General features: G+C 31.4%; 1 long non-coding RNA gene across 1 annotated transcript; it reads left to right on the top strand.

Moving 5' to 3' along the window:
* Positions 1-4,611: 4,611 nt before the first annotated feature.
* Positions 4,612-8,521, top strand: LOC139507575 (uncharacterized). The gene is made up of 3 exons (XR_011660759.1): positions 4,612-4,725; positions 7,146-7,242; positions 7,753-8,521. It is a non-coding gene; the product is annotated as an uncharacterized lncRNA (long non-coding RNA).
* The last annotated feature ends 52,806 nt before the right edge of the window (positions 8,522-61,327 follow it).

Here is a 61,327-nt window from a genome sequence, read left to right as displayed (position 1 = left end):
TCAAAAATAGAAAAGGGCCAAAAAGAGGGGTACCTGTAAAAAGCGAAACGAAATAAAAGCGGAACGAAACGAAACAATCTGAATTGAAAACATACTGATACTTTATGTATGAAATAAATTCAGCTTTGAGCGTTCCCTATAAGAACGTCGATCAAGAAAATCGCTTCGGTCGTAACTTTTAACGTTATGTTTTCATTTTTATCGGTTGTATGACGATCATAATTATTATATTGACTTGTATCAATGATTTAAGTTAATATTTTTTTGGTACGGTAGGAATATTGAATGCATGGTGTCCCAATTAAGGATGTGCTAGTCTACAATATGGGAGGTTTTTAATATATATATATATAATCTTATTTACGCTGAAATTAAGAGTACCAAGATCAAATATTAGTAGATTGGAGCCAAGATACTGTTACAAGGTATCTACAAAAACTCATCATAGATGGATACCAGGATATAAATTTTGCCGGTTTTTGCGTTTCGTCTACAAAAGACTTATCACTGACGCTCGAATCAAATTAAGTTAAGTATATAAACGTATACCATAAACATTATTTTCACGACCATTCATATTTATGTAATAGTTGCCGCTGTACTACATTAAGCGCCCATCTAGCATTCATATTTATGTAATAGTTGCCGCTGTACTACATTAAGCGCCCATCTATCCATTTGTAGGTGTCGCCATTTTGAAAATTGAAAATTCTTTTCAAAAGTTTATATCAGCGATAAATGGTAATCTTTTGGGGAATCCAATATATAGATAGTCACTTTTTTTTTTTACTTTGTTACTACCACGAGGGGCTTCGATAATGGTACATTAAAATATTCTGACCCCCAATATGATGAAAAAATAATATTCTGTGCCAGCAGAGAACAAAAGAAAAATTCTGAATCCAAATTTTCTCCATGCCTTATAGTGTTAAATTTTGAACCAGACAAGTAATTTGTTGATTAATAGCGATGAAAAACTTTAATAAAATTGTTAGCGCTTCGACAAAACAACCACACCCCACTTTTAAAGTTAAATGGTTGCTGCCTTATAGACAACGTTTGGACTGGTTATCATATACGTAGCTCCATTATGGGTCCTAAATCAACCACTGTTTTTAAATAGTAAATAAAAGGAAAGGGATTTTTTTTTGTATTAAGGGATATTATTGTTCCGTATTTGCATTTTGTTATTTGAGCATTTTTATGTTATCGTACGACAATCGACTTTGAGCAAACTAAAAGAACACATGTACATCCAGCCAAAATTGGGCGTGTAAAGAGAAGCCACACTGTCAGCTGCATGATGGATTTTTTTTCCATTTTTGGCCGTACACCAATGTTGCTCTCGAAAAACCAGTACAATGCAAAACGCTGAATTTTAAGTAAAGAATTCACCTACGGAACGCTGAAACTGAAATTTGAAAGTCAAGAAAAATAAGAACCGAAACAATTGAAGAGGTGTTTGGCCAAAGTGAAGTTAAAACATATCAAAATCCATCTATAAGGGCTACTTTGTCCTAGGGAGTTGAATCCTACGTTTCTTCGTAATTTGTATGTAAACAACCTATTATAAATTATCGATTTTTTGTTGCCAGTGACAAATATTTCATGAATGTTCCGGAACAAATTAGCAATAAATGCAACAGGGAGAGAGTGTGTAATGAAGACATATAAAACCTTTCAATTAGTTTGATTGAGGTCTGGAGCTAACGTATGGCAGTAACTAGCCTTATATATACTTAGTCCTTTGTTAATTTATTATCATTGTCGTTTTGATTAGTTTCTTTTGTTTCCTATTCTGACATATGACTTGTATTTCCTTTTCAAGTGCGTTTTACTGTTCGTATTACTGTGTGTTTTTCATTCAGTTTATTGGCTAGAGGTATAGGGGAGGGTTGTGATCTCACGAAACATGTTTAACCCCGCCGCATTTGTGCGCCTGTCCCAATTCAGGAGCCTCTGTCCTTTTAAGTCTTGTATGATTTAAATTTTAGTTCATTGTTATATTTCGGAGTTTAGTATGACGTCTATAATCACTGAACCAGTACACTTTTTTGTCTAGGGCCAGCTGAAGCACGCCTAGCACAACGTTCATTGCGACGCTATACATTAAGTATTCCTTCCGTATCATTTCTTGGAACTGAAATAAATCATAAAAGGCAATATATTATCGTCATGCAATCGATAAAAAAGAAAACAAAACGTTTAAAGTTGCATGTGACCGAAGCTCTTTTTCTGGATCTACCTTCATCAGGAACGTCAATAATACTATTTGGTTTACTGCGAGTTGGTCAGTTTTCACTGATACTTCTTAATGTTGTGCACTGAGAACACCAAATAGCTCTGAATTATTTATCTCAAACGCTAATCTTATATAAGAGATTTAAATGAACTTATTTGATTCCGGTGTAAATAAGTTTAATTAATTTTTATTTGATAGATGCACAACCTTAAAATTTCAGGATACTGTTATCCCATGTGATGTCTAATATGTTTCATAAAAAACCAACTTCTTCGTTTCATTATTTATTTTGTAATTAAAAATGATTTGATATATTTCGTGTTATTTATTTATAACTAAGAATGATTGTTATCAGAGCCGTGTTTACATCAGTGTGTACAGGTACCCCTCTTTTCGCCCCTTTACTATTTTTGATATTTTAATCAAAAATTTAAAAAAGTCAAACTTTCAGAAAGTGAAATAATCAAAATTGCACGTTAGGTTTAGTATTTTAAAAGTTTAATCAAATTCCTAAACTATCAAATTTATAAACGATATTTAGAATTTTTATATTTTAATAATTTGGTTAAAATTTCAAAATTTCAAAACTTTTACACAATTTGAAATTTTGATATTTTAAAACTTTGATCAAAATTCCAAAAGTCTAAAGTTTCAAAACTTTTTAAAACTTTGAATTGATAAGTGTTACACGGACCAAAAAGGTATGTAGATATAAAAAGATAACAGAATTAAAATGATGTACGCCAGACTCGAGTTTAGTCTACAAAAAAAGCATCAGTGACGATCGAATGAAAAAAGTTAAAGGGCGGCTTAAGGGACGACATCAAAAGATCGATGTAGGATAAAAAACTTAAATCAAATAGTTTGGGGGGGGGGGGGGGGGTCAACTTTGCTGCAAGTTTTGTTAATCTAAAATAGATTTTACATATATCCCTATTGGTCAATCAATTTTTACCAAATTAAGTTAAAAGGGGGGAGGTGTGGGGGTCAGAGAAAAACTAAATTAAGTTTTTTATCCTTCATTGAACTTTTGATGTCGTCCCTAATACATTACAAAGTTAAGGAATCTGTTCCTTGGGTAGACAATCCTTAGCTTTTCGAAAAGGTCAATGTTTATAATAGGACAGTGACTCAAAAAAGAAACAAAAGAGATACAACTCGAGGTTAGAATACCGTTAGTAATGATGACCGTACTTGAAAATCACATGTGAAGCTCTTTCTATCGTGTCCTGAATTTATAGATAACAAAAACGAAAATAAGCTTTCAGGAGTGAGTTTTAAAATAGGATTGCATGCAAGCAGTATTTTAGCGCACGAAATAGTAAATAGAAAGCATCTAACTGATACTCAGGAAAATAATACGCATTTGCATCATCACATATCTTAAACTTATAGTTGAATTTGAATGTCAAACGGCCTTCATTAAAGGTTTTGACTTGGGATTCATTGACATTTTATCCGGAATTTTTTAGAACGCAAACCGATAGTGTGCTTTTGAAATGTGATCTATAATCAGGGGTCGAATTTAAGCTTTTTTGTGTACTGGCCAGCCGGACCAGTGGACCGAAAACTCTACTGGTCCGGCTCCAAATCTACTGGTCCTGCAAAAATGACATTCATTTGACAATCACTAATAAAAAAATTGTACAGTTCATTAAATTCCGATTTACTATATAATTCAACCATACACGATCTTTTTCCCATGATTTTTGGTATTTGCGTTTCCTTTTGTCAATTTCATTTACTTTATTTCGATCTTCCTTTTGATTTTCACTTATTTTATTTTTTTTTGTCCGGCGGTTTAACTCCTTCCAAAAATTTCCACATTTTATATTGTTGTGAAGGACGCTCACTCGGGATATTAATTAACCTGATCAATTGTAATACCCCTCAGTACCGTGTAATTGATTTCAAAGGTAAATTGTTTTATGAGGCAATGCCAGAGAAAACCAGGCAGATCTTAGAAATTTTGTTCAACAACCTTTTTGAGATAAATATGTTTTTGTATTGTATGCACCTTGTTTTGTTGGGAAATGACATTTTTAAAAGTCATATTGGGTTATTATGTATAAAAAAATGAATTTGATTTTACAGTAAATTTGACTGCTTATATAGGGAAATAGGGGTATCAATTTCTCAACAAAAACAGCCTACAATATAACAATTGATATATATTCTTAAAGATGACCATGAATACAGCAGGAAATGATAATAACATCTCTGGTATCTGTTGATATGTAAATGTTCTAATGCAGTAAACTGTTGGGAAACAGCAGTTTGTTTTCGACTTTTTGGTGTTTAGACATACCAAAAGTGATGCTCTTCAATTTAAAAACCGATAAAGGTTGTAATCAGCTGTGTGGTAAAACAGTAGGGGGAAACAACTCTATTACTAAAATGGAAGCGCCATCTTGATGCTAGGAATGGTCTTTTTCTGTATACGAAAAGGTTGATTTAGCGGATCGTACATATCAGAATGACAAGTAAGTCAGCCACATAATATTTTAAGAACATGAGCTTGCGATCTATCTATATGACAATAATAATCGCACCGAAATAACTATCTAAATCAGACGATCAAAAAGTTGTGCTATAGAAAATTATTGAAAGGAAATCGCAAGGTACTTGCGATTTCAACTTTTTTCAAGAAAATGAAACAAATAGTTTAACTATTCATTTTTTTTACATAATATCCTGTATACATGGTGTTTAAAGTTCTACTACTCGATATTGGAAGACAAAAAATAAATCAAACAACAAAATAACGAGTTTGCAGTTGCATGTTGACATTGTTGTTGTTCTATTGATATGCTAATCAAACACCACGTCAGAAAATATTTACCACACAGTCATGACGAATCCAAGATATAGTTCCTACTTTAAGTGTTGGCAGAATGTAAGTGAATAACATCCTAAATTTAATATAATTTGCATTTCTTGATAAACATATAATATAAATAAGTATTTTTTTTTAAATGTACCATGTTTGTACTCTCAGTCATTGTTTAATTGTCTGGTCAGTTTTTAAATTGTTGTATTGCACATGGTAAGCATATTTGCTCATTTTATAAAGGAAACCATAGATGTGGTAGGGTTGCCAATGAGACACCTCTCCACAATGACACATAAATTATAACATTTCTACATGTATATATGTCAATATATAGTATTGTACAGCCTACAACAATGACCAAAGCCCATACAGCAGTCAGCTATAAAAGGCAGAAAAATGACAAATGTATAACAATTCAAGTGAGAAAACTAAATAACTTATGTAACAGAAAAAGCAAAACAACAAATATGTAACACATCAACAAATGACAATCAATGAATTGCAGACCCCTGACTTGGTAATCAGCTCGTTGATTGTGGCCATTATCAGGCAGAAGCAGAAGGGAAAGACACATATACATGTACATACAGAATGTGGCGGGGTTAAACATGTTAGCTAGATACCAACCCTCCCCTAACCTGGGACAGTGGTGTTACAATACAGCATTTATAAGAAGGAACTATAAAAAACTTGTTGAAAAAGGCCTAAATAAGTTAATAAGTATTCTTTATTTGAAGTCAGGTTGCATTCAGTGATATTGTTGGCTTTTTCAAAACTACCTCTATCCTTTTTTATTGGGAAAATATGCGAAATTTACATCAAATTGGGAAATTTATAATAAACCATGAATTTGACTGAAACTTCAAATTACAGACCCCTTTTCAGGATCAGTCAAATCCTGCTTTGAAATAAGACCCCTTTTGTCAGTAATCATAAATGATACATAAATAGACCCTCATATCTGCACGTATGGTCATATTAGGCATGAAAAATGTATTAACAAGTGTCTTTCAGTTTGTATTCATGCACAATTACTACTATATATGACTGCACTGTTTGAGAAAAAAGTTGTCTTTTTGGGAATAATTTTAAGCCATTTTTTTCAAATTGGGAATCTTCTCCAGGGGAAAAAGCCTTTCTTCTCCACTAATTTAAGGCAAACAATATCACTGGGCATTATGCTTATATATACATGTATATAAATATTTAATAATAACAAGGACCATAAGCTCTTAATTAAAGCTCTTTAAAGGATTATGTACCCTTTTGCTAAACATTGAAATTTCCAAGCCTTTGTACTCTAATATTTGACCATTCTATGCTATATAGATAGAGCATTAATGCATGCCATGATTTCTTTTATAGTACAAGTTTATAAATCAAAATACTGGTTACAACAAATGTAAATATGAACCAATTCAAGTACATCTTCTAATGTGCCCTCTACTTTCAGAGTGACTCACCAGGTTTTTTGGAATGTAAAGGTTATTCAGTATATATAAAAAAAAGAAGATGTGGTACATGTATGATTGCCAATAAGACAACTCTCCTCAAAAGACCAAAATGACACAGAAATTAACAACTAAAGGTCACTGTACAGCCTTCAACAATGAGCAAAGCCCATATGGCATAGTCAGCTATAAAAGGCCTTGAAATGACAATGTAAAAAACTCAATCAAAAAAACTAATGGCCTTATTTATTTTAAAAAATGAACGAAAAACAAATACATGTATGCAACACATAAACGCACGACAACCACTTAATACAGGCTCCTGACTTGGGACAGGCACATACATACATATAGTGGCTGGGTCAAACATGTTAGCAGGATCCCAACCTTTTTGTAAATAACAAATTAATCATTGCATCCCATTATCCCATTTTGTATTTTATGCAATAAAACATTAAATAATATAGCTGCTTTGAAAGGAGTTTCCCCTTGGGTTACATGATCTTACATGTATGAGTGCAAAATGAAACATCTCTTATATTGATTATCTTTGCTGTTTTGACATGTTTGATATTATTGCACTAAGAAAATTCCCCCTTTTTTTTCTTCAAACCTTTAGATGTTCAGCGTTGTAGATGCTGTTCAGTTTGCAGAGGTATTTGAAATGGAAAAAAGAGATATATATGAACATACATTGACTGCTTTGAACTTAAGGTGTAAGTACATTGTATATATATGATATAATTATTAGATAATCAGCTTATCAGTGAATGTAAAAACATTTATTAGAGTTCAATATTTCAGTTAAAGTCACATTTTTTTTAAATTTGTGTATAAAGCAAGGCAAATGTAAAAGATAGTTTGTTGATAGTCATGATAGTACATTACTCATCTTACAATATCATACTTCTAGAAAATCACAATTTTATTTGACTGTTTTCCCCTGTTGAATATACAATTGATATTAAAATTAATCATCATTAACACAAGAAAATTGTATCTTTAGAGGCAGATTTAGGGGGCAGTGGGCTGAACCTCCCCCCTTTTTTGTGCGAAAAATTTGGTTGATTATATAGGGAATCACTGAAGCATGACTAGAGTGGGCCCCCTCTGATGACTATTTATGTATATGCTTATGATCTTTATATAATAACATACTGTTACACATTTTGTTTTATTCTTGATTTATATTATCCTATTATCTATATGATTCTTCTCTTTTGTAGGTAAAAATGAGTTACATGTGCCAAAAAATATGTTGAAAATTTGAAAACTGTTAACAAGAGCATCAACAAATAGAAAAAAGAATAATACCAGGTCTAGACTTTTGTGGCTGCATGCAATTATTTCTAAAATACCAGGAAAAAAGATGTAGCTGCACAGCAGACACCCCAGATCATAAAATTGCATGTAAAAAAGGAAAGCATTCCTTTTCATAGAATCAAAGAATATTTTTAACCAAGTCGAGATGTTATTAGACATGTTATTATATATATACTATATATTAGTATTTACAAATATAAGAAGTATGTGTGACTATGTCATGTGACATGTATGCTGAGAATATTTTAATGTCACAAAGTTATGAAATGGATAAATGAAATATTGTCAACCATTTAAATAAAACAGACAAGCTCACATAAAAATCAACAGCCTATGTGAAAGTTTAACTTCAAAGTTAATAAAATTGTTTAGATTTAACATACCATATATCCAAAAGTACAGAATTGCCTTTGTCAGAAATTTTGTATGTTTAATAGAATGATAGTTGTAGCTTTTATTTTCTTGGAACTGTTTCAATATAAAATAGGGAGATGTGGTATGATTGCCAATGAGACAAATTTCCACCAGAGACCAAAGTAAATGTTAGAAAATACAAGTCACAGTTATGTTTGACATTGTGTAGCAATATATGAAAGACACAAAGATTACAGAGTGTAAAATAATTCAAACAAGATAACCAACTATCAATGATTCCTCTTAAACCAGCCAACTCACTGAAACTATACATAAAAGCCAATTAAAGTCATATTCACAATAGGTACTATTTTGGGTCAACAGGGAATTCAAAATACCATCAAAGGCAATGAAAGTCAACATGAAAACTCAATAGCTATAGTAATTAATTTTCATCTACACTGTTACTTTTGCATGGGTACAAATCAAGTACTGTAAAATACAGATACATGTACCTAAATATTACAATAATTTAAAGTAACACAATAGTACTGAAAATTAAAAGTAGAACTACAGATTTTTTGTACAAGAATAGTACCTATGCAAAAGTAGCTGTGTAGGTTTAATACACATGGTTTCAGTTTTAAAGAATATATGAAATGGAATCAAATCTTACAGGAATATTCAGGCTGCCCAACACTTGAAAATTTGTTCTCTGCTTTGCAACATTGCAAAGATTTAACCTGATGATAAAAATTTGGAAATTGAGCTACAAAATGCATATCATACATAAAGTATTATTTGTGACTTCATATTTGAAAGAGTTCATCAAAATGATAGCAATAATTAATGGAACTAAATTACTGCTACCTTATTGAATTTGTTATCCTTGATTTTGTGTATTTGTATGCAATATGCTATGCCCCAGCAGAGACATATATTCCATTAAAAAGTAGTTAGCTGGTTTGTATTCTGTAATTATTGGAACACAAAAATATAAAAGAATGAGTCGACAGGAAATAAAGCAAAGTGGGGAATACAGTTTAACAAACTATGTTGATAGTGCTCCTAACATGCATCTGCCTGCTGAGATAACACAATTGAAATCCATGCCAAGAAAAACAACAAATAATTCGACTGCCTATTTCCTCAAATAAAAAAAATAGACACAATGAACCCAGTGAAATCATTAGCAGATCCAGGGAGTTTTCCTGTGCTCGGAATTCCTTTTCAAAATGACTGGATCCTCGCCTGGAATATATCACAGGTTGTGGTCAAAAGATAATGCTATCTTGTTTATTAAATATTTTAAACATGCAAGAAGAATAGATGGTACAGTCTGTGTTTTAGTTAGATGTCTTAGATGTATTTCTATTTGTATCCATCTGATGATTTGAGTCTTTTCAAACTGATTTTAATGGTTTGTTCTTATATTGGAATATTCTACCATAGCCAAGGTTAGGGGAAGGTAGGCGCCTATGTTTCATATTTGTTTTTCGTTCATTATTTTGTACATTACAGTGGCGGATCCATGATTTTTCACAAGTGGGGGCCCACTGACTGACATAAGAGGGAGTCACGCTTCAGTGATTCCCTATATAAGCAACCCATAGGCGGATCGGGGACCTATATATAGTTGTTAATTTCTTTTTCATATTGGTATCTTGTGGAGAGTTGTCTCATTGACAACCATTCCACTTAACTTTGTGTTTGTCAAGCCTACCTTTTGTATCAAAAGCGAGAAAGCGATCCTACATTTCGTCGTCGGCGGTGCTATGTCCACAAATGTTCACTCTTTGGTTAAAGTTTGTGGAATTTTAATAACTTTCTGAAACTGTTTTCGATTTCTACCAAACTTTGAAGGAAGCTTGTTTATGATGTAAAGAAAGTAACCATCCAGAATTAAATTTTGAAAAAAAGGGTAATCCGTATTTTACTTATAATTAAATGGACTTAGTTTTTCTGCCAGTTATCATTTCATTCACTCTGGATTTTTATGCCCTACCTACTATAGTAGAGGGGCATTATGTTTTCTGATCTATGCGTTCGTCCATCTGTCCGTCTGTTCCGCTTCAGGTTAAAGTTTTTGGTCAAGGTAGTTTTTTTATGAAGTTGAAGTCCTATCAATTTGAAACTTAGTATACATGTCCCACATAATATGATCTTTCTAATTTTAATGCCAAATTATAGTTTTTACCCCAAATTTCACAGTCCATTGGACATAGAAAATGATAGTGCGGATGGGGCATCCGTGTACTGGGGACACATTCTTGTTTTTTTAATTTTTTAATAACACTTAACTTACTATCCTGGATTTGTACATAACTAGGATAGAATCTAGATTATAGGATATTTTATGATAATTTATTTCCTGTTTTTCCGTATATTAATCACTTTTAAATGGACTTTTTTTCACATGACATACAGTGTGCATTAAAAGTTTTTTTATTAGATTCATCAAGGATTTGTATAGTATACAAATCCTTGGATTCATATTCCTATATGGATTTTGACCACACATTGACAATCAAAATATATTATACAGTATATATAAAAGACTGCGATTTTTTTTTTATCTTTTTTCCTTATATTTTCAGGGGCGGATTCAGGAATTTTCGAAAGGGGGGTGCTAACCCAGGGCACCCAGGGCAAGGGGGGGTGCAAAACATATGTCCCGATACAAATGCATTGATCGGCAAAAATAAAGGGGGGGGGGTGCGCACCCCCGGAACCCCCCCCCCCCCCCCCCCATGGATCCGCCACTGTATTTTGTAGAGCCTACTACATTTGAAAATACCTGTACCAAGTCAGGAATATGACAGTTCTTGTCCATTCGTTTTTGATGTGTTTTGTTAATTGATTTTGCCATATGGACTTTCCGAATTGATTTTCTTCTAAGTTCAGTATTTTTGTGATTTTACTTTCTACTACATTTTGTGCTTACACTCTTTTACAACAAAAGTAGGCGAGACACTGGGTTCCGCGTAACCCTTACGATTTTTCTATAAACTCTTTAATAAAAGATCATAATATATTTTAATGATAAGATGAAAAGAAAATGATTTCACATTTCACATTGACAAATACAGAGTTGTCCAAAAAAGTATAGAAAAATCAGAAAACTGGAATAAAATATACTAGTTGTCTATGGCATTGTCATAAGCACATTACTAACAAGCCGCTTTTGTTATAAATAGCTAAATTTGCATTCATATTTTAGAACAAGAAAAGTCTATAAAAGATGAAAATGACACAAATTAAATAATCATCACTGACTCAAGAGTAACAAAGTTAAGAACCATCGAACACTTCAAATAATACAACGGCCTGGTGACATATGTGCACGCGTAAAGGTGCATTGCAGGTAGAATGCAAATTACCTGTCACTAGATTCGAATCGTTATTGAGAATCGTTTATAATCTTCAAAAATGTGTGCACAACAGAACAAATAAATTGAAGGTTGCCATTTTATAATCATATATATATATATATCATGAGTCGGACAAGCGCATGGATGTAATTAATACGCGTTAGTTTGTAATCAAACTGTGTATTGACCTTTTAATTTTTAGAATAATAGAGTTCAAATATATCAATATTCATGTTGTAAGTTATTGTCATTTTGACGTAAACGTTTTTAAACCAATGGCACGATACGATTTATTTTTCGATTATCTCTGATATTTACTCATTTCATATGGTAAAGTCCCAACAGATTCGAATAAGATCTTCCCAGCATATTAGCATTGGTTTCCCTCCCCCTTACTTATATTCCCCTGGGTAAAATGAACTTCTGTTGTATATTTTTATACATAATTGACCATTTTGTAACGATTTAACAAAAGTATATAACTTTGTGGTGTTGGGAAACTTATTTCCCTCATCAAGAGATTGTTGCATACATGTACGGGTGATCTATTCCTAGACACATTGGTTTAATAAAGGCAGTTACAAATTCTGTACGGGAATGAGGATTATTTATAAGACTGAAATTATTTTATTATTTGCTGGAAATGTGGAATATGAGGAATTTAAAGCCATCCGTGAGTAGTTTTGATGATTCAGCTGGAAATTATACAGTTTGCTCCCACCTCAAAACAGTACATGGTATATCATGGACACCAAACATTTTGCCAAAGGCAAAGAAAGATCTAAATGCCATAATTTTGGGCATCTTGAAAACTGGAAAGGCGGATCACTTTGAAGCAGATGATAGTTATAGTGTATAAAAGAATTCTTTGCGACAGTTATACCAGCTGGAACAGGTAATAGTTTAAATTATGGAAGTTTGAAATTACTTCTGGAATAAATTGATACAAAAAGGTATCAATCAAAGCTGGGACTACATTTTTGTATTATACTAGTATAAAAAAAGTCCCAGATCAAAAGCATTCAGAAGATTAAATGAATTTTACTAAACATACTTTTCAAAATGTATTTATTAAATTGAATTAAAATCAAATTATTGTGTGAATTTTCTAGACACATTGTTGTTTGATGCTGCTTTATTTTGAAAACTAGAATTCATTTACCAATTACAATTTTTTCCCAACTGACAATCATAAGGGCCTGTTTAATAATCTCAATAAATCCCCCCTTCCCCCATATTTTTAGTTACAATGTGAAATTATTATCTGCAAATTTATGATCTGTGCTGAAAGCAATTTTATTCTTCATGTTCAAACATTATTCATTTGTTATTTGAATAGGATAATAATATAGAATAAAAAAAAATAAAACTATCAGACTCAAAAGTTACAAAAAAAAGATGATGTGGTATGATCATGATGATTGCCAATGAGAAAATCACATGTACAACTACATGTATCCTCCATATACACAACAGACCATGTCACCTTATTTATTATGTTTATCATGTTTATCATTAATACATTTGTATGTACATGTAATGTACATGTATGTACATTTTTTGTACATTTACCAAAATGAATGTACATCATGTACATGTAAGCAACTACACATGAATACATTTGTATATATACATGTAGAATAGATACATGTATAAAAAGATGTGGTATGAGTGTCAATGATACAACTCTCCATCCAAGTCACAATTTATAAAAGAAAAGACAATCCTACAGTTATCAGGATAGTCATATATGTTTATGTCCAATATACATGTAAACAGTAGGCTTAATTTGTTAAAAAGCAGGAGCAAATTGTTGCTTTTTAGCTCACCTGGCCCAAAGGGCCAAGTGAGCTTTTCTCAGCACTTGGCATCCGGCGTCCGTCGTCCGTCGTCTGTCGTCCGTCGTCCGTCGTCGTCTGGCGTCGTTAACTTTTACAAAAATCTTCTCCTCTGAAACTACTGGGCCAAATTTAACCAAACTTGGCCACAATCATCATTGGGGTATCTAGTTTAAAAAATGTGTCCGGTGACCCGGTCAACCAACCAAGATGGCCGCCATGGCTAAAAATAGAACATAGGGGTAAAATGCAGTTTTTGGCTTATAACTCAAAAACCAAAGCATTTAGAGCAAATCTGACAGGGGTAAAATTGTTTATCAGGTCAAGATCTATCTGCCCTGAAATTTTCAGATGAATCGGACAACCCGTTGTTGGGTTGCTGCCCCTGAATTGGTAATTTTAAGGAAATTTTACTGTTTTTGGTTATTATCTTGAATATTATTATAGATAGAGATAAACTGTAAACAGCAATAATGTTCAGCAAAGTAAGATTTACAAATAAGTCAACCTGACCCAAATGGTCAGTTGACCCCTTTAGGAGTTATTGCCCTTTATAGTCAATTTTTAACCATTTTTCGTAAATCTTAGTTATCTTTTAGAAAAATCTTCTCCTCTGAAACTACTGGGCCAAATTAAACCAAACTTGGCCACAATCATCATTGGGGTATTTGTTTAAAAAATGTGTCCGGTGACCCGGCCAACTAACCAAGATGGCCACCACGGCTAAAAATAGAACATAGGGGTAAAATGCAGTTTTTGGCTTATAACTCAAAAACTAAAGCATTTAGAGCAAATCTGACATGGGGGTAAAATTGTTTATAGGGTCAAGATCTATCTGCCCTGAAATTTTCAGATGAATCGGACAACCTGATGTTGGGTTGCTGCCCCTGAATTGGTAATTTTAAGGAAATTTTGCTGTTCTTGGTTATTATCTTGAACATTATTATAGATAGAGATAAACTGTAAACAGCAATAATGTTAAGCAAAGTAAGATTAACAAATAAGTCTACATGACCGAAAGGGTCAGTTGACCCCTTAAGGAGTTATTGCCCTTTATAGTCAATTTTTTACCATTTTTCGTAAATTTTAGTAATCTTTTACAAAAATCTTCTCCTCTGAAACTACTGGGCTAAATTAATCCAAACTTGGCCACAATCATCTTTGTGGTATGTAGTTTAAAAAATGTGTCCGGTGACCCGGCCATCCAACCAAGATGGCTGCCACGGCTAAATATAGGACATAGGGGTAAAATGCAGTTTTTGGCTTATAACTCAAAAATCAAAGCATTTAGAGCAAATCTGACGGAGTGAAATTGTTTATCATGTCAAGATCTATCAGCCCTCAAATTTTCAGATGGATCCGACAACCGGTTGTTGGGTTGCTGCCCCATAATTGGTAATTTTAAGAAAATTTTGACGTTTTTTGTTATTATCTTGAAATATTATTATAGATAGAGATAAACTGTAAACAGCAATAATGTACAGCAAAGTAAGACCTAAAGATAAGTCACGCATGACAAAAATGGTCAGTTGACCCCCTAAGAAGTTATTGTCCTTTATAGTCAATTTTCAACAATTTTCATAAAATTTGTAAATTTTTACTAACATTTTCCACTGAAACTACTGGGCCAAGATCATTATAGATAGAGATAATTGTAAGGAGCAAGAATGTTCAGTAAAGTAAGATGTACAAACACATCACCATCACCTAAACACAATTTTGTCATGAATCCATCTGCTTCCTTTGTTTAATATTCACATATACCAAGGTGAGCGACACAGGCTCTTTAGAGCCTCTAGTTTGTTATTATCTTGAATATTATTAGCTCACCTGGCCCGAAGGGCCAAGTGAGCTTTTCCCATCACTTTGCGTCCGGCGTCCGTCGTCCGTCGTCCGTCGTCGTCGTCCGTCGTCGTTAACTTTTACAAAAATCTTCTCCTCTGAAACTACTGGGCCAAATTACATTAAACTTGGCCACAATCATCATTGGGGTAACTAGTTTAAAAAATGTGTGGCGTGACCCGGCCAACCAACCAAGATGGCCGCCATGGCTAAAAATAGAACATAGGGGTAAAATGCAGTTTTTTGGTTATAACTCAAAAACCAAAGCATTTAGAGCAAATCTGACAGGAGTAAAATTGTTTATCAGGTCAAGATCTATCTGCCCTGAAATTTTCAGATGAATCGGACAACCCGTTGTTGGGTTGCTGCCCCTGAATTGATAATTTTAAGGAAATTTTGCTGTTTTTGGTTATTATCTTGAATATTATTATAGATAGAGATAAACTGTAAACAGCAATAATGTTCAGCAAAGTAAGATCTACAAATAAGTCGACAAGACCAAAATGGTCAGTTGACCACTTTAGGAGTTATTGCCCTTTTTAGTCCATTTTTAACCATTTTTCGTAAATCTTAGTTATCTTTTACAAAAATCTTCTCCTCTGAAACTACTGGGACAAATTAATCCAAACTTGGCCACAATCATCATTGGAGTATCTAGTTTAAAAAATGTGTGGCGTGACCCGGCCAACCAACCAAGATGGCCGCCATGGCTAAAAATAGAACATAGGGGTAAAATGCAGTTTTTGGCTTATAACTCAAAAACCAAAGCATTTAGAGCAAATCTGTCATGGGGTAAAATTGTTCATCAGGTCAAGATCTATCTGCCCTGAAATTTTCAGATGAATCGAACAACCCGTTGTTGGGTTGCTGCCCCTGAATTGATAATTTTAAGGAAATTTTGCTGTTTTTGGTTATTATCTTGAATATTATTATAGATAGAGATAAACTGTAAACAGCAATAATGTTCAGCAAAGTAAGATCTACAAATAAGTCAACATGACCAAAATGGTCAGTTGACCGCTTTAGGAGTTATTGCCCTTTTTAGTCCATTTTTAACCATTTTTCGTAAATCTTAGTTATCTTTTACAAAAATCTTCTCCTCTGAAACTACGGGGACAAATTAATCCAAACTTGGCCACAATCATCATTGGAGTATCTAGTTTAAAAAATGTGTGGCGTGACCCGGCCAACCAACCAAGATGGCTGCCATGGCTAAAAATAGAACATAGGGGTAAAATGCAGTTTTTGGCTTATAACTCAAAAACCAAAGCATTTAGAGCAAATCTGTCATGGGGGTAAAATTGTTCATCAGGTCAAGATCTATCTGCCCTGAAATTTTCAGATGAATCGAACAACCCGTTGTTGGGTTGCTGCCCCTGAATTGATAATTTTAAGGAAATTTTGCTATTTTTGGTTATTATCTTGAATATTATTATAGATAGAGATAAACTGTAAACAGCAATAATGTTCAGCAAAGTAAGATCTACAAATAAGTCAACATGACCAAAATGGTCAGTTGACCGCTTTAGGAGTTATTGCCCTTTATAGTCTATTTTTAACCATTTTTCGTAAATCTTAGTAATCTTTTAGAAAAATCTTCTTCTCTGAAACTACTGGGCCAAATTTAACCAAACTTGGCCATAATCATCATTGGGGTATATAGTTTAAAAAATGTGTCCGGTGACCCGGCCAACCAACCAAGATGGCCGCCATGGCTAAAAATAGAACATAGGGGTAAAATGCAGTTTTTGGCTTATAACTCAAAAACCAAAGCATTAAGAGCAAATCTGACAGGAAGTAAAATTGTTGATCAGGTGAAGATCTATCTGCCCTGGAATTTTCAGATGAATCGGATAATCGGTTGTTAGGTTGCTGCCCCTGAATTGGTAATTTTGAGGAAATTTTGCTGTTTTTTTTTTTGTTATCTTGAATATTATTATAGATAGAGATAAACTGTAAACAGCAATAATGTACAGCAAAGTAAGAACTAAAAATAAGTCACTATGACCAAAATAGTCAATTGACCCCCTAAGGAGTTATTGCCCTTCATAGTCAATTTTTAACAATTTTCTTAAAATTTGAAGATTTTTAATAACATTTTCCACAGAAAGTACTGTTATAGGTAGAGATAATTGTAAGCAGCAAGAATGATTAGTAAAGTAAGATCTACAAACACATCACCATCACCAAAACACAATTTTGTCATGAATCCATCTGTGTCCATTGTTTAATATTCACATAGACCAAGGTGAGCGACACAGGCTCTTTAGAGCCTCTAGTTCTTAAATGTAGCATGTTTTTGTCAATAGTTACTCAGCTGCAAGGTTTATCTATACCATTACATCATATTTGAATCGTAACGGTGCACTGGAATTGTCTAAGAGCTGTGAAAATAGCCGTTGAAAAATTCGGGATGATAATCGTAACTCTATGGTATTTTTCTTCTTTGATAATCATAATTTTCTTTATATGATAATAGTAACTGAAACATAATAAATGTGTCTTTCAGCATTTCAATGGTATTTTGTGTGTTAAAAATGTAAATGCCCAGTTAAACGATGACATTAACGTATATAAAAATAAATGAAGAAACTTACAGGTTAATATCTAGGATAAATTTACCTATATATCTCTAATGGATGAGAAAAAGGATGGATTAGCTATATCCCATATTCCAAAAGTGCAATCATTTCAATTCATTGCTCAAAATGAAAGTCACGTATACCACATTTTCAAATGTCAAAAAAGATATATGCCTGTTTCATTGATTTCAGGAAGGCATTTGATACTATTAATAGAGATGCCCTCTTTTACAAATTGTCTTATTACAACATAGATGGTCCCTTTTTTTAGTATAATGAAAGATATGTATAAAGAGGTTTTGTACTTGGTAAAGATCTCGGAAGGTATCACTGATTTTTTTAATTCCTCAGTTGGGGTAAAACAAGGATGTATTTTAAGCCCTACATTATTTTCTTTATATACTAATGATTTACCATCTATTTTTTACTCAACACGTGAACCACCCAAGTTAAATGATAATGATATATCATATCTGTTATACGCTGATGATTTAGTTCTTATCAATAAATTCAGCCGTCCATATTTTTCCTTTGGATTCACTTTTTTCTATTTTATACTGATATATGATTTTAAAAATTAAATTCAAATGTTTTGATCAAATTCCCATGTATTTTAGGACGTTTCTTTAAACAGTGTGGATGGTAAAGGATCTACAATAGTTACCAGTTTATTGTTACTATTGTTTATTGTCACTTTTGTTTTTTGTTACTTTTGTTTATTGTTACTTTTGTTTATTGTTACTTTTATTTTTTGTTTTTATTAGCCTTACCTATAGTCTTACGAAGCATTTGACAGACGAAAAAAAACCCACAAATATGTATATTGATAAATTACATCAAAGGGCCAAACATGTAGATTATCACAGTCGGAACTGGTTTAATTACAAAGATTTTTATAGATTTTAAAACAAATATTTTGTGCTTCAGAAAAATGCATGAAAATTAGGAAAGGCTAATTTATGGTTTCATTTAATAGAAAAGTACTAATTATATGGCAAGTATGCAAATACAAAAATGTTCCTTGTTTAGTACCTTCAATATTTTTCTCTACAATATCTTCCATGCATATGTATGCAGCATACTTTTCACATACCGAGTATTTATGAATTTTTAATAAGTTTGTTTCTAATTTTGCGGAATATGCGTTATTTTATTCTCATCTTTGCAGTCATTCTTTGAATAAGTATTTCTTGTAAGAAAATTTAAAGCTACATCAATTTTATTTTTTGATTTTCGGGCTTTTGGCCAAACTATAAAAGAACACAAATCCATGCTTGTCAATGAACTCCACGTTACTTAATTTCATAATACACAAAGAATCCCATTTAGGGCCAAACATTCTCTAGTCTTATATAGCATTAAATGTTTTAAGGATGTCATATTATCATAATTCAAAATTGAATTTGTGTTGTTTATAGTTTATATCTGAGATACTGAAATTTCAGTGACAGTCATGAAGTAGCTAATATGAATAAGAAGATGTGGTATGTTTGCCAATGAGACAACTTTCCACAAGAGACCAACATGACTCAGAAATTAACAAATATAGGTCACCGTACGGTCTTCAACAATGAACAAAGCCCATACCGCATAGTCAGCTATAAAATAAATGACACTGTAAAACACTTTTCAAAGTTATCTCTTGTTCATTATAACTTTTAAGTTGTGATATCATCCATGAAAAATGATCGAAGTGACATGAAAACTGTAGCCACTAATTTCTCGTCAAACGGTTTTTGACGAATACTAAATGTCTTTCCTACTTCGTTATGGCATAATAGGGTATGTTCTAGAATTAAATCAGCAGTGGCTTCCCGGGGGCAGAAATAGCACATATAACCACCTACAATAAAATAATTTAAACAATATTAACTATATTTACTATTTACTTCAGGATAAATTATTTTTTGTTTACTGTCTTAATCAGAAATCTGATGTAAGGTGACACATGCGTGTCGCCTGACAATTATTGTCATGTATCATAATTTCCATCGCTCATTCACATATTTTGTGGCATACCTAGTTCAATAAATTTCTGTATATTAACAAAGTTCGTGTTTTCCCATTTCCAAATTTCTTGAAGCTTGTTCACCCTTCCAATTTTATAATATACTAGTATGTAGCTGTTTTCATAAGAACAATTAATTATATATGCATAAAAAGAAATGTCATAAGATGTTGGGACGTTTCGTAAATAATTCATCGCCATAATTTCATAATATGCTATCAGATATACGTTTTTAGTGTCAATATCAATAAAACAGTTTCCAGTTACGATTATCTTTTTTATTTTTAAATACCATAATTACGATTATCTTTTTTCCGAGTTACAATTATCATCCCGAATTTTTCAACGGCTATTTTCAAAGCGCTTAGACGATTCCAGTGCACCGTTACGATTCAAATATGATGAAATGGTATAGATAAACCTTGCAGCTGAGTAACTATTGACAAAAACATGCTACATTTAAGAAAAATGAGTGTAAAGATTTTACCTATATCTACCGTCGCCATATTGGGATAATCGTAATTGCAGTTACGATTATCTCTTTAATACCAGTGTTGTATATTACATATAAACAAAAGATAATGCTTTTGCAAATTACACAAAACAAGGAAGAAAATAAATTGATAACATCTATTAGAAAATGAGAATTTAACGACAGTTTGATCATATCATGTTTTACTAGTAATCATCTTTTCTAAGTGTTTTATACTTATATTCTTGTTTGCTAATAGCTTTTTAAAATAGTATTTTTATTTGTAAGGCATGAGCTGTTTTATTACTGACTGATTTGGCCCTCATGGAATTTGATGATAAATTATTGCATTGGTGTTTTGGATAGCTTACTTGTAGCATAGCGGGGATGATATATCTGACTTGGTACCTCGGGAGGAAGTTTTTTTCACACTTAATTTTATTTATAAAAATGTAAAAATGTATAGGTAGTGACAGTTATTCTAAGTACCTTTTCTACTACCTATTTCTTAGAAAGGAGAAATCATTAGAATCAATTTGTATTTTTGAACATTATTTGTAGGAATTATAAGTTCCTTTATTTTATTTTGAAATACAAGCTGTAATTTCTTACATTTAAACTTTATAAGCAATATTTTTTTTGCAGTTCTCTCCGCTTTTTCTCATCACTTGGCGACCCGCGTCCGTCATCTGTCGTCCGTCGTCTTTAACTTTTACCAAAATCTTCTCCTCTGAAACTATTGGGCCAAATTTAACCAAATTTGGCCACAATCATCATTGGGGTCTCTAGATTTAAAAAATGTGTCTGGTGACCCGGCCAACCAACCAAGATGGCCGCCATGGCTAAAAATAGAACATAGGGGTTAAATGCAGTTTTTGGCTTATAACTCAAAAACCAAAGCATTTAGAGCAAATCTGACATGGGGTACAATTGTTTAACAGGTCAAACAATTGTTTAACAGGTCAAGATCTATCTGCCCTGAAATTTTCAGATGAATCGGACAACCCGTTGTTAGGTTGCTGCCCCTGAATTGGAAATTTTGCTGTTTTTGGTTATTATCTTAAATATTATTATAGATAGAGATAAACTATAAACAGCAATAATGTTCAGCAAAGTAAGATTTACAAATAAGTCAACATGACCAAAATGGTCAGTTGACCTCTTTAGGAGTTATTGCCCTTTATAGTCAATTTTTAACCATTTTTCGTAAATCTTAGTAATCTTTTAGAAAAATTTTATCTTCTGAAACTACTGGGCCAATTTAAACCAAACTTGGCCACAATCATCAATGGGATATCTTGTTTAAAAAATGTGTCCAGTGACTGGGCCAACCAACCAAGATGGCTGCTATGGCTAAAAATAAAACATAGGGGTAAAATGCAGTTTTTGGCTTATAACTCAAAAACCAAAGCATTTAGAGCAAAGTTGACAGGAGGTGAAATTGTTTATCAGGTGAAGATCTGTCTGCCCTAGAATTTTCAGATGAATCGGATAACCGGTTGTTAGGTTGCTGCCCCTGAATTGGTAATTTTCAAGGAAATTTTTTTGTTATTGTCGAGCCTGCAACTTTTGTTGCAGAAAGCTCGACATAGGGATAGTGATCCGGTGGCGACGGCGGCGGTGTTAGCTAACTTCTTAAAAGCTTTATATTTTAGAAGGTGGAAGACCTGGATGCTTCATACTTTGTATATAGATGCCTCATGTTACGAAGTTTCCGTCAGTCACATGTCCAATGTCCTTGACCTCATTTTCATGGTTCAGTGACCACTTGAAAAAAAAGTGAATTCTCTCTTATTATAAGTAATAGGATAACTATAATTCATATGTGCGTACCTTGCAAGGTCCTAATGTCTGTCAGACAGTTTTCACTTGACCTCGACCTCATTTCATGGATCAGTGAACAAGGTTAAGTTTTGGTGGTCAAGTCCATATCTCAGATACTATAAGCAATAGGGCTAGTATATTCGGTGTATGGAAGGACTGTAAGGTGTACATGTCCAACTGGCAAGTGTCATTTGATCTTGACCTCATTTTCATGGTTCAGTGGTTATAGTTAAATTTTTGTGTTTTGGTCTGTTTTTCTCATATTATATGCAATAGGTCTACTATATTTGTTGTATAGAATGATTGTAAGGTGTACATGTCTAGCGGGCAGATGTCATGTGACCTTGACCTCATTTTCATGGTTCAGTGGTCAATGTTAAGTTTTTGAGTTTTGGTCTTTTTATCTAATACTATATGCTATAGGTCAACTATATTTGGTGTATGGAAATATTTTATGATCTTTATGTCAGTTGCGCAGGTTTTATTTGACTGTGACCTCATTTTCACGGTTCATTGCATTGTGTTAAGTTTTTGTGTTTTGGTCTATTTTTATAAGTAATAGGTCAACTATATATGTTGTATAGAAGCATTGTTAGCTGTACATGTCTGCCTGGCATGGTTCATCTGACCTTGACCTCATTTTCAAGGTTCATTGGTCTTTGTTGAGTTATCTTGGTTAATGTTAAGTTTATGTGACAGTAATTGTTATAAAGCTTAATTTTATACTTAGGACTATCAACATAATATCAATGATTAGTATAGAAGGCGAGACATTTCAGCGTGTGCACTCTTGTTATTTTGAATATAATTATATTTAGAGATAAACTGTAAACTGCAATAATGTACAGCAAAGTAAGACCTAAAAATAAGTCAACGTGACCAAAATGGTCAATTGACCCCCTAAGGAGTTATTAATTTTCCTTTTAAAGTCAATTTTTAACAATTTTCATAAAATTTGTAAATTTTCACTAACATTTTCCATTGAAACTACTGGGCCAAGTTCATTATAGATAGAGATAATTGTGAACAGCAAGAATGTTTAGTAAAGTAAGATCTACAAACACATCACCATCACCAAAACACAATTTTGTCATGTGTCCTTTGTTTAATATTCACATACACCAAGGTGAGCGACACAGGCTCTTTAGAGCCTCTAGTTATAGATAGAGATAAACTGTAAACCGCAATAATGTTCAGCAAAGTACGCTTTACAAATAAGTCAACATGACCGAAATGGTCAGATGACCCCTTTAGGAGTCATTGCCCTTTATAGACAATTTTTAACCATTTTTCGTAAATCTTAGTTATATTTTACAAAAATCTTCTCCTCTGAAACTACTGGGCCAAATTAATCCAAACTTGGCCACAATCATCTTTTGGGTTAGTAGTTTAAAAAATGTGTCCGGTGACCCGGCCAACCAACCAAGATGGCCGCCATGGCTAAAATTAGAACATGGGGTAAAGTGCAGTTTTTGGCTTATAACTCAAAACCCAAAGCATTTAGAGCAAATCTGACATGGGGGTAAAATTGTTTATCAGTTCAAGATCTATCTGCCCTGAAATTTTCAGATGAATCGGACAACCCGTTGTTGGGTTGCTGGCCCTGAATTAGTAATTTTAAGGAAATTTTGCTCTTTTTGGTTATTATCTTGAATATTATTATAGATAGAGATAAACTATAAACAGCAATAATGTTCAGCAAAGTAAGATTTACAAATAAGTCAACATGACTGAAATGGTCAGTTGACCCCTTTAGGAGTTATTGCCCTTTATAGTCAATTTTTAACCATTTTTCGTAAATCTTAGTAATCTTTTACAAAAATCTTCTCCTCTGAAACTACTGGGCCAAATTAATCCAAACTTGGCCACAATCATCTTTTGGGTTAGTAGTTTAAAAAATGTGTCCGGTGACCCGGCCATCAAACCAAGATGGCCGCCATGGCTAAAAATAGAACATGGGGTAAAATGCAGTTTTTGGCTTATAACTCAAAACCCAAAGCATTTAGAGCAAATCTGACATGGGGTAAAATTGTTTATCAGGTCAACATTTATCTGCTCTGAAATTTTTAGATGAATCGGACAACCCGTTGTTGGGTTGCTGACCCTGAATTGTTAGTTTTAAGGAAATTTTGCTGTTTTTGGTCATTATCTTGAATATTATTATTGATAGAGATAAACTGTAAACAACAATAATGTTCAGCAAAGTAAGATTTACAAATAAGTCAACATGACCGAAATGGTCAATTGACCCCCTTAGGAGTTATTGTTCTTTATAGTAAATTTTCAACAATTTTCATAAAATTTGTAAATTTTTACTAACATTTTCCACTGAAACTAATGGGCTAAGTTCATTATAGATAGAGATAATTTTAAGCAGCAAGAATGTTCAGTAAAGTAAGATGTACAAACACATCACCATCACCAAAACACAATTTTGTCATGAATCCATCTGCTTCCTTTAAAGGGAAACTTCGCAAAAAAATCAAAAATTGATATTATGTCCATTTTGTATAAAAATGCTCAAATTTATAGATATTAAAGTTTTATTCCGCCAGATAAGAGATCACCATCGATTTTAAATTTAGAGTATCGATTCTCTGCGTTCCGCCATTTTGTCATCTCCTCCGATTAAAAATCATGATATGTCTATAAACCACAAAGGACCAAAACTACAGTAACCGATGTAGTCGTAATTGCGTGTCGATATCTTGTCAATCGTACGGTTGTTTTATCTGACTAACTAACTTCATACGGAAAATGTTCTTATTTTTTTAAATAACTATAGTCTGTTATTTTTAAACTGTTAATATTGGAATTAGTTAAAAAGTCAAAGTTCAAATCATAAATAAGTGTTCCTTGAAAATTGTTTTCGAAAATCTAATTCGTTCATAATTCTTTAAAGTAATAAACATTATTCAAATAAATTCGGACCTTCCCTCATCTGATCACCAGCATGGCTAAAGGTATTACTCCCAAAGGTATTGTGAGGGGTGTGAGGTGACACGTCCAGGTATTCAAGCGATTTCCTGTCGGGCTTGCAAGTTCATGCATCGTTTCACTTCTGTAGGTATTGATCAGTGTACACGACCGATAACTTATAACTTTTCATTTTGAAGTATCAGGTGTATAATATACATCTCTGTCTTGCGTGTCCGAAAGTGATATAATATACTGGTCATTACTAAACTCATACGCTTGTTTATAAATAACATTTCTGGTGTAAAAAATATTATTTATAAAAATATAAATAATACCCCCCAAAAAAAAAGATTTGATGAAATAAAAATCTATTTACATATTTTTTCCTAGGGTTAATTTGGGAAAATGTAATATATACTCGTTGTCAATAGTAAAGGACATATTGGAACATATCAGAAATATTGATTTTAAAAAATGTACGTACTTGTCGACCATTCGTTTATACGCCTGGATAGAAAGTTACGGAACTATAGCGCAATTTAAAATATATACATGTATACATTGAACATAAGAAAGAAACATACATTTTGTGTAAATTGGGGTAAAAGTTTTGTAAAAAGACTAGTCCTCGTATGCCAAAAGTATGTAGTCATCGAATTCGATAGACTATCATATACCAAAAGAAGAAGAGAACCAATTTGATTTAAATACAGGTCGATATATAACTTCCTTTGGTTCATCGATTATTAGATTGTTCTCGAATAAAGGAAGAAATTCGTCATCATCACAATTGTTCCGACATTCATGCAATATATATATGCAACTGGACGTGCACTAATAATCCCCAAGAGATGTGAATATTTGCTAGGAAAAGTATTGAATATTAAAGTTACAAATCAATTTCGGGATTTATTTTCTTTCTTGATATTCAATGACAGCAATTTAAAGAATAAACTGCTTGTCCGCTTTACAGGTATTTGACTTATAATTACATTCAAAAATAGGAAAATATGACATTAATTTCATTGTCTTTTTTTTTAAAAACATCATTGGTCAATTAGCTAAAGTATTATACGTTGTGAGACGAAGACTATTTTAATAAGTACGTTACCGATTATGAATTAATTTGGTTGACGTTTTTCACGCTTGTAAGAATATATATTCGTACTTTTTCGATTCCATTCCAAGAAGATCCTGAAATTTCCTGTCAAATTTTTAAAACATCTTTTTTTTTCAAATAGCTGAAGTATTAAATTGAGAATGGAAATGGGGAATGTGTCCAAGAGACAACAACCCGACCATATAACAGAAAACAGCAGAGGTCTTCAATGCAGTGAGAAATTCCCGCATCCAGAAGTGTCCTTCAGCCGGCCCCTAGACAAATATATATGCTAGTTCAGTGATAATGGACGTCATACTTAAGATGATCTCTCAAACTGCATCATAGGTGTTCTATTCTGTGACGGTTAAAAGCTCATTAGAGCTTATGTTTGTCTCTGTTTGTATACCTTGCCGACTCTAAATAAAGCTAATTTATTATTATTTATTACAGAAAGATCACAGTAACCCGTCAGCGTGGAGGACAAGTGCTCGTCCTTGCCTGATAATTCTTATTATTTTTTTTTGTGAAAGAGGGGGTGCGATTGCACCCGACACACCTCCCCTTCCGACGGCCTTGATATTTCAAAAAATACTTTACAAGACATCTTAAATTTTTTAGAGGATTAAATATTCAGCATACAATGCTGAAGTCAGGTTAAAAAGCTGTACATGACATAAAACCGTACATTGGTTTTAGCTCAACATTAAATTTACATTTTTGGCACCGAGATACAGTATCAAGTATTGTATTGGAATTATGCTATAATAATGTTATGGCAGTCTCAATAAAATTTAAAAAGTTTGGAGATACTTATTGTTGAGGAATTATAAACTGAGATTTATCTCTTTTGAAAAAGTTTTTTTAAATGCTTTTTTCAAACGCATATTTTTAGTTTATTTTGGGTTTTTACCTAACTTGACCAACGTTCAAAAACTTGTCTTCTTGTAATCAGCATATGACTTAATACCGGTAATAACCCTGGTATTGTAAAAGTGACATATTCGGGTATTCTAACGGTCGACTTCCTAACAGGCTTGTTTAATTTAATACACAATGAACAAGGTCAATGAATCACGTGCGTGATCGCGAGTGAACCAGGTGTGCACAGGTAAAATTGATAAAATATACCATACCAATTTAAAACTGTCCGTGCCTGTGTACAGAATCTAACAAAATTTAAAGGAGGTATGTATAGACCAAATCCCCATGTTATCTAATTTCAATTTTACTTTTATTTATATTTCAGCACCTATTCTTCCGTTTTATATACAATTTTTGGTCCTGTTATTTTTTAATCAGTTCGTCCCGTTTATACCCCCATATATGTGACTTCAGAAAACAGTGCTATATTTCAAAACTAATGCCGTGTTTTATTTTTTTTTTTGTAATAGTTCATTTATTTCACATGTGGAATAAGAATCTCTATTAGTAAACTTCGGACTATACAAATGCAGAATATTCTGTACAAGTTTGCCTTCGTCTAACGAGATAAGAGAACTGAAAAAAAAACTGTCATATAAAAACAAGCACGCTCAAATCAGAAGAGAAAAAAATAAGGGAAAAAAATTTAAGTGAATCAGCAAAATTAACAACATTTGATATCGAGTGTATTGGTAATAATTTTGTGTGTTTTTATAGTATAGCTCCTTCCATTATCCAAATGATATCAGATAATCAATATCATTTCATAAGATTAACCCTTCCGACCTCACTAAAATCTGAAACTATGTGTTATAGTAGTATCAGCTAAAATCTAATGCCAAACGCTAGAAGTAAAAATGAAATACAGGTACACCTTTCGTTTGGTCATGGCTTTTAAATGTCTAAATTTAAGTGTTACTGTACATATTTTACCTATTTAGGACAATTAAAATGATTTTGTCAAACTAGTTCTATTTTCCCTTTTATAAAACATAAATAAATGATAGAAGTGTATATCATTTCATTCCGACATTACAACTAAATTTAATTTCCAGACTTTACCCGGTTCATTTCTTAGTTTTGAAACTTATTTGAATTCAAATAAAACAGAATCACCAATTATAATTAAATAATTCCACGGCGATTCACTTGTATTTGTCAACACCTTGAAAATGTATTTTAAATTTGTGTATTAAACGCGACCGTCTCCTGTCGTATAATCCACTAATCCGAATAGACAGTCACACCTGGCACGGTGTGCCCCAGAGGCCAAGCTTATTACCGATCTGCAAATCACATTTCACACTTATACAGGCCTTTCACAGGTATTGTCGGGGAATAATACACACATCACATCACATATACCTAGTCATAGTAGGTAGTAAGAGGTCAATAAGCGTAAACCTGTCTTAACAGTTTAAGTTATATACTTTAATTCATTCACTTTATCAGTATGAAAAAGCATATATTAAAGCAAAAAAATAATAATAATTTATTGTGCTGTCTGCAAAAATAAATCGAAATATATACGGTAAATATAGAAAATTTATCTCATGAATGTGTACAACTACACGTCTGTGCGTTTTATTTTCTTATTATCGGATGGTTATAAGATTTAGCATTAGTCATCGGCGCGCTTACGATTACGTTAAAATATGATTAAAAACCAAGACTTTTAATGATTGTGTTTTAAATCCCGGCATGCAAAAACCAGGAGAAAACGTCACGACCTACAGGAAGTCGTCAATATTTTTTCATTAATTATTGAATTTCTCCTTTATTACTGCACATATAGCAACAAAACTTTGGGAATATATATATTATGTCATAATGAACATATTTAAACCATAAGTAAAAAATCGTGAATTACCAAGGTGAGCGACACAGGCTCTTTAGAGCCTCTAGTTAAATTATGAGAGTCAAATTTAAATTTTCTGTAATTTTGATTGCTACATATACAATGTACCTATATTTTACATGACCTTATGACATATGAAAGACACATATACATGTATTGTAAAGTGGTTATTGCATATATATTTATTTAAAAAAATAAAACTTGTATATCAAATCTTAAGATAATTAGATTCTTAATCCACTATTTAGATGGGATCTTTTGGGATGGCAATACCTTTGTTTCATAAATTTGTTGTTTATTGTCCTTCATCATGTTCATGTCCTTAGAAACTAAATCTAGACATATGAAAAACATGATACAAGGATTTCAAACTTTTAACATTTAGTACAAAACTGAAGAAAAAAATAAATAAATAGCTCATTTTGAGATCTTGTCATTAGTATTTAGATACATCATTGTACTTTTGTACATGTACATGTACATGTATATGATCATGGTGAGCATATAAGGTTAATTTGACTCAAATATATCAAGTAAACTTGTAAAGTAATAAGTAAATCACAATTTACCTTTCTGCTCTAAAGTGTTCATTTAGATCATTTTGTACATTAACCTGTCCATTTAAAAATAGAATTAATCATACAAAAAAGTCTTGTAACTTTGAAAGGTTGAATAAGTTTTCTATGTTTTAATGTAGTAAGATGCTAACAGATCATTATATATTTTCCACCGGTTCTTAAGATAAGAAAATAACTAATTTAATATTAAATACAATTTTCCAAATTCAATTCAAAGAATAATTGATCACCTTATAATCTGTTATTTCTTTAAACAGATAAAAGATACATCAGATGACAGACTTACATGTAGAGGAGCCTTTAATAAGAGAAATAGATCAACTTGAACCTACTGCATTTATATGAAAATTCAAAAGTGAGTACCAATATCTCTTAAAGTACATTTTTTACATGTTTGTCTTTATTTAGATAAAGTACCATATAAGATAAAGTATGTGGAATCTTAAATCCAGTATATATACCAGACATTACATCAGTACATACATAATGCAAATCAGAATAAGAAGGCATAACAATTGAACTGTTAAACATTATTAGATGACCAGTGTCACCTTAATTTAAGAAAAAATTAAAACACAGATAGCACACAGACAAAAATTAATGAGACCATGTACTCCAGATATGCAAGAAGGGTTTTAATCTCCCACTACAAATGTATATACTTATATATCTTTATTCTCAATAAACCATATACATAGGTATAGAGAAGACATGCAATTATGTACAATATTTACAACAAGACATAACAAACAAAATAGTTGCTAAGACAATATATGAAGTCCATTTTAGCCAGGAGCACATACACCTGTGTTAATAATCTTTATGAATTTACATAATTTAATCAATACTGATTTGTTTTTTGAAGACATAATCTGTTTGTATTTGACAATATTTGCATTGTTTAAATAATATATGAAGTCCTGAATGTGAAATCCTCTAAAAAATTATATTAAACTTCAAATATGTGTACTTGAATACATGTATATATAATATTCAAATTCATCTTATTTAATATAATTAATTTAAAACATTTTCAAGCAAAAAACTGATGTATAAATGTATAGCTTGACTGTTCCTTTATTTTTTTCAGGTGACTGAGCTAAAAGAAAAAAACACATGAAACTGTAACCAGTTTGGGACCATCAAAGTGACCAACAGAACATTTGAATACCTTTTAAGTTTTTTATGTATATGTTTGACTTTTGGTAATATTTCAGCAGTTTCTTCAGTAAATGAGAGACCTCAATGTGTTGAAAATGACAATTTTGATAGAGGACAATTTTAAGACTATCAACTTTATCGTGTATGGAAATTTATCTTCTAAAATATTACTGGATGTCTAAAAGAATATTTCATTTTTTTCTGAAATTATTTAGATATTTATTATGTTTCATGTGTTTATAGGCAAATATTTATATATGTCATTTATGTTAAGCAAGGGTTTATATCATGTATATATATATGAATTAAAAAAAGATGTATATGTGTTGAACTTGATAAAACAAATTATTACAGAGTAACAGAAAATGGGATCAATGTGTATTAAAAGAAATCTGTTAAAAGGAAAAAAAAGTCAAAAGTTGTATTTTTCAAAATAATTGTGTTAATATTTCTGTGCTATTTAGAAATATGTGCACCAAAAAAGATTAAACTTTTATATAAGTATCATTGTGGTATTCCCTTGTTATTTTTTGTTTTGTGCAGTACATGCATTTGAATCTTGATCAAAATTTAATGATTGAATCAACAGGATAAACTAATTGTTATGTTAACACTGTAGCTAAGTATACATCACATTTATTCAGGCCAAGTTATCCTTCTTATTAACAAAGGAGATTTGATATGATTGCCAATTTCACGGCTACATGTAACTATCACAATTTTCTTTACGCCATTATCATTGTGACGTATGGGAATAATTCTCTGTTGTCTTATTCTGACTTTTATACAAACCAAGTGATGAAGATAAACAAAGCTTCTATTTCCAAAGGTTTTGAAGAAACTGCTATGGAACCAAGTAAAAATCAGAAGATGTAGTATAATTGTAATGAGACAACTCTCCATTAAGAGACCATACAATGTAAAAGTTTATAGTAATAGACACAGCCTTCAATAAAGAAATAACCACTCTGCATATCATATTTGATTTTGAAAAAACCAAGAGCATGCTTATTTGTAGATTTTGTCACTATCAAGTATATATGTGCATGTACTAAATAATGTATTTATGTGGTGTCCGTCCTCTAACTAAAGTTGACCTTGGAAAAATGATTTGAAATCCTCCCCCCCCCCCCCCCCCAAAAAAAATTAAATGGACAAGATCTATGGTCATGATGGTCATGCCAGTTGGGAGTTCAGAATATATTAGGTTAAGAAATGAGGATCTAATCAGTTTTGATACCACCGCAAACAATTTTTGGGATCGTATAATGGTATTATGTCATCATCGTTGTTGTCTGAAGACACATTGGTTTCCGGACAATAACTTTAGTTTTAATGAATGGATTTCTATGAAATTTAGTAAGAAGGTTCAATACCCCAAAAGGAAGGTTAGGATAAATTTGGGGATAATGATCCATGGAACACTACAAATTGTCTTGAGGTGCTGCACACATGTGCCAAATATCAAAAGATTTTGTCACAGGGCAAACAAATCATGCTCCCGACACAAAAGTGTAAACAAAAATCATCTTTTTACTTTGAGGTCAAAGGTCAAAGTACAGCAAAAATTTTATTGTAGGTATCTGTGGCATTGACTTATGATCTTCATGCCAATTCAATGATAATTTTCTTGCATCTTCCAACTAAGTACTTTCATGGTGAAAATTTGTACAAAAAAGGACAGGAAATGTATAGTGTATATTTCATGGTTGCTATGGCAACCAAATGAACAAAGTGGCGACAAGACTACAACTTTTTTTCTTAAATTTTTTTCATCAAAAACTATCACTTAAACATGATAAATACAATAAAGATGCAAAAGTTTCTGGTACTTTGCAACTTAATCGATGTAATACCATTTTGGTTTGCCAAAACATAATTTTCTCAATTTTACAATTTCTCTATTTTTTGCATTTTTTTACTGAATTGTTTGAAAAAGAGTAAAAAAGATACCAAAAATTGTATTTTCATTTTGTTTTAACCAACATATTTACTAGACTTCCATGTCAGTAGTTTAGTCATAAGTGTTGTTTTCCTCTGGTGATAGATAATTGAAAACGGTTAGAAACTGTTTTTTCTCAAATTTTACAATTTTCTCTATTTTTGCATTTTTTTACCTTATTTTTTTTTTTTTTTTTTCAAAAGATACCAAAAGTTTTATTTCCTTTATGTTTTACACCAACATAGTACTAGAATTCCATATAGGTAGTTTAGTAATAAGTAGTGTTTTCCTCTGGTGATGAATAATTGAAAACGGTTGGAAACTGGCTTTTCTCAATTTTCTCAATTTTCCTTATTTTAGCATTTTTTACCTTATTTTTTGAAAAAAATCAAAAAGATACCAAAAATTTTATTTTTATCATTTTTTACACCAACATAGTACTAGACTTCCATATAGGTAGTTTAGTCATAAGTGTTGTTTTTCTCCGATGATGGATAATTGAAAACGGTTAGAAACTGGCTTTTCTCAATATTCTCAATTTTCCTTATTTTAGCATTTTTTTACCTTATTTTTTGAAAAAAATCAAAAAGATACCAAAAATTTTATTTTTATTATTTTTTACACCAACATAGTACTAGACTTCCATATAGGTAGTTTAGTCATAAATGTTGTTTTTCTCTGATGATGGATCATTGAAAACGGTTAGAAACTGGCTTTTTCCCCATACACTTCAATGAAAATTAGCAGTTTGAGGGCTTATATTGAATTTCATTAAAAAAAATGTCAAATTCACAAAAAAAAATTTAAAAAATTATATATTCCCAGTCAGTATGTTATGCTGAAAGGGTAAAATATATGTTTGACCAAATTAATTTTTTTTAGTTGAACAGTACTGCCTGGTGCTCTCTGACATTGCCTCTTTAAATAAATAAACAAATAGAGATTGCAATGAAATCAGTGATATTTATCGACAAATTTTTACTGGTCCGCCTGACCACCAGCTGACAAAATCTACTGGTCCCAGACCACCGGACCAGCGCTAATATCGACCCCTGTTTATTATAATGTGAATGAATCAAGACGTGAAGGATAGTTGGTCAACACCGTGAATACAATTTTCAAAACAGTACCATAGTACAAATATGTAGTGCTATAGGGTTAAACTATTAAAACAAACAAACAAAAATTGAATTAAAATTTTATAATAAACTAACGTTCCTGTTAGTATTTTTTTTTAAATTCTTTTGAATAAATATAATATCAATAAACAAGAAGGTCAAGTATTTACGGATGGACATTTTATTTATCGAATGAATCTATTTTTAAATTCTAACATTCGTGAATATATTACCAGAGACATATACATATATATGTATTATATGTCTCTGATATTACTATACAAACTATAAGCAAAGACTTCTAAATCCATACTAAAACAGTATAAAATAATTGAAACATTAATATAATTGTAATTAAATTTTGATGTGATTATTGTAAATCATTTTACGGTTGTTGTGAGCTGCAAGGATTTAAAATCATGCTTTATGATTAGAAAACACACAAGTATTTTTAATTCACGACCGTTTAGAATTTAGATATTGAATACATTTGGTCCGAGACCACAATTGTCGTCCCTTGATTTTCGTTGTTCACGAATATAGTCCCTAGTGTTAACAGTGGGTTACTTGCCAATAATTTTTATACCTCTTCCAAATTTATTTCTCCATGTTTAATGCCTCAAATTGTAAGTAGGGGGGTGAAATTACACTGTAAAAAAATTTGGGTCCAGAATTTTACAGAAAAGTAGTGATTTGGTCCAGCTGAAAAAGGTTAAAAATTAGCACTTCGGAAGCTGTCAAAAGATTTCAAGACACCCTAAACACAAAATTGTCCATATTTTGAGTTAGAGGCGATGAAGTTTTCTATAATTTTGATATAATTTGTCCCAAAAGTAGTACAACACACTGTAAAAATTTCATTGAGAAAGCGCAGGTGGGAATTTTTTAATTTTCATTTATGTTCTAAAAGAAATGCACTACGAATTAATTGTGTTCTCGGACCTAAGAGGTGAAGTCTGTAAATATAGAATCTGTACTTTGGCATCTTCCCTAAATGATTTGGTGGTGTCAATTTGTCAAATAGCATGAAACTAAAGGATTTAAACTTTTATTTAATAGAATATCTGCAAAAATGACCAATTTTGGCATTTTATCGTCAAAATAGGCATTTCAAGGCTTTTTCAATACTGATGCATACATGGCATCCTGACTTTCTATCTGACAGGCTTTCATGTGTCAATACTTGTGTTTCTATGCCTTTATCTAGTTCTTTTACTTGTTTTTGAACTCAGAATCTACAGAAAAGAAGATTATCTCAGACAATATGTACAAAATGTGTTGTATAAATGACCCTTGTCTAACGCCCTGTTTGGATGAAGTCAAAAGTGGGGTTCTTGGTACATAAAATTTGAAGTCCACAATAAAGACCTCACTAAATTTGTATCAAAAGCACTTTACAATGTCTATTGTACCTGTTCCATCTCACATAATATCTTTCTTTTCTTCTGTAGGATAGCAAGTGGTTTAAATATAAGCCTGTTGAGACTAAAATTACAATCAAGTTTTTCATTAAAAAGGCAAAAATCTTTGTATCAGACCATACTGTCTGTAAGAAAAGTTAATTGCAAGAGCCTTTTTGTGCTCAGATTTGTTGTATCATATCACATGAGTATAGAAATGATAAAAAAGACACAATTTTTTATTTCTTATAGCCTCAATATGCATTTTTTAATGTAAATATGTGGCACGGCCTAAATTGACCCTTATTTTTTTCCAGTCTTACTTGGCTTAAGACCCTTTTAAACTAATATGATATGTTATTTGTGACTTTTCTTTCCATTTAAAGTACATTCAATACATATGTAAGGATTATTTATAACCAAAAAGCTTCACAAATTTAAAATTGCTGGAAAATATTACATCTTCATGTAAGGCCCCCCTTTCATTGAAAAACCTCAATGTTTAGGCCCAGGCTGATATAAATTTGACTTTTGAATAATTATGCTAACTCTGATAAATCAAATGAGTACTCTATTGCTTTTAGTACATAATAAATGATATATTAGGGCATTTAAAAAGTATTTTTTTGCAATATTTTAATTTTCAAAGCCCAAAATGTTGATAGTTGAAATTATTCAATTTTAACGTCAAAATTTAACACGCAAAGATGAGTATAGAATTTAACATATTGTCTATAATATATATCCTATTGTTACGAAACTTTGCAAGTAGTGTTATAATTTATTAAGCTTTGGTCATACCAAGTTTTTTTAAGATTTGTCAACTCTTTCTATCCTATTAGGTCCGAGACCACAATTGTCGTCCCTTGATTTTCGTTGTTCACGAATATAGTCCCTAGTGTTAACAGTGGGTTACTTGCCAATAATTTTTATACCTCTTCCAAATTTATTTCTCCATGTTTAATGCCTCAAATTGTAAGTAGGGGGGTGAAATTACACTGTAAAAAAATTTGGGTCCAGAATTTTACAGAAAAGTAGTGATTTGGTCCAGCTGAAAAAGGTTAAAAATTAGCACTTCGGAAGCTGTCAAAAGATTTCAAGACACCCTAAACACAAAATTGTCCATATTTTGAGTTAGAGGCGATGAAGTTTTCTATAATTTTGATATAATTTGTCCCAAAAGTAGTACAACACACTGTAAAAATTTCATTGAGAAAGCGCAGGTGGGAATTTTTTAATTTTCATTTATGTTCTAAAAGAAATGCACTACGAATTAATTGTGTTCTCGGACCTAAGAGGTGAAGTCTGTAAATATAGAATCTGTACTTTGGCATCTTCCCTAAATGATTTGGTGGTGTCAATTTGTCAAATAGCATGAAACTAAAGGATTTAAACTTTTATTTAATAGAATATCTGCAAAAATGACCAATTTTGGCATTTTATCGTCAAAATAGGCATTTCAAGGCTTTTTCAATACTGATGCATACATGGCATCCTGACTTTCTATCTGACAGGCTTTCATGTGTCAATACTTGTGTTTCTATGCCTTTATCTAGTTCTTTTACTTGTTTTTGAACTCAGAATCTACAGAAAAGAAGATTATCTCAGACAATATGTACAAAATGTGTTGTATAAATGACCCTTGTCTAACGCCCTGTTTGGATGAAGTCAAAAGTGGGGTTCTTGGTACATAAAATTTGAAGTCCACAATAAAGACCTCACTAAATTTGTATCAAAAGCACTTTACAATGTCTATTGTACCTGTTCCATCTCACATAATATCTTTCTTTTCTTCTGTAGGATAGCAAGTGGTTTAAATATAAGCCTGTTGAGACTAAAATTACAATCAAGTTTTTCATTAAAAAGGCAAAAATCTTTGTATCAGACCATACTGTCTGTAAGAAAAGTTAATTGCAAGAGCCTTTTTGTGCTCAGATTTGTTGTATCATATCACATGAGTATAGAAATGATAAAAAAGACACAATTTTTTATTTCTTATAGCCTCAATATGCATTTTTTAATGTAAATATGTGGCACGGCCTAAATTGACCCTTATTTTTTTCCAGTCTTACTTGGCTTAAGACCCTTTTAAACTAATATGATATGTTATTTGTGACTTTTCTTTCCATTTAAAGTACATTCAATACATATGTAAGGATTATTTATAACCAAAAAGCTTCACAAATTTAAAATTGCTGGAAAATATTACATCTTCATGTAAGGCCCCCCTTTCATTGAAAAACCTCAATGTTTAGGCCCAGGCTGATATAAATTTGACTTTTGAATAATTATGCTAACTCTGATAAATCAAATGAGTACTCTATTGCTTTTAGTACATAATAAATGATATATTAGGGCATTTAAAAAGTATTTTTTTGCAATATTTTAATTTTCAAAGCCCAAAATGTTGATAGTTGAAATTATTCAATTTTAACGTCAAAATTTAACACGCAAAGATGAGTATAGAATTTAACATATTGTCTATAATATATATCCTATTGTTACGAAACTTTGCAAGTAGTGTTATAATTTATTAAGCTTTGGTCATACCAAGTTTTTTTAAGATTTGTCAACTCTTTCTATCCTATTAGGTCCGAGACCACAATTGTCGTCCCTTGATTTTCGTTGTTCACGAATATAGTCCCTAGTGTTAACAGTGGGTTACTTGCCAATAATTTTTATACCTCTTCCAAATTTATTTCTCCATGTTTAATGCCTCAAATTGTAAGTAGGGGGGTGAAATTACACTGTAAAAAAATTTGGGTCCAGAATTTTACAGAAAAGTAGTGATTTGGTCCAGCTGAAAAAGGTTAAAAATTAGCACTTCGGAAGCTGTCAAAAGATTTCAAGACACCCTAAACACAAAATTGTCCATATTTTGAGTTAGAGGCGATGAAGTTTTCTATAATTTTGATATAATTTGTCCCAAAAGTAGTACAACACACTGTAAAAATTTCATTGAGAAAGCGCAGGTGGGAATTTTTTAATTTTCATTTATGTTCTAAAAGAAATGCACTACGAATTAATTGTGTTCTCGGACCTAAGAGGTGAAGTCTGTAAATATAGAATCTGTACTTTGGCATCTTCCCTAAATGATTTGGTGGTGTCAATTTGTCAAATAGCATGAAACTAAAGGATTTAAACTTTTATTTAATAGAATATCTGCAAAAATGACCAATTTTGGCATTTTATCGTCAAAATAGGCATTTCAAGGCTTTTTCAATACTGATGCATACATGGCATCCTGACTTTCTATCTGACAGGCTTTCATGTGTCAATACTTGTGTTTCTATGCCTTTATCTAGTTCTTTTACTTGTTTTTGAACTCAGAATCTACAGAAAAGAAGATTATCTCAGACAATATGTACAAAATGTGTTGTATAAATGACCCTTGTCTAACGCCCTGTTTGGATGAAGTCAAAAGTGGGGTTCTTGGTACATAAAATTTGAAGTCCACAATAAAGACCTCACTAAATTTGTATCAAAAGCACTTTACAATGTCTATTGTACCTGTTCCATCTCACATAATATCTTTCTTTTCTTCTGTAGGATAGCAAGTGGTTTAAATATAAGCCTGTTGAGACTAAAATTACAATCAAGTTTTTCATTAAAAAGGCAAAAATCTTTGTATCAGACCATACTGTCTGTAAGAAAAGTTAATTGCAAGAGCCTTTTTGTGCTCAGATTTGTTGTATCATATCACATGAGTATAGAAATGATAAAAAAGACACAATTTTTTATTTCTTATAGCCTCAATATGCATTTTTTAATGTAAATATGTGGCACGGCCTAAATTGACCCTTATTTTTTTCCAGTCTTACTTGGCTTAAGACCCTTTTAAACTAATATGATATGTTATTTGTGACTTTTCTTTCCATTTAAAGTACATTCAATACATATGTAAGGATTATTTATAACCAAAAAGCTTCACAAATTTAAAATTGCTGGAAAATATTACATCTTCATGTAAGGCCCCCCTTTCATTGAAAAACCTCAATGTTTAGGCCCAGGCTGATATAAATTTGACTTTTGAATAATTATGCTAACTCTGATAAATCAAATGAGTACTCTATTGCTTTTAGTACATAATAAATGATATATTAGGGCATTTAAAAAGTATTTTTTTGCAATATTTTAATTTTCAAAGCCCAAAATGTTGATAGTTGAAATTATTCAATTTTAACGTCAAAATTTAACACGCAAAGATGAGTATAGAATTTAACATATTGTCTATAATATATATCCTATTGTTACGAAACTTTGCAAGTAGTGTTATAATTTATTAAGCTTTGGTCATACCAAGTTTTTTTAAGATTTGTCAACTCTTTCTATCCTATTAAATAGGTCCGAGACCACAATTGTCGTCCCTTGATTTTCGTTGTTCACGAATATAGTCCCTAGTGTTAACAGTGGGTTACTTGCCAATAATTTTTATACCTCTTCCAAATTTATTTCTCCATGTTTAATGCCTCAAATTGTAAGTAGGGGGGTGAAATTACACTGTAAAAAAATTTGGGTCCAGAATTTTACAGAAAAGTAGTGATTTGGTCCAGCTGAAAAAGGTTAAAAATTAGCACTTCGGAAGCTGTCAAAAGATTTCAAGACACCCTAAACACAAAATTGTCCATATTTTGAGTTAGAGGCGATGAAGTTTTCTATAATTTTGATATAATTTGTCCCAAAAGTAGTACAACACACTGTAAAAATTTCATTGAGAAAGCGCAGGTGGGAATTTTTTAATTTTCATTTATGTTCTAAAAGAAATGCACTACGAATTAATTGTGTTCTCGGACCTAAGAGGTGAAGTCTGTAAATATAGAATCTGTACTTTGGCATCTTCCCTAAATGATTTGGTGGTGTCAATTTGTCAAATAGCATGAAACTAAAGGATTTAAACTTTTATTTAATAGAATATCTGCAAAAATGACCAATTTTGGCATTTTATCGTCAAAATAGGCATTTCAAGGCTTTTTCAATACTGATGCATACATGGCATCCTGACTTTCTATCTGACAGGCTTTCATGTGTCAATACTTGTGTTTCTATGCCTTTATCTAGTTCTTTTACTTGTTTTTGAACTCAGAATCTACAGAAAAGAAGATTATCTCAGACAATATGTACAAAATGTGTTGTATAAATGACCCTTGTCTAACGCCCTGTTTGGATGAAGTCAAAAGTGGGGTTCTTGGTACATAAAATTTGAAGTCCACAATAAAGACCTCACTAAATTTGTATCAAAAGCACTTTACAATGTCTATTGTACCTGTTCCATCTCACATAATATCTTTCTTTTCTTCTGTAGGATAGCAAGTGGTTTAAATATAAGCCTGTTGAGACTAAAATTACAATCAAGTTTTTCATTAAAAAGGCAAAAATCTTTGTATCAGACCATACTGTCTGTAAGAAAAGTTAATTGCAAGAGCCTTTTTGTGCTCAGATTTGTTGTATCATATCACATGAGTATAGAAATGATAAAAAAGACACAATTTTTTATTTCTTATAGCCTCAATATGCATTTTTTAATGTAAATATGTGGCACGGCCTAAATTGACCCTTATTTTTTTCCAGTCTTACTTGGCTTAAGACCCTTTTAAACTAATATGATATGTTATTTGTGACTTTTCTTTCCATTTAAAGTACATTCAATACATATGTAAGGATTATTTATAACCAAAAAGCTTCACAAATTTAAAATTGCTGGAAAATATTACATCTTCATGTAAGGCCCCCCTTTCATTGAAAAACCTCAATGTTTAGGCCCAGGCTGATATAAATTTGACTTTTGAATAATTATGCTAACTCTGATAAATCAAATGAGTACTCTATTGCTTTTAGTACATAATAAATGATATATTAGGGCATTTAAAAAGTATTTTTTTGCAATATTTTAATTTTCAAAGCCCAAAATGTTGATAGTTGAAATTATTCAATTTTAACGTCAAAATTTAACACGCAAAGATGAGTATAGAATTTAACATATTGTCTATAATATATATCCTATTGTTACGAAACTTTGCAAGTAGTGTTATAATTTATTAAGCTTTGGTCATACCAAGTTTTTTTAAGATTTGTCAACTCTTTCTATCCTATTAAATAGGTCCGAGACCACAATTGTCGTCCCTTGATTTTCGTTGTTCACGAATATAGTCCCTAGTGTTAACAGTGGGTTACTTGCCAATAATTTTTATACCTCTTCCAAATTTATTTCTCCATGTTTAATGCCTCAAATTGTAAGTAGGGGGGTGAAATTACACTGTAAAAAAATTTGGGTCCAGAATTTTACAGAAAAGTAGTGATTTGGTCCAGCTGAAAAAGGTTAAAAATTAGCACTTCGGAAGCTGTCAAAAGATTTCAAGACACCCTAAACACAAAATTGTCCATATTTTGAGTTAGAGGCGATGAAGTTTTCTATAATTTTGATATAATTTGTCCCAAAAGTAGTACAACACACTGTAAAAATTTCATTGAGAAAGCGCAGGTGGGAATTTTTTAATTTTCATTTATGTTCTAAAAGAAATGCACTACGAATTAATTGTGTTCTCGGACCTAAGAGGTGAAGTCTGTAAATATAGAATCTGTACTTTGGCATCTTCCCTAAATGATTTGGTGGTGTCAATTTGTCAAATAGCATGAAACTAAAGGATTTAAACTTTTATTTAATAGAATATCTGCAAAAATGACCAATTTTGGCATTTTATCGTCAAAATAGGCATTTCAAGGCTTTTTCAATACTGATGCATACATGGCATCCTGACTTTCTATCTGACAGGCTTTCATGTGTCAATACTTGTGTTTCTATGCCTTTATCTAGTTCTTTTACTTGTTTTTGAACTCAGAATCTACAGAAAAGAAGATTATCTCAGACAATATGTACAAAATGTGTTGTATAAATGACCCTTGTCTAACGCCCTGTTTGGATGAAGTCAAAAGTGGGGTTCTTGGTACATAAAATTTGAAGTCCACAATAAAGACCTCACTAAATTTGTATCAAAAGCACTTTACAATGTCTATTGTACCTGTTCCATCTCACATAATATCTTTCTTTTCTTCTGTAGGATAGCAAGTGGTTTAAATATAAGCCTGTTGAGACTAAAATTACAATCAAGTTTTTCATTAAAAAGGCAAAAATCTTTGTATCAGACCATACTGTCTGTAAGAAAAGTTAATTGCAAGAGCCTTTTTGTGCTCAGATTTGTTGTATCATATCACATGAGTATAGAAATGATAAAAAAGACACAATTTTTTATTTCTTATAGCCTCAATATGCATTTTTTAATGTAAATATGTGGCACGGCCTAAATTGACCCTTATTTTTTTCCAGTCTTACTTGGCTTAAGACCCTTTTAAACTAATATGATATGTTATTTGTGACTTTTCTTTCCATTTAAAGTACATTCAATACATATGTAAGGATTATTTATAACCAAAAAGCTTCACAAATTTAAAATTGCTGGAAAATATTACATCTTCATGTAAGGCCCCCCTTTCATTGAAAAACCTCAATGTTTAGGCCCAGGCTGATATAAATTTGACTTTTGAATAATTATGCTAACTCTGATAAATCAAATGAGTACTCTATTGCTTTTAGTACATAATAAATGATATATTAGGGCATTTAAAAAGTATTTTTTTGCAATATTTTAATTTTCAAAGCCCAAAATGTTGATAGTTGAAATTATTCAATTTTAACGTCAAAATTTAACACGCAAAGATGAGTATAGAATTTAACATATTGTCTATAATATATATCCTATTGTTACGAAACTTTGCAAGTAGTGTTATAATTTATTAAGCTTTGGTCATACCAAGTTTTTTTAAGATTTGTCAACTCTTTCTATCCTATTAAATAGGTCCGAGACCACAATTGTCGTCCCTTGATTTTCGTTGTTCACGAATATAGTCCCTAGTGTTAACAGTGGGTTACTTGCCAATAATTTTTATACCTCTTCCAAATTTATTTCTCCATGTTTAATGCCTCAAATTGTAAGTAGGGGGGTGAAATTACACTGTAAAAAAATTTGGGTCCAGAATTTTACAGAAAAGTAGTGATTTGGTCCAGCTGAAAAAGGTTAAAAATTAGCACTTCGGAAGCTGTCAAAAGATTTCAAGACACCCTAAACACAAAATTGTCCATATTTTGAGTTAGAGGCGATGAAGTTTTCTATAATTTTGATATAATTTGTCCCAAAAGTAGTACAACACACTGTAAAAATTTCATTGAGAAAGCGCAGGTGGGAATTTTTTAATTTTCATTTATGTTCTAAAAGAAATGCACTACGAATTAATTGTGTTCTCGGACCTAAGAGGTGAAGTCTGTAAATATAGAATCTGTACTTTGGCATCTTCCCTAAATGATTTGGTGGTGTCAATTTGTCAAATAGCATGAAACTAAAGGATTTAAACTTTTATTTAATAGAATATCTGCAAAAATGACCAATTTTGGCATTTTATCGTCAAAATAGGCATTTCAAGGCTTTTTCAATACTGATGCATACATGGCATCCTGACTTTCTATCTGACAGGCTTTCATGTGTCAATACTTGTGTTTCTATGCCTTTATCTAGTTCTTTTACTTGTTTTTGAACTCAGAATCTACAGAAAAGAAGATTATCTCAGACAATATGTACAAAATGTGTTGTATAAATGACCCTTGTCTAACGCCCTGTTTGGATGAAGTCAAAAGTGGGGTTCTTGGTACATAAAATTTGAAGTCCACAATAAAGACCTCACTAAATTTGTATCAAAAGCACTTTACAATGTCTATTGTACCTGTTCCATCTCACATAATATCTTTCTTTTCTTCTGTAGGATAGCAAGTGGTTTAAATATAAGCCTGTTGAGACTAAAATTACAATCAAGTTTTTCATTAAAAAGGCAAAAATCTTTGTATCAGACCATACTGTCTGTAAGAAAAGTTAATTGCAAGAGCCTTTTTGTGCTCAGATTTGTTGTATCATATCACATGAGTATAGAAATGATAAAAAAGACACAATTTTTTATTTCTTATAGCCTCAATATGCATTTTTTAATGTAAATATGTGGCACGGCCTAAATTGACCCTTATTTTTTTCCAGTCTTACTTGGCTTAAGACCCTTTTAAACTAATATGATATGTTATTTGTGACTTTTCTTTCCATTTAAAGTACATTCAATACATATGTAAGGATTATTTATAACCAAAAAGCTTCACAAATTTAAAATTGCTGGAAAATATTACATCTTCATGTAAGGCCCCCCTTTCATTGAAAAACCTCAATGTTTAGGCCCAGGCTGATATAAATTTGACTTTTGAATAATTATGCTAACTCTGATAAATCAAATGAGTACTCTATTGCTTTTAGTACATAATAAATGATATATTAGGGCATTTAAAAAGTATTTTTTTGCAATATTTTAATTTTCAAAGCCCAAAATGTTGATAGTTGAAATTATTCAATTTTAACGTCAAAATTTAACACGCAAAGATGAGTATAGAATTTAACATATTGTCTATAATATATATCCTATTGTTACGAAACTTTGCAAGTAGTGTTATAATTTATTAAGCTTTGGTCATACCAAGTTTTTTTAAGATTTGTCAACTCTTTCTATCCTATTAAATAGGTCCGAGACCACAATTGTCGTCCCTTGATTTTCGTTGTTCACGAATATAGTCCCTAGTGTTAACAGTGGGTTACTTGCCAATAATTTTTATACCTCTTCCAAATTTATTTCTCCATGTTTAATGCCTCAAATTGTAAGTAGGGGGGTGAAATTACACTGTAAAAAAATTTGGGTCCAGAATTTTACAGAAAAGTAGTGATTTGGTCCAGCTGAAAAAGGTTAAAAATTAGCACTTCGGAAGCTGTCAAAAGATTTCAAGACACCCTAAACACAAAATTGTCCATATTTTGAGTTAGAGGCGATGAAGTTTTCTATAATTTTGATATAATTTGTCCCAAAAGTAGTACAACACACTGTAAAAATTTCATTGAGAAAGCGCAGGTGGGAATTTTTTAATTTTCATTTATGTTCTAAAAGAAATGCACTACGAATTAATTGTGTTCTCGGACCTAAGAGGTGAAGTCTGTAAATATAGAATCTGTACTTTGGCATCTTCCCTAAATGATTTGGTGGTGTCAATTTGTCAAATAGCATGAAACTAAAGGATTTAAACTTTTATTTAATAGAATATCTGCAAAAATGACCAATTTTGGCATTTTATCGTCAAAATAGGCATTTCAAGGCTTTTTCAATACTGATGCATACATGGCATCCTGACTTTCTATCTGACAGGCTTTCATGTGTCAATACTTGTGTTTCTATGCCTTTATCTAGTTCTTTTACTTGTTTTTGAACTCAGAATCTACAGAAAAGAAGATTATCTCAGACAATATGTACAAAATGTGTTGTATAAATGACCCTTGTCTAACGCCCTGTTTGGATGAAGTCAAAAGTGGGGTTCTTGGTACATAAAATTTGAAGTCCACAATAAAGACCTCACTAAATTTGTATCAAAAGCACTTTACAATGTCTATTGTACCTGTTCCATCTCACATAATATCTTTCTTTTCTTCTGTAGGATAGCAAGTGGTTTAAATATAAGCCTGTTGAGACTAAAATTACAATCAAGTTTTTCATTAAAAAGGCAAAAATCTTTGTATCAGACCATACTGTCTGTAAGAAAAGTTAATTGCAAGAGCCTTTTTGTGCTCAGATTTGTTGTATCATATCACATGAGTATAGAAATGATAAAAAAGACACAATTTTTTATTTCTTATAGCCTCAATATGCATTTTTTAATGTAAATATGTGGCACGGCCTAAATTGACCCTTATTTTTTTCCAGTCTTACTTGGCTTAAGACCCTTTTAAACTAATATGATATGTTATTTGTGACTTTTCTTTCCATTTAAAGTACATTCAATACATATGTAAGGATTATTTATAACCAAAAAGCTTCACAAATTTAAAATTGCTGGAAAATATTACATCTTCATGTAAGGCCCCCCTTTCATTGAAAAACCTCAATGTTTAGGCCCAGGCTGATATAAATTTGACTTTTGAATAATTATGCTAACTCTGATAAATCAAATGAGTACTCTATTGCTTTTAGTACATAATAAATGATATATTAGGGCATTTAAAAAGTATTTTTTTGCAATATTTTAATTTTCAAAGCCCAAAATGTTGATAGTTGAAATTATTCAATTTTAACGTCAAAATTTAACACGCAAAGATGAGTATAGAATTTAACATATTGTCTATAATATATATCCTATTGTTACGAAACTTTGCAAGTAGTGTTATAATTTATTAAGCTTTGGTCATACCAAGTTTTTTTAAGATTTGTCAACTCTTTCTATCCTATTAAATAGGTCCGAGACCACAATTGTCGTCCCTTGATTTTCGTTGTTCACGAATATAGTCCCTAGTGTTAACAGTGGGTTACTTGCCAATAATTTTTATACCTCTTCCAAATTTATTTCTCCATGTTTAATGCCTCAAATTGTAAGTAGGGGGGTGAAATTACACTGTAAAAAAATTTGGGTCCAGAATTTTACAGAAAAGTAGTGATTTGGTCCAGCTGAAAAAGGTTAAAAATTAGCACTTCGGAAGCTGTCAAAAGATTTCAAGACACCCTAAACACAAAATTGTCCATATTTTGAGTTAGAGGCGATGAAGTTTTCTATAATTTTGATATAATTTGTCCCAAAAGTAGTACAACACACTGTAAAAATTTCATTGAGAAAGCGCAGGTGGGAATTTTTTAATTTTCATTTATGTTCTAAAAGAAATGCACTACGAATTAATTGTGTTCTCGGACCTAAGAGGTGAAGTCTGTAAATATAGAATCTGTACTTTGGCATCTTCCCTAAATGATTTGGTGGTGTCAATTTGTCAAATAGCATGAAACTAAAGGATTTAAACTTTTATTTAATAGAATATCTGCAAAAATGACCAATTTTGGCATTTTATCGTCAAAATAGGCATTTCAAGGCTTTTTCAATACTGATGCATACATGGCATCCTGACTTTCTATCTGACAGGCTTTCATGTGTCAATACTTGTGTTTCTATGCCTTTATCTAGTTCTTTTACTTGTTTTTGAACTCAGAATCTACAGAAAAGAAGATTATCTCAGACAATATGTACAAAATGTGTTGTATAAATGACCCTTGTCTAACGCCCTGTTTGGATGAAGTCAAAAGTGGGGTTCTTGGTACATAAAATTTGAAGTCCACAATAAAGACCTCACTAAATTTGTATCAAAAGCACTTTACAATGTCTATTGTACCTGTTCCATCTCACATAATATCTTTCTTTTCTTCTGTAGGATAGCAAGTGGTTTAAATATAAGCCTGTTGAGACTAAAATTACAATCAAGTTTTTCATTAAAAAGGCAAAAATCTTTGTATCAGACCATACTGTCTGTAAGAAAAGTTAATTGCAAGAGCCTTTTTGTGCTCAGATTTGTTGTATCATATCACATGAGTATAGAAATGATAAAAAAGACACAATTTTTTATTTCTTATAGCCTCAATATGCATTTTTTAATGTAAATATGTGGCACGGCCTAAATTGACCCTTATTTTTTTCCAGTCTTACTTGGCTTAAGACCCTTTTAAACTAATATGATATGTTATTTGTGACTTTTCTTTCCATTTAAAGTACATTCAATACATATGTAAGGATTATTTATAACCAAAAAGCTTCACAAATTTAAAATTGCTGGAAAATATTACATCTTCATGTAAGGCCCCCTTTCATTGAAAAACCTCAATGTTTAGGCCCAGGCTGATATAAATTTGACTTTTGAATAATTATGCTAACTCTGATAAATCAAATGAGTACTCTATTGCTTTTAGTACATAATAAATGATATATTAGGGCATTTAAAAAGTATTTTTTTGCAATATTTTAATTTTCAAAGCCCAAAATGTTGATAGTTGAAATTATTCAATTTTAACGTCAAAATTTAACACGCAAAGATGAGTATAGAATTTAACATATTGTCTATAATATATATCCTATTGTTACGAAACTTTGCAAGTAGTGTTATAATTTATTAAGCTTTGGTCATACCAAGTTTTTTTAAGATTTGTCAACTCTTTCTATCCTATTAGGTCCGAGACCACAATTGTCGTCCCTTGATTTTCGTTGTTCACGAATATAGTCCCTAGTGTTAACAGTGGGTTACTTGCCAATAATTTTTATACCTCTTCCAAATTTATTTCTCCATGTTTAATGCCTCAAATTGTAAGTAGGGGGGTGAAATTACACTGTAAAAAAATTTGGGTCCAGAATTTTACAGAAAAGTAGTGATTTGGTCCAGCTGAAAAAGGTTAAAAATTAGCACTTCGGAAGCTGTCAAAAGATTTCAAGACACCCTAAACACAAAATTGTCCATATTTTGAGTTAGAGGCGATGAAGTTTTCTATAATTTTGATATAATTTGTCCCAAAAGTAGTACAACACACTGTAAAAATTTCATTGAGAAAGCGCAGGTGGGAATTTTTTAATTTTCATTTATGTTCTAAAAGAAATGCACTACGAATTAATTGTGTTCTCGGACCTAAGAGGTGAAGTCTGTAAATATAGAATCTGTACTTTGGCATCTTCCCTAAATGATTTGGTGGTGTCAATTTGTCAAATAGCATGAAACTAAAGGATTTAAACTTTTATTTAATAGAATATCTGCAAAAATGACCAATTTTGGCATTTTATCGTCAAAATAGGCATTTCAAGGCTTTTTCAATACTGATGCATACATGGCATCCTGACTTTCTATCTGACAGGCTTTCATGTGTCAATACTTGTGTTTCTATGCCTTTATCTAGTTCTTTTACTTGTTTTTGAACTCAGAATCTACAGAAAAGAAGATTATCTCAGACAATATGTACAAAATGTGTTGTATAAATGACCCTTGTCTAACGCCCTGTTTGGATGAAGTCAAAAGTGGGGTTCTTGGTACATAAAATTTGAAGTCCACAATAAAGACCTCACTAAATTTGTATCAAAAGCACTTTACAATGTCTATTGTACCTGTTCCATCTCACATAATATCTTTCTTTTCTTCTGTAGGATAGCAAGTGGTTTAAATATAAGCCTGTTGAGACTAAAATTACAATCAAGTTTTTCATTAAAAAGGCAAAAATCTTTGTATCAGACCATACTGTCTGTAAGAAAAGTTAATTGCAAGAGCCTTTTTGTGCTCAGATTTGTTGTATCATATCACATGAGTATAGAAATGATAAAAAAGACACAATTTTTTATTTCTTATAGCCTCAATATGCATTTTTTAATGTAAATATGTGGCACGGCCTAAATTGACCCTTATTTTTTTCCAGTCTTACTTGGCTTAAGACCCTTTTAAACTAATATGATATGTTATTTGTGACTTTTCTTTCCATTTAAAGTACATTCAATACATATGTAAGGATTATTTATAACCAAAAAGCTTCACAAATTTAAAATTGCTGGAAAATATTACATCTTCATGTAAGGCCCCCCTTTCATTGAAAAACCTCAATGTTTAGGCCCAGGCTGATATAAATTTGACTTTTGAATAATTATGCTAACTCTGATAAATCAAATGAGTACTCTATTGCTTTTAGTACATAATAAATGATATATTAGGGCATTTAAAAAGTATTTTTTTGCAATATTTTAATTTTCAAAGCCCAAAATGTTGATAGTTGAAATTATTCAATTTTAACGTCAAAATTTAACACGCAAAGATGAGTATAGAATTTAACATATTGTCTATAATATATATCCTATTGTTACGAAACTTTGCAAGTAGTGTTATAATTTATTAAGCTTTGGTCATACCAAGTTTTTTTAAGATTTGTCAACTCTTTCTATCCTATTAAATAGGTCCGAGACCACAATTGTCGTCCCTTGATTTTCGTTGTTCACGAATATAGTCCCTAGTGTTAACAGTGGGTTACTTGCCAATAATTTTTATACCTCTTCCAAATTTATTTCTCCATGTTTAATGCCTCAAATTGTAAGTAGGGGGGTGAAATTACACTGTAAAAAAATTTGGGTCCAGAATTTTACAGAAAAGTAGTGATTTGGTCCAGCTGAAAAAGGTTAAAAATTAGCACTTCGGAAGCTGTCAAAAGATTTCAAGACACCCTAAACACAAAATTGTCCATATTTTGAGTTAGAGGCGATGAAGTTTTCTATAATTTTGATATAATTTGTCCCAAAAGTAGTACAACACACTGTAAAAATTTCATTGAGAAAGCGCAGGTGGGAATTTTTTAATTTTCATTTATGTTCTAAAAGAAATGCACTACGAATTAATTGTGTTCTCGGACCTAAGAGGTGAAGTCTGTAAATATAGAATCTGTACTTTGGCATCTTCCCTAAATGATTTGGTGGTGTCAATTTGTCAAATAGCATGAAACTAAAGGATTTAAACTTTTATTTAATAGAATATCTGCAAAAATGACCAATTTTGGCATTTTATCGTCAAAATAGGCATTTCAAGGCTTTTTCAATACTGATGCATACATGGCATCCTGACTTTCTATCTGACAGGCTTTCATGTGTCAATACTTGTGTTTCTATGCCTTTATCTAGTTCTTTTACTTGTTTTTGAACTCAGAATCTACAGAAAAGAAGATTATCTCAGACAATATGTACAAAATGTGTTGTATAAATGACCCTTGTCTAACGCCCTGTTTGGATGAAGTCAAAAGTGGGGTTCTTGGTACATAAAATTTGAAGTCCACAATAAAGACCTCACTAAATTTGTATCAAAAGCACTTTACAATGTCTATTGTACCTGTTCCATCTCACATAATATCTTTCTTTTCTTCTGTAGGATAGCAAGTGGTTTAAATATAAGCCTGTTGAGACTAAAATTACAATCAAGTTTTTCATTAAAAAGGCAAAAATCTTTGTATCAGACCATACTGTCTGTAAGAAAAGTTAATTGCAAGAGCCTTTTTGTGCTCAGATTTGTTGTATCATATCACATGAGTATAGAAATGATAAAAAAGACACAATTTTTTATTTCTTATAGCCTCAATATGCATTTTTTAATGTAAATATGTGGCACGGCCTAAATTGACCCTTATTTTTTTCCAGTCTTACTTGGCTTAAGACCCTTTTAAACTAATATGATATGTTATTTGTGACTTTTCTTTCCATTTAAAGTACATTCAATACATATGTAAGGATTATTTATAACCAAAAAGCTTCACAAATTTAAAATTGCTGGAAAATATTACATCTTCATGTAAGGCCCCCTTTCATTGAAAAACCTCAATGTTTAGGCCCAGGCTGATATAAATTTGACTTTTGAATAATTATGCTAACTCTGATAAATCAAATGAGTACTCTATTGCTTTTAGTACATAATAAATGATATATTAGGGCATTTAAAAAGTATTTTTTTGCAATATTTTAATTTTCAAAGCCCAAAATGTTGATAGTTGAAATTATTCAATTTTAACGTCAAAATTTAACACGCAAAGATGAGTATAGAATTTAACATATTGTCTATAATATATATCCTATTGTTACGAAACTTTGCAAGTAGTGTTATAATTTATTAAGCTTTGGTCATACCAAGTTTTTTTAAGATTTGTCAACTCTTTCTATCCTATTAAATAGGTCCGAGACCACAATTGTCGTCCCTTGATTTTCGTTGTTCACGAATATAGTCCCTAGTGTTAACAGTGGGTTACTTGCCAATAATTTTTATACCTCTTCCAAATTTATTTCTCCATGTTTAATGCCTCAAATTGTAAGTAGGGGGGTGAAATTACACTGTAAAAAAATTTGGGTCCAGAATTTTACAGAAAAGTAGTGATTTGGTCCAGCTGAAAAAGGTTAAAAATTAGCACTTCGGAAGCTGTCAAAAGATTTCAAGACACCCTAAACACAAAATTGTCCATATTTTGAGTTAGAGGCGATGAAGTTTTCTATAATTTTGATATAATTTGTCCCAAAAGTAGTACAACACACTGTAAAAATTTCATTGAGAAAGCGCAGGTGGGAATTTTTTAATTTTCATTTATGTTCTAAAAGAAATGCACTACGAATTAATTGTGTTCTCGGACCTAAGAGGTGAAGTCTGTAAATATAGAATCTGTACTTTGGCATCTTCCCTAAATGATTTGGTGGTGTCAATTTGTCAAATAGCATGAAACTAAAGGATTTAAACTTTTATTTAATAGAATATCTGCAAAAATGACCAATTTTGGCATTTTATCGTCAAAATAGGCATTTCAAGGCTTTTTCAATACTGATGCATACATGGCATCCTGACTTTCTATCTGACAGGCTTTCATGTGTCAATACTTGTGTTTCTATGCCTTTATCTAGTTCTTTTACTTGTTTTTGAACTCAGAATCTACAGAAAAGAAGATTATCTCAGACAATATGTACAAAATGTGTTGTATAAATGACCCTTGTCTAACGCCCTGTTTGGATGAAGTCAAAAGTGGGGTTCTTGGTACATAAAATTTGAAGTCCACAATAAAGACCTCACTAAATTTGTATCAAAAGCACTTTACAATGTCTATTGTACCTGTTCCATCTCACATAATATCTTTCTTTTCTTCTGTAGGATAGCAAGTGGTTTAAATATAAGCCTGTTGAGACTAAAATTACAATCAAGTTTTTCATTAAAAAGGCAAAAATCTTTGTATCAGACCATACTGTCTGTAAGAAAAGTTAATTGCAAGAGCCTTTTTGTGCTCAGATTTGTTGTATCATATCACATGAGTATAGAAATGATAAAAAAGACACAATTTTTTATTTCTTATAGCCTCAATATGCATTTTTTAATGTAAATATGTGGCACGGCCTAAATTGACCCTTATTTTTTTCCAGTCTTACTTGGCTTAAGACCCTTTTAAACTAATATGATATGTTATTTGTGACTTTTCTTTCCATTTAAAGTACATTCAATACATATGTAAGGATTATTTATAACCAAAAAGCTTCACAAATTTAAAATTGCTGGAAAATATTACATCTTCATGTAAGGCCCCCTTTCATTGAAAAACCTCAATGTTTAGGCCCAGGCTGATATAAATTTGACTTTTGAATAATTATGCTAACTCTGATAAATCAAATGAGTACTCTATTGCTTTTAGTACATAATAAATGATATATTAGGGCATTTAAAAAGTATTTTTTTGCAATATTTTAATTTTCAAAGCCCAAAATGTTGATAGTTGAAATTATTCAATTTTAACGTCAAAATTTAACACGCAAAGATGAGTATAGAATTTAACATATTGTCTATAATATATATCCTATTGTTACGAAACTTTGCAAGTAGTGTTATAATTTATTAAGCTTTGGTCATACCAAGTTTTTTTAAGATTTGTCAACTCTTTCTATCCTATTAAATAGGTCCGAGACCACAATTGTCGTCCCTTGATTTTCGTTGTTCACGAATATAGTCCCTAGTGTTAACAGTGGGTTACTTGCCAATAATTTTTATACCTCTTCCAAATTTATTTCTCCATGTTTAATGCCTCAAATTGTAAGTAGGGGGGTGAAATTACACTGTAAAAAAATTTGGGTCCAGAATTTTACAGAAAAGTAGTGATTTGGTCCAGCTGAAAAAGGTTAAAAATTAGCACTTCGGAAGCTGTCAAAAGATTTCAAGACACCCTAAACACAAAATTGTCCATATTTTGAGTTAGAGGCGATGAAGTTTTCTATAATTTTGATATAATTTGTCCCAAAAGTAGTACAACACACTGTAAAAATTTCATTGAGAAAGCGCAGGTGGGAATTTTTTAATTTTCATTTATGTTCTAAAAGAAATGCACTACGAATTAATTGTGTTCTCGGACCTAAGAGGTGAAGTCTGTAAATATAGAATCTGTACTTTGGCATCTTCCCTAAATGATTTGGTGGTGTCAATTTGTCAAATAGCATGAAACTAAAGGATTTAAACTTTTATTTAATAGAATATCTGCAAAAATGACCAATTTTGGCATTTTATCGTCAAAATAGGCATTTCAAGGCTTTTTCAATACTGATGCATACATGGCATCCTGACTTTCTATCTGACAGGCTTTCATGTGTCAATACTTGTGTTTCTATGCCTTTATCTAGTTCTTTTACTTGTTTTTGAACTCAGAATCTACAGAAAAGAAGATTATCTCAGACAATATGTACAAAATGTGTTGTATAAATGACCCTTGTCTAACGCCCTGTTTGGATGAAGTCAAAAGTGGGGTTCTTGGTACATAAAATTTGAAGTCCACAATAAAGACCTCACTAAATTTGTATCAAAAGCACTTTACAATGTCTATTGTACCTGTTCCATCTCACATAATATCTTTCTTTTCTTCTGTAGGATAGCAAGTGGTTTAAATATAAGCCTGTTGAGACTAAAATTACAATCAAGTTTTTCATTAAAAAGGCAAAAATCTTTGTATCAGACCATACTGTCTGTAAGAAAAGTTAATTGCAAGAGCCTTTTTGTGCTCAGATTTGTTGTATCATATCACATGAGTATAGAAATGATAAAAAAGACACAATTTTTTATTTCTTATAGCCTCAATATGCATTTTTTAATGTAAATATGTGGCACGGCCTAAATTGACCCTTATTTTTTTCCAGTCTTACTTGGCTTAAGACCCTTTTAAACTAATATGATATGTTATTTGTGACTTTTCTTTCCATTTAAAGTACATTCAATACATATGTAAGGATTATTTATAACCAAAAAGCTTCACAAATTTAAAATTGCTGGAAAATATTACATCTTCATGTAAGGCCCCCTTTCATTGAAAAACCTCAATGTTTAGGCCCAGGCTGATATAAATTTGACTTTTGAATAATTATGCTAACTCTGATAAATCAAATGAGTACTCTATTGCTTTTAGTACATAATAAATGATATATTAGGGCATTTAAAAAGTATTTTTTTGCAATATTTTAATTTTCAAAGCCCAAAATGTTGATAGTTGAAATTATTCAATTTTAACGTCAAAATTTAACACGCAAAGATGAGTATAGAATTTAACATATTGTCTATAATATATATCCTATTGTTACGAAACTTTGCAAGTAGTGTTATAATTTATTAAGCTTTGGTCATACCAAGTTTTTTTAAGATTTGTCAACTCTTTCTATCCTATTAGGTCCGAGACCACAATTGTCGTCCCTTGATTTTCGTTGTTCACGAATATAGTCCCTAGTGTTAACAGTGGGTTACTTGCCAATAATTTTTATACCTCTTCCAAATTTATTTCTCCATGTTTAATGCCTCAAATTGTAAGTAGGGGGGTGAAATTACACTGTAAAAAAATTTGGGTCCAGAATTTTACAGAAAAGTAGTGATTTGGTCCAGCTGAAAAAGGTTAAAAATTAGCACTTCGGAAGCTGTCAAAAGATTTCAAGACACCCTAAACACAAAATTGTCCATATTTTGAGTTAGAGGCGATGAAGTTTTCTATAATTTTGATATAATTTGTCCCAAAAGTAGTACAACACACTGTAAAAATTTCATTGAGAAAGCGCAGGTGGGAATTTTTTAATTTTCATTTATGTTCTAAAAGAAATGCACTACGAATTAATTGTGTTCTCGGACCTAAGAGGTGAAGTCTGTAAATATAGAATCTGTACTTTGGCATCTTCCCTAAATGATTTGGTGGTGTCAATTTGTCAAATAGCATGAAACTAAAGGATTTAAACTTTTATTTAATAGAATATCTGCAAAAATGACCAATTTTGGCATTTTATCGTCAAAATAGGCATTTCAAGGCTTTTTCAATACTGATGCATACATGGCATCCTGACTTTCTATCTGACAGGCTTTCATGTGTCAATACTTGTGTTTCTATGCCTTTATCTAGTTCTTTTACTTGTTTTTGAACTCAGAATCTACAGAAAAGAAGATTATCTCAGACAATATGTACAAAATGTGTTGTATAAATGACCCTTGTCTAACGCCCTGTTTGGATGAAGTCAAAAGTGGGGTTCTTGGTACATAAAATTTGAAGTCCACAATAAAGACCTCACTAAATTTGTATCAAAAGCACTTTACAATGTCTATTGTACCTGTTCCATCTCACATAATATCTTTCTTTTCTTCTGTAGGATAGCAAGTGGTTTAAATATAAGCCTGTTGAGACTAAAATTACAATCAAGTTTTTCATTAAAAAGGCAAAAATCTTTGTATCAGACCATACTGTCTGTAAGAAAAGTTAATTGCAAGAGCCTTTTTGTGCTCAGATTTGTTGTATCATATCACATGAGTATAGAAATGATAAAAAAGACACAATTTTTTATTTCTTATAGCCTCAATATGCATTTTTTAATGTAAATATGTGGCACGGCCTAAATTGACCCTTATTTTTTTCCAGTCTTACTTGGCTTAAGACCCTTTTAAACTAATATGATATGTTATTTGTGACTTTTCTTTCCATTTAAAGTACATTCAATACATATGTAAGGATTATTTATAACCAAAAAGCTTCACAAATTTAAAATTGCTGGAAAATATTACATCTTCATGTAAGGCCCCCTTTCATTGAAAAACCTCAATGTTTAGGCCCAGGCTGATATAAATTTGACTTTTGAATAATTATGCTAACTCTGATAAATCAAATGAGTACTCTATTGCTTTTAGTACATAATAAATGATATATTAGGGCATTTAAAAAGTATTTTTTTGCAATATTTTAATTTTCAAAGCCCAAAATGTTGATAGTTGAAATTATTCAATTTTAACGTCAAAATTTAACACGCAAAGATGAGTATAGAATTTAACATATTGTCTATAATATATATCCTATTGTTACGAAACTTTGCAAGTAGTGTTATAATTTATTAAGCTTTGGTCATACCAAGTTTTTTTAAGATTTGTCAACTCTTTCTATCCTATTAAATAGGTCCGAGACCACAATTGTCGTCCCTTGATTTTCGTTGTTCACGAATATAGTCCCTAGTGTTAACAGTGGGTTACTTGCCAATAATTTTTATACCTCTTCCAAATTTATTTCTCCATGTTTAATGCCTCAAATTGTAAGTAGGGGGGTGAAATTACACTGTAAAAAAATTTGGGTCCAGAATTTTACAGAAAAGTAGTGATTTGGTCCAGCTGAAAAAGGTTAAAAATTAGCACTTCGGAAGCTGTCAAAAGATTTCAAGACACCCTAAACACAAAATTGTCCATATTTTGAGTTAGAGGCGATGAAGTTTTCTATAATTTTGATATAATTTGTCCCAAAAGTAGTACAACACACTGTAAAAATTTCATTGAGAAAGCGCAGGTGGGAATTTTTTAATTTTCATTTATGTTCTAAAAGAAATGCACTACGAATTAATTGTGTTCTCGGACCTAAGAGGTGAAGTCTGTAAATATAGAATCTGTACTTTGGCATCTTCCCTAAATGATTTGGTGGTGTCAATTTGTCAAATAGCATGAAACTAAAGGATTTAAACTTTTATTTAATAGAATATCTGCAAAAATGACCAATTTTGGCATTTTATCGTCAAAATAGGCATTTCAAGGCTTTTTCAATACTGATGCATACATGGCATCCTGACTTTCTATCTGACAGGCTTTCATGTGTCAATACTTGTGTTTCTATGCCTTTATCTAGTTCTTTTACTTGTTTTTGAACTCAGAATCTACAGAAAAGAAGATTATCTCAGACAATATGTACAAAATGTGTTGTATAAATGACCCTTGTCTAACGCCCTGTTTGGATGAAGTCAAAAGTGGGGTTCTTGGTACATAAAATTTGAAGTCCACAATAAAGACCTCACTAAATTTGTATCAAAAGCACTTTACAATGTCTATTGTACCTGTTCCATCTCACATAATATCTTTCTTTTCTTCTGTAGGATAGCAAGTGGTTTAAATATAAGCCTGTTGAGACTAAAATTACAATCAAGTTTTTCATTAAAAAGGCAAAAATCTTTGTATCAGACCATACTGTCTGTAAGAAAAGTTAATTGCAAGAGCCTTTTTGTGCTCAGATTTGTTGTATCATATCACATGAGTATAGAAATGATAAAAAAGACACAATTTTTTATTTCTTATAGCCTCAATATGCATTTTTTAATGTAAATATGTGGCACGGCCTAAATTGACCCTTATTTTTTTCCAGTCTTACTTGGCTTAAGACCCTTTTAAACTAATATGATATGTTATTTGTGACTTTTCTTTCCATTTAAAGTACATTCAATACATATGTAAGGATTATTTATAACCAAAAAGCTTCACAAATTTAAAATTGCTGGAAAATATTACATCTTCATGTAAGGCCCCCTTTCATTGAAAAACCTCAATGTTTAGGCCCAGGCTGATATAAATTTGACTTTTGAATAATTATGCTAACTCTGATAAATCAAATGAGTACTCTATTGCTTTTAGTACATAATAAATGATATATTAGGGCATTTAAAAAGTATTTTTTTGCAATATTTTAATTTTCAAAGCCCAAAATGTTGATAGTTGAAATTATTCAATTTTAACGTCAAAATTTAACACGCAAAGATGAGTATAGAATTTAACATATTGTCTATAATATATATCCTATTGTTACGAAACTTTGCAAGTAGTGTTATAATTTATTAAGCTTTGGTCATACCAAGTTTTTTTAAGATTTGTCAACTCTTTCTATCCTATTAAATAGGTCCGAGACCACAATTGTCGTCCCTTGATTTTCGTTGTTCACGAATATAGTCCCTAGTGTTAACAGTGGGTTACTTGCCAATAATTTTTATACCTCTTCCAAATTTATTTCTCCATGTTTAATGCCTCAAATTGTAAGTAGGGGGGTGAAATTACACTGTAAAAAAATTTGGGTCCAGAATTTTACAGAAAAGTAGTGATTTGGTCCAGCTGAAAAAGGTTAAAAATTAGCACTTCGGAAGCTGTCAAAAGATTTCAAGACACCCTAAACACAAAATTGTCCATATTTTGAGTTAGAGGCGATGAAGTTTTCTATAATTTTGATATAATTTGTCCCAAAAGTAGTACAACACACTGTAAAAATTTCATTGAGAAAGCGCAGGTGGGAATTTTTTAATTTTCATTTATGTTCTAAAAGAAATGCACTACGAATTAATTGTGTTCTCGGACCTAAGAGGTGAAGTCTGTAAATATAGAATCTGTACTTTGGCATCTTCCCTAAATGATTTGGTGGTGTCAATTTGTCAAATAGCATGAAACTAAAGGATTTAAACTTTTATTTAATAGAATATCTGCAAAAATGACCAATTTTGGCATTTTATCGTCAAAATAGGCATTTCAAGGCTTTTTCAATACTGATGCATACATGGCATCCTGACTTTCTATCTGACAGGCTTTCATGTGTCAATACTTGTGTTTCTATGCCTTTATCTAGTTCTTTTACTTGTTTTTGAACTCAGAATCTACAGAAAAGAAGATTATCTCAGACAATATGTACAAAATGTGTTGTATAAATGACCCTTGTCTAACGCCCTGTTTGGATGAAGTCAAAAGTGGGGTTCTTGGTACATAAAATTTGAAGTCCACAATAAAGACCTCACTAAATTTGTATCAAAAGCACTTTACAATGTCTATTGTACCTGTTCCATCTCACATAATATCTTTCTTTTCTTCTGTAGGATAGCAAGTGGTTTAAATATAAGCCTGTTGAGACTAAAATTACAATCAAGTTTTTCATTAAAAAGGCAAAAATCTTTGTATCAGACCATACTGTCTGTAAGAAAAGTTAATTGCAAGAGCCTTTTTGTGCTCAGATTTGTTGTATCATATCACATGAGTATAGAAATGATAAAAAAGACACAATTTTTTATTTCTTATAGCCTCAATATGCATTTTTTAATGTAAATATGTGGCACGGCCTAAATTGACCCTTATTTTTTTCCAGTCTTACTTGGCTTAAGACCCTTTTAAACTAATATGATATGTTATTTGTGACTTTTCTTTCCATTTAAAGTACATTCAATACATATGTAAGGATTATTTATAACCAAAAAGCTTCACAAATTTAAAATTGCTGGAAAATATTACATCTTCATGTAAGGCCCCCTTTCATTGAAAAACCTCAATGTTTAGGCCCAGGCTGATATAAATTTGACTTTTGAATAATTATGCTAACTCTGATAAATCAAATGAGTACTCTATTGCTTTTAGTACATAATAAATGATATATTAGGGCATTTAAAAAGTATTTTTTTGCAATATTTTAATTTTCAAAGCCCAAAATGTTGATAGTTGAAATTATTCAATTTTAACGTCAAAATTTAACACGCAAAGATGAGTATAGAATTTAACATATTGTCTATAATATATATCCTATTGTTACGAAACTTTGCAAGTAGTGTTATAATTTATTAAGCTTTGGTCATACCAAGTTTTTTTAAGATTTGTCAACTCTTTCTATCCTATTAAATAGGTCCGAGACCACAATTGTCGTCCCTTGATTTTCGTTGTTCACGAATATAGTCCCTAGTGTTAACAGTGGGTTACTTGCCAATAATTTTTATACCTCTTCCAAATTTATTTCTCCATGTTTAATGCCTCAAATTGTAAGTAGGGGGGTGAAATTACACTGTAAAAAAATTTGGGTCCAGAATTTTACAGAAAAGTAGTGATTTGGTCCAGCTGAAAAAGGTTAAAAATTAGCACTTCGGAAGCTGTCAAAAGATTTCAAGACACCCTAAACACAAAATTGTCCATATTTTGAGTTAGAGGCGATGAAGTTTTCTATAATTTTGATATAATTTGTCCCAAAAGTAGTACAACACACTGTAAAAATTTCATTGAGAAAGCGCAGGTGGGAATTTTTTAATTTTCATTTATGTTCTAAAAGAAATGCACTACGAATTAATTGTGTTCTCGGACCTAAGAGGTGAAGTCTGTAAATATAGAATCTGTACTTTGGCATCTTCCCTAAATGATTTGGTGGTGTCAATTTGTCAAATAGCATGAAACTAAAGGATTTAAACTTTTATTTAATAGAATATCTGCAAAAATGACCAATTTTGGCATTTTATCGTCAAAATAGGCATTTCAAGGCTTTTTCAATACTGATGCATACATGGCATCCTGACTTTCTATCTGACAGGCTTTCATGTGTCAATACTTGTGTTTCTATGCCTTTATCTAGTTCTTTTACTTGTTTTTGAACTCAGAATCTACAGAAAAGAAGATTATCTCAGACAATATGTACAAAATGTGTTGTATAAATGACCCTTGTCTAACGCCCTGTTTGGATG

The sequence above is a fragment of the Mytilus edulis genome, unplaced genomic scaffold (genome assembly GCF_963676685.1).
Source record: "Mytilus edulis unplaced genomic scaffold, xbMytEdul2.2 SCAFFOLD_189, whole genome shotgun sequence".
Classification (NCBI taxonomy): domain Eukaryota; kingdom Metazoa; phylum Mollusca; class Bivalvia; order Mytilida; family Mytilidae; genus Mytilus; species Mytilus edulis.
The sequence above is the reverse complement of the archived record's forward strand: the minus strand, read 5'-3'. Positions and strand labels throughout refer to the sequence as shown.